The sequence below is a fragment of the Misgurnus anguillicaudatus genome, chromosome 12 (genome assembly GCF_027580225.2).
Source record: "Misgurnus anguillicaudatus chromosome 12, ASM2758022v2, whole genome shotgun sequence".
NCBI lineage: Eukaryota > Metazoa > Chordata > Actinopteri > Cypriniformes > Cobitidae > Misgurnus > Misgurnus anguillicaudatus.
This window is the reverse complement of record NC_073348.2, coordinates 13,413,040-13,485,128: the sequence shown is the minus strand read 5'-3', so window position 1 is coordinate 13,485,128 and position 72,089 is coordinate 13,413,040. Positions and strand designations below refer to the sequence as shown.

The 72,089-nt window shown below is 39.2% G+C and overlaps 2 protein-coding genes and 1 long non-coding RNA gene across 3 annotated transcripts; 2 read left to right on the top strand and 1 right to left on the bottom strand.

Moving 5' to 3' along the window:
• The first annotated feature begins 27,533 nt into the window (after positions 1 to 27,533).
• On the top strand, positions 27,534 to 29,806 carry LOC129452707 (uncharacterized). Its single transcript, XM_055216715.2, has 3 exons — positions 27,534 to 28,200; positions 28,297 to 28,359; positions 28,980 to 29,806. The coding sequence occupies exons 1-3, from the start codon at positions 27,801 to 27,803 to the stop codon at positions 29,486 to 29,488; spliced, it is 972 nt and encodes a 323-aa protein (XP_055072690.2). The 5' UTR covers positions 27,534 to 27,800; the 3' UTR covers positions 29,489 to 29,806.
• A 13,618-nt stretch (positions 29,807 to 43,424) lies between these two features.
• Positions 43,425 to 45,713, bottom strand: LOC129437168 (uncharacterized). The gene is made up of 4 exons (XR_012372488.1): positions 45,068 to 45,713; positions 44,605 to 44,669; positions 44,471 to 44,525; positions 43,425 to 43,869 (listed from the first exon to the last, which is right to left on the bottom strand). It is a non-coding gene; the product is annotated as an uncharacterized lncRNA (long non-coding RNA).
• A 2,366-nt stretch (positions 45,714 to 48,079) lies between these two features.
• On the top strand, positions 48,080 to 50,814 carry LOC129446021 (general transcription factor II-I repeat domain-containing protein 2). Its single transcript, XM_055206981.2, is given in 2 exon segments — positions 48,080 to 49,315; positions 49,317 to 50,814. Coding segments are annotated over 2 exon segments (1,818 nt in total). The 5' UTR covers positions 48,080 to 48,244; the 3' UTR covers positions 50,064 to 50,814.
• Positions 50,815 to 72,089: the final 21,275 nt, after the last annotated feature.

Below are 72,089 nucleotides of genomic sequence, written 5' to 3'. Positions count from 1 at the left end.
ATGAGTGCTTATGTGAAATCTAAATACACTAGCAGTGGGACTCAAAATTAAATATTAAAATGCTTGGTAGAAATTGTACAGAATGAAATCATAGAAGTTGTAAAACATGGGTCTTCAACCGGGGGTCCGCGCCGGAACTGCAGGGGGTCTGCCAAATGATGTTTGACCACAAGCTATTTTTTGCTAAAAACGTAAAATATATGTACAAAAAACGTTACATGTCCCCTTTAAGTTGTGCACGTGCGTGGCCGCGAAGGCGCGTTCAGTTTAGCAAGCGGACCAAAATAAAATATCTGAAGATTATTTATGTACACTCAGGAAGCAGTAGCGACAGAAAAGGCATCATAAAACAGGTAAATCTTAAAGGCATGTGTGTCTTTCTTTCAGAAAGTTATTTTAGAATCAGTGCGACATTGTCTAAGTTAAAGGAACAGTATGTAAGAAATTTATATAAATTAATCATAAAATGGCCCTGATATGTCACTAGACATTAAGAAATCATTTTCATTTCAAATACTTATATCACTGACAACAGTAGTCTGGCCAGGATATTGTCATTTTAAAAGTGAAGTTGCAGCCCTCAACTGATGTTTATGTTGTCATTTCGTGTATTGGCCACCAGTTGAGTGATTGCAGTACCAGTTTTAGCCACAAGTTTTGTGATTGCAATACCAGTTTTGGCCACAATCCTACATACTGTTCCTTTAAATTTCCGAACTTGGACGGCTGTTTCACGCGGTTCAGGTTTAAAGCGCTAACTCAACAGGCAAATGACACCACAGTGCGTCTGCATTATAAACAAATTATTTGACAAAACTATTGCTTGCATTTAAAAATGTATGAAACGCGCACCGTGATGGTGCTTTGTGCAAGATTCAGAGTCAGGTTGAAATCCGCATCTCAAAAAGTTACCCCAAAGAGATGCGCGCGGACTCAATGCATGTTTTCTCCTGAGTCTGATATAAAGCTATGCAGAAAAAAACCTGCGTTACTCAAACTCGTGACAATGACGATACACGAGAAAGGCAACAAACCTCTGAATTATAAAGTAGCACAACCTCTATCCCCACCAGAATAGAGAGTCTTTGTGCCATTCACCATGCTCAGTCATCTTTATAAACTGAAAGACCAGGTTCAGGTAAATTCACAGTAAAATGAAAATCTATTACACTGCAAATACCTTAAAATAATATTCTATTATTATTATTATTATTATTATTCATATTATTATTATTATATTAATAGTCATATTCATATTATTATTATTATTATTATTATTATTATATTCATATAAAAGCTAAATCTACTTTAACAAAAAATTATGCATGTACAACAACAGCATAATAATGCCAATGTACTGTCTTAACTCTTTCGCCGCCAGCATATTTCATGATTTTCACAAAAGTTTAATGCCTTCCAGAAAATGCTCCTTTTTAAATATATAAACATACAATATATGAAATAAAAGAACAGACCCTCAGCTTTCAAACAAAAAAACCAGTTTCATCCTACCTTCATGTGTTCTGTTTGTGTGTAGGTTTCATTAAAAACACCAAATTTTGAGCAAAAAGCTGAGATTAAATTAAATTTTTGTGAAGGACTTTTGATAGAGATCAGATGCAGAACAATCTTTAAAACATACACGGACATACAGCTGTTTGCCCTAGGGCAATACTTCCGGGTTTTATAAGTTGAGGAAGAGGGCCACCCGGTGGATAATAGCGGTATTGCAGATTGACCAGATAACTCGTCAATGGCGGGGAAAGAGTTAATATAGTATGGCTGTGTGACAACATGGTTTGTTTCTATTTATAAAACAGTTCCAGTCCTTGATTCTGATTGGTCAATAGTTGTACTTTACTCCGCTTTGCATTGTGCCTAATACGAAAAGGCAGCCTCTCGTACCTTACTGATTCCTTAAATATCAGTTTTACACATTTAGTATCAGGGGGTCCCTGCTCCATGCCTCTCTCATCTAAGGGGTCCCCGACAAAAAACGTTGAAGGCCCCTGATGTAAAAGAAAGTGAAGTGTTCAATGTCATTGCTGATGAAACCAAACATCTAATGAAAAAGGGCAAGTGTCGCTGGTCTTAAGACATTATTTTAATGACACTTTTATTAATAAGTGTTTTTTAAAAGTATGGCCTTGAATATCAGACAAACTTGGTGGGTCAGGGTTGTGATGGTGCTGCTGTGATGATCGGGAAACACTCAGGTGTTTCTAAAAGGATTCAAGATGTGGCAAAATATGCCTTTCACCTACACCCCGCCCAATGTTTAAATCTAGTGCTTGTACGCGGTGTCAAGTCTGTATCTGAAGCGAATACATTCTTTGCAGTTATTCAGAGATTTTACACTTCTATATCTGGCTCATATGTACATCAGAGGGGGCTCGAAATTCAGCAAGACATGTACAGTGTCCAGTCCACAAGTGAACTTCAAAAACTGAGTGACACAAGGTGGGTATGTACTGTAGGTTTTAGGAGATTGTTTATGACAGGAGTGGAGATTGCTCGGTAGAAGCATGAGGCTTACTAGCACAACTTGATCTCAGTTTTATTGGTCTTTTGGCAACCTTCAACAAAATACTTGGATAGTCAATTTTTTGTTCGATATGCTCCAGTCAAATTCAGAGGACTTGGCGATAGCTGTTAATTTTGATTAAGCATTGCTTGACACGTTGCAGCAGTACATGGATGAAAACTTTTTTTGAGGAAATTTGGAAAGAGGTAGAAGATATGACTATAAAATTCCAAGTCAGTTTTCAAAAAGCAGAAAGCAGATCCTGAGCAGCAGGTTGTGTGGGTCTGTAATTACTTACCCAACTGGTGCACACAGAGAGAACGTGGGTGACAGGAAAGCATTTAAAAGGCATATATTCTATCCAGTGATTGAATCATTCATGATTGAGCTGCATAGAAGATTCTCTAAGAGAAATTGTCCAATTATGCATGGAATTCAAGCATTCCACCCTAAAAGCAGCACTTTCTGGCATGAAGAACCACTTTTTACATCGAGTGGAACTTGTATATTATATTCATTCATTACTCACAGACTGATATATTTCAAATCTTTATTTCTTTGTATTTTGATTATAACTGATAACTAAAGTCCCAAATTCAGTATCTCAAAAAAAAAAGAATATTACTTAAAGGAATAGTCTACTCATTTTCAATATTAAAATATGTTATTACCTTAACTAAGAATTGTTGATACATCCCTCTATCATCTGTGTGCGTGCACGTAAGTGCTGGAGCGCGCTGCGACGCTTCAATAGCATTTAGCTTAGCCCCATTCATTCAATGGTACCATTTAGAGATAAAGTTAGAAGTGACCAAACACATCAACGTTTTTCCTATTTAAGACGAGTAGTTATACGAGCAAGTTTGGTGGTACAAAATAAAACGTAGCGCTTTTCTAAGCGGATTTAAAAGAGGAACTATATTGTATGGCGTAATAGCACTTATGGGAGTACTTCGACTCGGCGCAGTAACACCCTCCCTCTCCCATTATGAGAGGGAGAAGGGGAGCGGACTTTTCAGTGTTGGGCGTGAATATGCAGAGATGGACTCCGAAGATAATGACCAGGGAATGTTTCACAATTTCATACAAATATTAGGCTACTGCATGTCTACTAAACTACAGATGATGGTAATAGGATAATAAGAAGTTTATGCCAAGTGTAGAGTAGGCATATAATAATAAAGTAGCCTACCACGTTTGCTGGCTTATTACGTTTTTACAAGATTGCAGCTTAATCACAAGTAAACAGTCTATAGTCTAACGTTATGTCTACTAAGGGTGTCACGAAATTAAGTCACAACCTCGAACTTCGAATTAAAAAATGGGATCGTCGATGCTGCCACGCCCCCATGTCACGTCCGGTCGGCTTGCCAAGCGGGGGAAAATAAACTCTCAGAAGTGCCTTTAAAAACATCCATCCAGCAGAACGCGATTTATATTTGAAACACGAGAGATGTATTGCTCCAACTCCTTGAAATGCATATCATAAACAGGATTACTACCTAGTGATCTGCCTTCGGACAGAGCGCAGCTCTCTGCACGTGCACAAGAGAGCCGCCAAGATGCAGCGGGTTATAAATTAAATAAAAGGTATGGTTTGCCTCAGCTCGCATGAAACGCATAAAACTGAACAAAAACGTAAGGATTATTACTTTAGTTTATGTTTAGACTTTGGACAGATGCAAGAGCGCGTGCACGTGAGACAAAGAGAAGCGCAGCTGCTTGACGCACCGGTTTTAGTTCAGATAATAGGAGTCCAAGATGCGCACATTAAGTCTATCTGCGTGCAAGTAGGAATTCTCTTTCTACAAGCTCTCTCGCGTAAAGTAAAGCCCACAAACCCCCATGCGAGGAAAAGCATGCAATGTGCATGTTAATGTGAAACTATAATAATAATAATAATAATACAAATAATAAAGGCATATAATTTTTTGTAATAAAAAAATCATTTAAAAATCGAGAATCGAATTGAATCGTGACATCAGAATCGAAAATGTAAACGAATCGAGGATTTGGAGAATCGTGACACCCCTAATGTCTACTGTATAATTTCATTTGTTATTTAATTGTAAACATTACAAAGTGCATTGACAAAGTTAATTGTATACGTTGCATTATTTCATAGCATTGGCCGTTATTCGTTGGCCATAAAAAAACAAAATTAGACAAATGACTACGTACACATCACAACACAACACTTGAGTTTAGATGGCCAAAAAAACATGTTAGAGAAACGAGTGTTTGTTAGCAAGTCTGCTAAATGCTCTTATGATCGTAAGCTAGCTAGACCAATGTTGAAGTTATTTTACTGGTCTAATTATCAACACTGGATGAATGAACAGCAAAAAAATATGCAAGCAAGCGCAACCACATACAACATAGACCGCAAACAAATTTACAAATAAGAGATTTACTTACTTGTCCATCAACAAGATCGCCAGATCAGCATCCCTTTTGCATCAAGTGCTGTCTATTAGCTCACGCCAACGAGTAAAAACCTGACCGAGTGGGACTCTTGTACGGTTCCTAACTCGGACAGATTCTCTTTTTCGCTTTCTACTCTCTTCCGAACGGGTTTTCTTAGCTGTTTCCCTCATCGAGCATCACGTCTCAAATGCGCGCGTGCAGTTGTTGTTATAGGCTTGTTTGACTTCATGCAGCGCTGCAGGAACCGACAGCCAGATGACGTCAAAGTGCCGTCTCGGATCATTCTCGCGGTACTTTTACGTCATCCGACTGCCGGTTCTTGCAGCGCTGCACGAAGTCGAACAAGCCTAACGTGTGTGACGTCGTTGCCGTAAAGCAAGTCGTGATTCTCGCGATATTTGTCAGGGGCGGTTCTCTCAAGCTTGCATTGGTGGTTTTGCTAGCGGCGTCCTCCCCGAGCTTCAACAGAAGGATGATTCGCCATACTATGACTTCGTTTACCATTGAAATGACTTTGAAGCTGTTATATTAAGGTAAAATAACTGCATAGTGTGTCTTTAAACCAGGTACTGGTAGCTTTGGCACTGTGTGCAGGTTTCAAGTCCTGTTCGAAAATGAAATCTGCATCTCCATAAAGTTGGTCAGAAGGAAGCATGAAGTGCTCTAAACCTTCCAGGTATGCGTTGACCTTGGACTTCAGAAAACACAGTGGACCAACACCAGCAGATCACATGGCACTCAAAATCCTCACTGACTCTGGAAACTTTACACTGGACCCCAAGCAACGTGGATTGTGTGCCTCTCCACTATTCCTTCGGACTCTGAGACACTGATTTCCAAAGGAAATGCAAAATTTACTTTCATCAGAAAACATAACTTTGGACAACTCAGCAGCAGTCCCGAAGCAAGACGCTTCTGACGCTGTCTGTTGTTCAAGAGTGGTTTGACACAAGGAATGCAACAGCTGAAACCCAGGTCTTGCATACATCTGTGCCTAGTGGTTCTTGAAGCACTGACTCCAGCTGCAGTCCAATCTTTGTTAATCTCCCGCACGTTTTTGAATGGGTTTTGTTTCACAATCCTCTCCAGGGTGCGGTTATCCTTATTGCTTGTAGACTTTTTTCTACCACATATTTTCCTTCCCTTCGTCTCTCTGTTAATTTGCTTGGACACAGAGCTCTGTGAACAGCCAGACTTTTGCAATGACCTTTTGTGTCTTGTGCAATGTGTCAATGGTCGTCTTTTGGACAACTGTCAAGTCAGCAGTCTTCCCTTATGATTGTGTAGCCTACAGAACTAGACTGAGAGACCATTTAAATCCCTGTGCAAATGTTTTGAGTTAATTAGCTAATTAGAGTGTTGCACCAGGGGCCTATACCATGAAGCTGGTTTAGTTGGTTAGCCAGCTTGGTTTAGGATTAGTTTGTGCAAATCCTGGGTTTTGGGTACCATGAAAATAGCTTTTACCAACAAGGCCTGCACATTGGCTTGGTTTTGTCAACCTGAAACTAATCCTGTAACCCTGAGTTTGTTTAACCATTTTCATGGTACGGGCCCCAGGTGTCTTCAAAATTGAACCTCTTCACAATATTCTAATTTTCTGAGATACTGATACAAGTTATACATGTTTAAGTATAGTGGAATTGAAATGTTGTGCACTAAAAAAATGCATAAAATTTCATTAAAAAATATAATAAAAATGTCCCATAGCAGCATTGAAAAAGGCTTAAAGCCACAAGTCTAACAAAGTTATGTTTAAAATTTGAGATTGATATAATATAAAATGTGGCTTTTGTAAGCTTTTATCTTAATCAAGGCACATTTCCAAAAATGGCCACTGACTTGGGCTGCTCCAAACCGTCACCTGCTATAATGATGTAGAATAAAGTAAAAAAGCTTTATAAATTACTTATTTATATGTGGTTATTACTTAGAGTATGTATCTACAAAACTTTATTTATTAAATTTAAATATTGCATACACATTTGACAAACATGCATTTTTACTTAAATATTGAAATAAACTAGTAACCATAAACTACATAGTACATAGTCATTATGAAGCCTTTAAAAATGAAAATATAAAACTGTTTACATTGTTGATACCAAGTGTTTTACAGACTTAAAGGAAAAGTTCAGTATTTTACACTTAAAGCCATTTTTTCAGATTGTTTATGATGAAATATAAACAGTATATATGTGACCTGATCCAGCAAAATGAATCACAGTTACCCAAATTTCAAAATTGAGATTTTGGTATCAATGGAAAGAGGAGATAAGCTTTCAAATGATATCCTAGTCATACCTTGAATGGTTTAAAGATATAGACATTTGAATTAAGGTTGTCAGTCCTCTTTTTCCAACTGAAAACCTGAGAAAAACGCCTTTAAAGTTGTTTGCCCGTTTTTTGTAGATATCTTTCAAAATCCATTGCACAGTGGAGGAGGCTCCATCATGATCTGGGGTGCTTTTTCCTTCAATAGGAAGATGTAGCTTCAGGTTGCGCAGGGGCGTCAAACGGCAGCTGGCTATATGTTGCAGTGGGCATCCCTCTTGACTGAGGGCCCTCGTCTCTGTGGTAATGACTGGGTCTTTCAACAGGACAATGCTACAGTTCACAATGCCCGCCTGATGAAGAGCTTCTTCCAGGAGAATAACGTCACTCTTTTAGACCCTCCTATATGTTCCCCTGACTTAAATCCCATTGGGAACATTTGGGGATGGATGGCAAGGGAAGTTTTCAAAAACGCACGTCAGTGCTCTCTGTGAAGCTTGTCCACATGAAGCACCACAAGCCTCCTGGAAACAGTCGCATCAAGCATGCCGAAAAACGTTTTTGAATTGATCAACAAGAATCGTGGGGCTACTCACTACTAGTTTTGTTAAGCAGTAGTTACTACCGGGTTATGATCCACCAGCATAAAATGCGAATACGTAATGTTTTTCCTGGTCTTAAGATTTTGTTCAGGAGTGTATGACATTCATATGAATATATGAGGTCTTCCAGATGAGCTTAGAGAACAAAGACAAAAAGCAAAGACAAAAATAAGCATCTTCTCTGCCCTATGAATCTGTCCACTCATCTTTACAGGAATGCACTCTGCACCCTCCAGTGTCTGCTGAGGGAAAGACTGGGAGAGGAATCACCTTTTAGTCTGATTACTTATACATTTGGACCACATATTGTAGATAGTGTCATCTCATTTTTAATCAGCCAGTTTAAATAGATCTTAATATAAATCTTAATAGATCTTAATGTTAAAACAGCTCTCAATGTTAAATAACTAAAACATAACTACAGTAGTTAATAGATTAGTTTTCAGTTTAGAATATAAAATAACATTTCACTGTTGCAGAACACAAACTCAGATAGTTCCAGGCTGGTACTAAATGTTGCTTGTTTACATAGCTTAATTTACATTTAGAGATGTTATAGACCTTTTGTGTGTTTGCAAACAGAGATGACATATTTTTGTGTGCGGAGCCCAACTGGTGGCAGAAAGTGACAGCTCCGCAATAGGGGTGTGAAGTGTTTTAGCGTTAAACTGTGATTTTTATGGATCCGGTGTTCTGTAGAAGTCTGTTCCCTATCAAAAGCTTTACTCGATGCTGCGCTGCTAAGCGCTATGGGGGAAACGTCTTTATCGTTGACCAGCTGAATATAGTGTGCAAACACGTCAATGAAATTGACCCGGAGGTATATAGCCTCGGTTGATGACGACATCACAGCGCACCCGATGCGAGGCTATAAAATAGATGAGCAACAGCTGTGTCATCAGGTCTTTTTATTTTCAAACCAAATCTGAATGAGTGTGTGCTACACTGAAATGCAAATCTCTCTCTTACCTTTTGAACTTCACTTGAGATCTTTGTTAGGAGTTAGATTCCAACAAGATAGAGTGCAGACTTTCTCTCTTTCCGATTTTAAAGGAGTTTAAGTTAAAGGAAAATATGAGTAAGAAGAGTCACGAGCAGTCTAAGTCGTGTTAGTTTTTGCTTTATGGCGAAGGACGACACACACACTTAACTGTTTTGTGTGTTTGGGGGAGGAGCATGCGGTCATGGCTTTGTACAGTCTGATGAGTGCGAGCATTGTGAATCATTCACAATATAAATGATTCGTGCTCGCCGTGATTGTTTCTGACCGCAACCTTAAATTAAGTTATATTTCTTCGCGTGATTCCGAAGCGCACTCCGGTGTTTCTTCGGGTTATGTGGGGGTAATTATAATAATGACGTTGATGATATCTCTCTCGGTTCTGCGGAGTTTCATAAACCAGCCTCCGAGCGTTTCTTGCGCGATGAAAGTCGGTCGAGGAGCTTCTCGAGGTGGTAACACGCGCCAGGTTGCAAATTGATTGGCCTCGCGAGCCAGAGAACCCCAAACAAAGCAAACTAGCGGATAGGTTTCTATAGTGACAAAGGGAGAGGACGAAACATGAGCCTCTCTCTTTCTTTGAGGATCTCCATGGTGAATTAAATAAATCATGGGAAAGACCATACTCATTGCGTGCTTCATGCCCACGGCGTCAATTTATGACTATCGTGGGTACGAAGACGCGCGGATATACCGAAATGCCACAGGTGGAAGAGACGCACGCGAGTTATCTCTCGCCTGGCTCGGCATCCTCATTAAAGAAGCCTACCCTGCCCACGAAACCGTGTAAAATAACTTCAGCTCTCGTGGGCAAAGCTTATCAAGCCGCAGGTCAGGCTGGTGCTGCACTGCATACTATAGCAATATTACAGGCATACCAGGCTGATCTGTTAAAGGATTTGAGTGCAGGCGAGACGATAGACAAAGAGACATTTGACGAGTTGCGTATGACTACAGATCTGTCTCTTCGTGTCATTAAATAAACGGCTCGCGCTATCGGCCGTACTATGTCTGCTCTGGTAAACACAGAGAGGCATTTATGGCTAAGTCTGTCAGGCATAAATGAGAAGGATAAAACTTTTCTTTTAAATGCCCCTGTTTCCCCATTGGGTTTATTTGGTGACACGGTTGACTCCGTTGTCACGAAATTCACTGAAGTTAAAAGCATGAGGGAATATTCCACTCTTTACAGTAGGGCTCGCCGGCGGGCGGGGCATATCATGTTACATCAGATCGCTCCGTCCCGTTGCCTTTACGAAGCCTCTCCACCTCCGCCGCCTCTGGGCTTGCGGGGGGGGGGGGGGGGGGGGCGGTTTCCAGCATAATGTTAAAGGCCCTCTGTCTTCAATGTTAAAGGCCCCCCGTGCAGGGTTTTTAGCATTCCCCTAAGAGGAAATAATAAAATTAATACCATTATCAGAGAGTCTGGCAGCGTGGAAACTACTGCCAGCCGTTTCTGCTTGGGTAATAAGCACAGTACACTTAGGACTTTTTTTCTCCTAGGGGGTTTTTCAACCCGGGGAGGCAGCCTTTTTGGGCTTAACTTCTATACGTTACATTAGTAATATGTTTGCTTATAATGTTGATTATAGCCGTAGCAAATCTAACTGCTTGTGCTATCTTTTATTATGTTGTGCTATCTGTCGATTTTCCTTTTCACTGCATCTATTATGTAAAGCTGCTTTGATACAATTACCAAATTGTGAAAAGCGCTATATAAATAAAATTGAATTGAATTGAATTGAAGGATACATAATCCAATTTATTCGTCGTCCTCCTGGGCCATAGAACATGTTCCCCTTCCAGAGAGAAGGTCAGGCTTTTACAGCAGATACTTCTTGGTTCTTACAGTCTGCCTAGCTTTATCACCCCGCACACACACAAAATGTATGGATGCAGCACAGGCTCCATTGAGACTCCGGGGCATCCGCATTTTACATTACATGGATGATTGGCTAATACTAGCAAAATCGCGATAGGTGGCGCTCCAACACAAAAATATTGTGTTAGCACATCTACTTTTTCTATGGTTGAGACTCAACGCCAAGAAAAGCGTTCTTTCTCATGCCCAGAGAATGACTTATTTAGGGATAGTCTGGGATTCGATTACGATGCGGGCACATTTGTCTCCCGCACGAATCGAGGCCATTCAGCATACCCTGAGCAGAGTCAGGCTAGGCCAGGATCTCACTGTGAAATAATATCAGAGGATATTAGGGTTTATGGCATCAGCATCCACGGTGATTCCTTTGGGGCTGTTGCATATGACGCCGTTTCAGAGCCGGAGGGTTTCATCCAAGGGCCAACCCTCAAAGGCTGATTAAAGTGATGCGCCACGGGCTTCATACACTAACTATGTGGATAAGACCCCGGTTTGTTGCCTTGGGTCCCACGCTATGAGCGACTTGTCATCGCAAACTGCTAATGACAGACGCCTCCCTGACGGGCTGGGGTGCGACTTTTGGGAGTACTTCGACTTGCCTGAAAAGTCCGCTCCCCTTCTCCCTCTCATAATGGGAGAGGGAGGGTGTTACTGCGCCGAGTCAAAGTACTCCCAAAAGTGCTATTACGCCATAAAATATATTTCCTCTTTTAAATCCGCTTAGAAAAGCGCTACGTTTTACGTTTTACCACCAAACTTGCTCGTATAACTACTCGTCTTAAATAGGAAAAACGTTGATGTGTTGGTCACTTCTAGCTTTATTTCTGGATGGTGCCATTGAATGAGTGGGGCTGGGCTGGATGCTGTCGAGGCGTCGCGGCGCGCTGCAGCGCTTGCGTTCATGCGCACAGATGATGGAGGGATGTATCGACAATTCTTAGTTAAGGTAATAACATATTTTAATATTGAAAATGAGTAGACTATTCCTTTTTAAAAAATCCTAATAAATCAAAACAGAAACACTACCTGGTTGCAGAAAATGTATAATCATTAATACATTCATACTCAGGAATTAAATGTGTTAGTTTAGTGCCAGGTTTTAATATAAAGTTATTTAAGATAATGTTAAGAAAATGTTTATACTGTTAAATATACAGTGCAATATAAACAGTGCTTTCTGTTGTAAATATTAGAAAAATATGTAATTTACAGAAATATTGTGTATTTTATGTTAAATAGATCTGGTTTAAGTTTGAGATCCAGGAACATATCCTGGATGAAATTTTCATTATACAAAATAAGGGAACAATGAATAAGGTGGAGAGTAAAAGAAGAGCCTATATAAACAGTTGGTCCCCCTTTGACTTGTATTAGTCAAAGTCATGGGGGAGTAATATTAGGGTTACCCATATTTCTCTAAACTATATTATTTTGTGTTCTGCAGAACTCATACAGGTTTAAAATAAGAAGTGGAGTAAAAGATGACAGAATTTTCATTTTGAGGTGAGCAACTTCTTTGATATCAGTGTAAAAAGGTTCTCAGTTTAACTCCGTGGAACTGTCAGGAATGCCAGGAGACAAGCGCAGACAGAATGGGGGAACAATGATCACTTCATTATATAAAACTGGAAAACAAAACCCCATGGGGGCAAAAACAAGATATGACTAATGACAGACTAAACACTAAACTAGATAATACACTTGACTGAAAACAAACAGTGAACAAGACAATAAATATAAAAGAATCTCTACAATGATCAAGACTTGACTTAGCACTTGCCTAGACTAGACTACGTGACAGGAAAATACAAACTCCATACAAACAGATTATCAAGCACAGGACAGCAAACACAAGGGCATTAAATAGGGGAGCAAATCAAGAGGGGAACAGGTCATATGAATCAAACAATAATGGGATAATTAACGAGGAAACAAGGGGGTGGGGTCAGGAGACGATACAGAAAGCACATGGCTAGGAAAAACAAAGCCAGTCCTCTCACACAAAACATGGGGCTGCCATGATCCTGTCACTATGACTAGAAAACTGTGACCTTAAGACAGGATCACAACAGGAACATTGTTATTTTAATAAGCACTATTAAAAAGATAATCTGGCAAAAATAATACCACAATAATACCACAATGTTTATCATGTTTTAGCTATTAAAAGTGTATTTTTGACACAGCCCCGGAATATACACTGACCCTAGAATAGGGTGGCCATTCGTGCCAGTTCCGCCGGACACGTCCTGAACATGTTTTCAGGTTCGTTCTCCGAAAGTTGCATTGCTCGACCGCATACGTCATCACATTTCAGTTAAAATACATTAGAAAATTAAGATTTATTTCTTTTAAGACATACAATCATTGTAGTTTCATTCTTACCTTAAAATGTAACGGTTGCTTTTCTGAAATTAAACCTGAAATATTAAACCTTAATGACGTATGCGGTCGACCAACGCGACTTCCGGAGAACGAACCCGAAAACATGTTCGGGACATGTCCGGCGGAACTGGCACGAATGGCCACCTTACCCTAGAACCGCCCCTGCATCAAAGTATCATGAGAGTGATTTTAAAATGGTGCTTTATAAACCGCTTCTGAGTGCAACACAATGTTTTTCATATTTGGAAGAGAATAAATATGTTATAAAGTATGTGCCAAACTGACCAGGCATCAGATCCATTAACATTTTTGTCTACATTTTTTAATTTATTGAATTGCATCTATTCTTTCTACTCTTGATTAGAATGCATTGGTTGGGTTATTAGTTTTATTTAAATATACATTTGTTTTGTATTTTTTATTTACAGTTCTGAAAGAATCCATCCTAATAAAGTTCAAAGAAGAAAAATAACCAGTAGCATGCTTGGTTGGACTCTTTAAAGTTGATGAAGGTTACAGCACTTCTTATATCTTACAATACCTAATCTGTGTACCATGACTACAGAGATATTCTCAATACTAAAGTAAGATATAATTATAAAACAGAGTAAGGACATCTAAACAATGGATGGCAAAAATATGTAACTATTTAAAATAGCTGCAGGAGGATGTTAAAATGTCTTTGCTTTTTTTCCAAGTAATAAAGATTTTGTCTGCTCCAGGCTACAATAGTTTGGTCCATCAGTTCTTAGGAAGTTGTTAAATCACCTCACTAAAACAATGGCATGCTGTGGTTGGATGAACATTTATTTAAGTTCTTGTTACTGTAATGACTTCAGTGTTCTCAATAAATGGTATATTTGGGCAATGAACACAAGTGTTGGACACTGGCCCACAGCAGTGCTGTGATTATTCGTGATCTCTTTGGATCTAAGTAAAAGACCCTTTTAGATAAAATACACTCGTTAAAAATCTAAAAAATGTGAAATAAATGACTGAATCTTGATTCCGAAACACCTGATCAGTCAGAGATGAATATAGATTTTCCTCATACCTTCATGCCACAAATGAAGCTTTTAATAGAGTTATGCCATTGTTTTAGGTCTAAATAGTGGGAGTAAACTTTAGAAGTAAATAAGTAAAAAATGTGTCAGTGTATATATAATAAATGTGAATATATAAATGATGAAGAAAACATTTGAAAATAACAGTAGAAGGTAAAAAATCCTCAACAGCCTAAATCATGGGTCTTCAACCGGGGGTATGCCAAATGATGTTTGACCACAAGCTATTTTTTGCTTTGCTTAAAACGTAAAATATATGTACAAAAAACGTTACATGTCCCCTTTAAGTTGTGCACGTGCGTGGCCGCAAAGGCGCACGTTCAGTTTAACAAGCAGACCAAAATAAAATATCTGAAGATTATAAATGTACACTCAGGAAGCAGCAGTAGTGACAGAAAAGGCATCATAAAACAGGTAAATCTTATAGGCATGTGTGTCTTTCTTTCAGAAAGTTATTTTAGAATCAGTGCGACAGTAGTCCCTTTCACACATACAGTCTTTACTGGTAATTTACTGGTAAATTGCCGTTAACATGTCATGTGTGAACAGAACCTTTCCGGTAAATCAGTGCTCCCAATTTACCAGTAAGACAGGTTGTAAGATTACCAGTAATTTACCGGTAAGCGCTGTGTGTGAACGAAAATTATAGGATTACCGGCATTTAGAACGGACGACGTCAGACCGTGCTGACAGCTTCGGGCCAATCATAGTGTTTTAATACAGATGACACGTTTACCCCCGCAGTGTTTACTGACGTTTCCACACACACAAGCTGCTTGAAAGTTGAGCACACCTGAAGTTTACGTCCACATTTCTTCACCAAAGTTGTTTAAAACAGCTTACCGCCGAATTGCCGACGTCCTTAGCACGCCCTCTGTGAAGCCTAAAGTGCAAACAGTACTGTTGTTAAAAACACATTTTCGGTTTGACGTCGCCTCATTCAATGTTGTTTGGTCATGAGCAACTTCGCGACCACAGACGTGAAAACAACAAAATACAGACCGTGGTTATGAACGACGTGGATTGTTTACAAATACAACACTGAGCTCGCCGCATGCTACAGGTACTTCCGCTTTCTCAACGAATTTACCGGTATTTTGATACTGATGTGTGAATGATGTCTTACTGGTAAAATAACGGAACGCCACTGCGTGTGTGAACAGCACATTTTTGTATTTAATGGTAAATTCATTCTGGTAAATTCATGGTAATTTACCAGAATTACTGTGTGAAAGAGGCTATTGTCTCATCTAAGTTAAAGAAATGTATATCAATTAATCATAAAATGGCCCTGATATGTCACTAGATATTAAGAAATCATTTTCATTTCAAATACTTATGTCACTGACAACAGTAGTCTGGCCAGAATATTGTCATTTAAAAAGTGGAGTTGCAGCCCTCAACTGATGTTTATGTTGTCATTTTGTGTATTGGCCACCAGTTGAGGGATTGCAGTACCAGTTTTAGCCACAAGTTTTGTGATTGCAATACCAGTTTTGGCCATAATCCTACATACTGTTCCTTTAAATTTCTGAACTTGGACGGCTGTTTCACGTGGTTCAGATTTAAACCACTAACTCAACAGGCAAATGACACCACAGTGTGTCTGCATTATAAACTTTGACAAAACTATCGCTCGCATTTAAAAATGTATGAAACGCACACCGTGATGGTGCTTTGTGCAAGATTCATAGTCAGGTTGAAATCCGCCTTTCAAAAAGTTGCCCCAAAGAGATGCGCGCGGACTCAATGCATGTTTTCTCCTGAGTCTGATATAAAGCTATGCAGAAAATAAACCTGCGTTACTCAAACTCGTGACAATGACGATACACGAGAAAGGCAACAAACCTCTGAATTATAAAGTAGCACAACCTCTATCCCCACCAGAATAGAGAGTCTTTGTATAGAAGTAAAACAGTGCCATTGGATTTTGAATTCTAATTCTTAGCACAGAATTTTTTTACATAAAATTTTTAACACTGAATTTTATTTTGCATCTAAATCAGACTTTGAATTTTAAAAGCCATCGAATTTCTAGCACTGTTTTTTGCCTATGAATTTTTTTCAATGTTTTAAAAAAATTCAGTGTAAAAAAATTAAATGTCTAAAAAAATTGAATGATAAAAAATTCAATGTCTCAAAAGATTCATTGTAAAAACATTCAATGTTTCAAAAGATTCAGTGTAAAAAATTCAATGTCTCAAAAAAAATCCAGTGCAAAATAATTCAACGTCTCAAAAAATTCAGTGTAAAAATATTCAGAGTCAACATCTGGGGAAGCAAGGACAAGCAATCAATCCCCGTATCAAATCATTCAACATCCAGCCAATCATTTACGCTCCATTGGTCATGTGACAGCGAAACGGGAAATCGGTGAAGTTCAGGCAAAGGGTTTATTTGCATTAACATACGTAATCTCATATTTTTCACATCTGGCAGATCGTATCATCAGTATATCAGGACACAGTCCGTTTACATTTATCAACATCAAGGGGGCTTCTGTATCTGGATGTGTGATCGATCCCGTGCGGGGAGACGCGCTGGATGAATAGCTGTCAATCACAAATGGCTACAACTGGCTTTAACCATATGATTTAGGGTTGTCGCGGTAACCGCACTCCCGTATTGTACAGTTCTACTGAGAAGCAAACAGCAGAGAATAACTAGCAACCCTAATAACCGTGATTCACATTTTAAGCTTTATATTTTAAGCTTTAAAGGTTTTATCTTTGTTTATCTGCAGCGTCCGCACGGCGGACTTTACCTGAACTTGACTTTCACCCACATGCTTTTTATCAACAACAAAATCCATGTGAAACATTAGGATGACCATCACGACTCCACTGTTTTAGTCTGCCTTTATAACGGGCTTTAGGCTCTGTCTGATCTTATGCGTTTTTGATCTGTAGCCTACTTTGTTCACTCACATATGTGACCAGTCACGGAAAGTAGGGACACAAGTCGGATCTGGGGCATTTTGAGTTATTCGTAGATTCTGAAAGGTTTCTAAGCTTTCCAACGATGTGTAACACATGGAAATCAGATAAGATTTGGAGAAGTTGTGGCCATTTGAATGTAACACATTCAAGAAAGAGAATGCTGAGAAATTTGAGAAAGAAAAAAGTTAACACTTTCCCTTTTCCCTGGCTGGAGAGACAATAGGGCTCATTTACATCTCATTTAGCTAAGCCATACCCCCTGTAAAGCCGTTTTGAGATACAGATGTTCTACCATCATATGTAGTATTTTATTACATATGTCCGAATGATAAAATGCAAAAATAAACAGGACTTTTAACGTTACCTTTGTGGGGATCACAAGTCGAATCCAGTCTGTTTCAGATGTGTGAATCATCCAATGATTTTTGTCCACAAATGCGTATAATCCGTGAAATATAGATATATAGTCTATTTCGCATGAACTTCTGGTAATACAATATAATATACAATCTGAGGACTATTTACATCATAACATGTAAGGGTATATCAGATTACACTCCGGTATTTACGTTCCGTTAAACACATGAACCCGCCTCCAAAGTTTGTATTTAAAGTAATAGATAATCCAAAAACAACACCGTCGAAAACGTGAAGTCCTTAAGAGATGTTACCAATCGCTCGCTCGTTCCTCCAGCCAATGACTTCATGGAAAATATTGATAGATAAAACATGTAGCCAATTATATAAAGAATACAACGATCTCTGTGTAACTTCTGTGTGTTTGGACTCATGCTGCGCTGCAAGACGTCAAAGTACCGCGAGAGCGAGTCGAAATTAAACTACTCCGTAAGATTTCTTAAAGAGCTCTCGCGGTACTTCGACGTCATCCGACTGCGGCGCCCCATAAAGTCAGTGACGCGGCTGACGTACGATGCGGTTGACTGTTATTTGTTCCGCCCCAGCTTCTTTTATATTTCTTTTGTTTTGTGCGCCCGAGCTTCATTTACAGTCTGGGGAGACGCACACTATAAGTTTGAAAAAAAATAAAAATAAAACTAAGCAAACATGTCTAAGGGACAGAGCAGCCACGTCACTACAGTCACGTGACTTCACGCTCGAGCCGGAAGAGAAGACAATATGCTGAATAAAGTCGTAATTCTTGCTATTTTTGGACCAAACTGTATTTTATTTTACACAATTTTACTGACCCACTGATGTCACATGGACTACTTTGATGAAGATTTTATTACCTTTCTGGACATGAAAACCGTACATAGATTTTCAATGGAGGGGACAGAAAGCTCTCGGACTAAATCTAACGTTAAAATATCTTAAACTGTGTTCCGAAGATGAATGGAGGTCTTCAGAGTTTAGAACAACATAAGGGTAAGTCATTAATGACATTATTTTCAGTTTTGGGCAAACTATCCTTTTTTAGTAGTCATGCTGTTCCATTTGGGGGCGGAGGCGAAAACACAAGCTTATATAGTATGTAAATATACACACAGACAATGACACCCCAGGCTGCACGCTAGAATCTCCGGAAAAACAAGCCGATTTCAACAGCAAAAGGTACGCTTTTAAATATACATAAACTGCTATCTTAAACATGAAGAGGCTTCTTCGTGATCTCAACTAACAGATTCTGCAATAAAACGAAAATCACAAATTTCTGAAAAAAAAAACGTTGTTTCTCATTTTCTAGAAACTTGTGCTGCCGACTTGTGTCCCTGGTTTCCATGACGGGTCACATATTTCTATATCAACCATAAACTGTTGTTACCTATGTTTCCTGATAAGTTTAATATGATTTAAATAAAAGAGCTAACAATTTCCTAAATTTCCTGTTCATGTCTCCCTCTAGTCCAGTGTTTCTCAAACTTTTTCTGCCATTCCCCACTTTAGAAGTAGGGAAGAGTTCCAAGCCCCACCTGTCCCACTCGCCCGAACAAAATCGTAATCAGCTAGGCTTTAAGTTACCGTGTGACATTTTCTACAGTCTGATTTATTTAAGTTTTAAGCTAGGTTTATGTTTAAATGTGCCGTTTTGAGTGTATGGTCAATAAATAATTGAATTAATAGATTTTCTCCCATTTGTCACGCCCCACTTGTAATGTTCCTATTACCCACCAGTGGGGCCCGCCCCACACTTTGAGAAACACTGCTCTAGTCTATAGTTTGTAAGAAGTAATGTAATTTACAAACACATTTAGGTATAAGTAACTTACTTTGCAAAAAAACAGTCGCTAACAAGCGTTTGTCCAACCATTTTCAAAACTCTAAACACAATTAGCGCAGCATCGATCTTTTGCGGCCATACCATTCACACATTTCATGTCGTTTTGACACAATATGCAGTCAGTAAACATTTCCACAATGCTAACATTTTCTTAACAGACAAGCTATACCTCCCAACAAAATTATGGATTGTTTTTGCAGTATTTACGAATGTTAACACACAACATCCCACAATAGCAAAAACAATATTCCAAACCTTAAATACAGTATATAAAAATTTATGTTGGGTAAATTGGGCCAACCACACCTGATTCCAGTCTTGCTTAGACTCTTACATTGACACTTATACAGTAAAAGGAGGACTTGTTTTTGGAAACAGAAAAAGACTGTAATGTCTGAATGAGGAAGAGTAAGAGCAAGGGGCACAGGGAGAAGAGCAGGCCCAGTGAGAGATGCAGTGAGAGGTGCAGTAAGAGGTGCAGGAGCAGTGAGAGATGCAGTGAGAGGTGCAGGACATGGATTTTTTCTATTCTCACTTGACATCAATAAGTTCATACAGTAATGCATATGTAGAATGTTTAGTCCCTCTAAAAATGCAACGTCTTCCACCCTCTGGTGGAAGAAGAAAGCTCCTCAAAAATGATCAAGATCAATACAGTAAAACTTTTTCTGTTGTATCATATTGTGTTTCTACTTTACTTCCTGTAGTCAAGAGTAAGGGGAAAAACTTTTACTGAAATGCTTTTAAATGTGAACATTACTGTACATGTGGACATACAGTTCCCAACCAAGACATTCAGCGTAAAAACGGTGGATTGCATGTTTTGAATGCAAATACCTGTAAAACAGAAAAAAGTAAAACTAAAAGTCTCTGCAGTTTTTGTAATGTCAACAATACCAAGTATTTTGAAACCTGATGTACTTTAATTGACTGTATGTACCTTGTGAAGTGAAAAGAAGTGTTATTCTTTGAAAGAATAATTTCTGAAGTATGGGTAAGTGCTTGTTAGCGATTAAAAAAAACTGTAGTAATATGCATGTCAAAAAAATTAGCATGTGTCTTAACAGGTTTAAGAAAAAAATTTATACTTGTAGTTAAAATCCCCATTAAATCTTCAGCTATAAAAGAACAACATCTGAGAACTAAAACTGTCCTCTGGGATGCCTGAAAGCAGTGTCTGTTTCATCAACAGCATGTAGATGTGGAAAGAGGTGTGCTTTAAATAATCTGCCTTGAAGTATCACAGGAAGACTGCTTATTCAAGTGTCCAGCTGTCAGCATCCAGCTCTGATTGATGGTATTGCTTGGGCACCCGACAGCAAAGTGTTTATTTGTGGGGTGAAAATGCTACAAGAAAACTATGATGTCTGGTTAAACAAGAAAAGCAGCATTGAGTGAAACAGTCCAATAGAATTTGTCAGTCAGTGATAGAGCTTCTACCTTATCAGTTCCACTGGCTCTCAAACAGGTCCAGTCATAAGGTCATTGTCCTCGTATTGTAAACATGTCAATTTTTGTGTGTACCTTGAAGCTGAAGGTTAAAACTGACCATAAATTAAAGATGTTTACATTGTTGTTTTTAGGTAAAATTTTACCTTCAGTGTGGAGATAGAAAATGTTACATAGAAATTGGATAACTAATTTGTAAATTGTAATGATTAAAATATGTAATAAACATTATTAAAACTGTATGTTATATTCTACAATTTTTGTCAGCACATATGATGCCATTTTAATTTGTTTTAGTTTATATTGTATAACTGTCTGCTCTAGTGCACTAGATAATGAACACTATGGGGTGGTTTCCTGTACCGGGATTATTTTAGGATAAGCCTTAGTTTAATAAGAAAATATAACTAGTTTAAACAAACATGCCTTACTAAAAAAACATGACTTGTGTGCATTTCAAAGCAAAACAAAGAGCACTGATGTGTTTTAAGATATGTCATTGCAAGTTGTTTTCAGTTTGGACAGCTCTTACATTTATTTTAGTCTAGGACTAGTCTATCCTGTCCAGGAAACCGCCCCACATAACCTCAGCACAACATATGCTACATATCAGAGATATGCAAAATTTTCTTTACATTGAAAACCTAATTTGGATGCCCATTTAATATAGCAGATGACATGCCCATGAATATTTAATTAGATTAGCCACTCCATCCAATTACAAAAGCGGATTCTCAAACATCAGCTACCATGCCTCATCAGTATCCATGGACATTTGTATCAAAATAGCTGGAGCATTTCTGACCGCTAACCAAGATTTCCATCTGCCTCTGAAAGCAGCCTCTCCCTATCTACTAAGATTAGCCTGTCAGAAAATATAGCTGACATACGCTGTGAAAGAGGAAGGATTTCTTTCTCATTGCAGCACAGATAATACCTTCTGGATGGTGTTATTGTGGTTCTATCAGCTCCAGTTTGCTGCAAATCACCAGCAGACCTGGACCGTTGCCCAATTTAATGACTTTACCCCCAACCCTTCTCTGATGTCCAGGTCAATCTCACACCATCTGCCTGTATCCTCCTCACAGAGCTTACCAATTACAATCATAGCCAAATCCTATGAAGAAGGTTAAAGATTGGTACAAAATAAAAGGTCATAGTTTCTCACATTTCTCAGAAGAAAAATACGATATGAAGAGTTTAGTTGCAAAACGAGATAACCACCGTTTTTTTAATTGTTCAGAAATCTCGTTTTTTGGTTGTGCATTCCAATTAATTTCAATTCAACTGCAGTTGGTTTGTTTTGATTTAAACCTTCATAACTTAAAAAAAAAAAAAGATAAGTAACACCATAAAAAAAAATAATAATGACATAACATAAAAATAAACATGTTTTGACAAAAATTTAAAAAAATGGATTTATCTCATTTTGCAACGAAACTCTTCATATAGATATGACATAATTTTAAGTGATGTGCACTTTCTTTTGGAGCTACTCTGTGAAATATCAAACATTTTCAAACTGTTCATCTCACATAGCCAGACTTTTAACTTGAATACGGTTCTTGAAAATGATTCCAAATTATTCAAGCCAATCTGCCTTCTTCAACAGAGGAAAACAATCAACCACAATTTGTTCTAATTTTTAGGGGCTGTTTAGGGACATACCACAATAATGGATATTTGTAGGTCCTTGCACAGGGTTATACAAAAAACCTTAATATAGTAGAAAAGATGTGAGGAGCTTTGATGTAAAAGCCACTAAACGCCACCGTTGTCGAATGCTCACTATGCAGTATATTATGTTTATCCAAAAATTTTGCTTAAACCCTTTAATCCCTTAAAGTATTCAGAAATACTTGTTTGTTGGCAGAATCCCTTAAAAGTAAAAAGTACCTGTCCTAACATCTACTCAAAGTATGAATAAAAAAGTAGCTCTGTGAAAAGTACTCATAAGTAGTGAGTATTATGAATGTTATATGACTATGAATGTTAACAACTGTAAGACAGCACCCTGCAATTTAGTATGTAGTGTTATATATGAATAATGAGTTTGGTTCCAAAACGCAATACATCCATTTTGACAAAATTAGGTAAAAATGTGTTTTATATATATATATACATAGCACACATAGCATCTTTAGATTATTATAACATTAAAATTTAAAATACATAATTTGATTTTCACAGACTTATTATAAAACAGATTATATTTTTCCTACCACAGAAAACAACCACAGGTATCAATTCGATTAAAATTACTATTTTGATTTTGTTTGTTTGTTGTTCACAAAGTAGATGAGGAAAACTATGATTCTGTGTGTATTCAAAGCACCACCATTAATGTGTGTAATGGTGCGCTGTGATTGGTTAAGCAGATTTATTGCATTCTGCAGAGGAGGAGGTCTGGTTAAACTGGCATTTGTCACGGTTTGGTAGAAAGGGAGAAAAGATGACAAGATGTTGCAACCCATTCTCACCCCATGTCGTCAATATTTGACGCACTTGACCATGCGTCAATATGTGACGGGGAGGGTATACCTTTCGCGTCATTTTTTGACGAACTGGGGACTTCAATACTATTACGTCCGTTGCATTCTCTTTCCTATTTTCTTACCATTTTCGCGTCGGTTTAGGGTTAGATTTACATAATGACATCCCTACCCAAACCTAACTCTAACCCCAACGCCAGGTGACAACTGTTTAATTTCGCGTAGTCTGGCCCTAAACCGACGCGAAAATTTTAAGAAAATAGGAAAGAGAATGCAACGGACGTAATAGTATTGAAGTCCCCAGTTCGTCAAAAAATGACGCGAAAGGTATACCCTCCGCGTCACATATTGACGCATGGTCAAGTGCGTCAAATATTGACGACATGGGGTGAGAATGGGTTGCGATATCAGATTCTGTTTAAAATGAAGAATTTACCTTTTAATACTGACCTGATCCAATACTGATTTTGGCGGTAACTAGTTTTTTTTTTTAATGGCATTTATTGCGTTTTGGAACCAAACTCTTCATATAGTTTTTAGAAAGAATATAACACAAAAATCCACCAACAGCTTTATTTTTAACTGCTAATATTAGAGACATGCAATCAATGAAGCAAATCATCTATTACCATTAGGATTAAATGATCATAATTTACTGTAATAAAACTTATATTTTATATATATATTAATACATAAATTGCAATACATGCCCACATGAAATTATACTGTAGTATTTTCTGTATTTACTAGAGTAAACTATGCTAAAAATGTTTTTGAACCTTACTAAATTAAATTATAAGCTAATAGTCACTATTACAGTTCTCGGTTGTTTAAACACATTTCTTGAAACTATGCCTCATATTCTCAAAACAGTAAACACAATATCATAACATCTCACACAATTCTCCAAACATCCTATTTTCAGGTCAAAATGAAGCTCTACACTCAAAACCATTCACTTTTACTGAAAAACCAAACTTTCGCCCTCAGACACAAGCTTTCAAAAACACACACACTACAACATAGTATTACACACTGGTGCAATAAATTCAAAACAATATATCTAAAACTGGTAAGTTGCTTATGGTTCTCCCCCTCAAAAACCTTTTCACATAACCACAAAAGACACAATCAATATATGCATTAGCACATTTTTACTACAGTTTTTTACAATTGCTATGACACTTTTTTCAATACTTTTAACAAATTTTCTAAACTCTTAACGCACCAACACACCTACAACACACAACTGGCAAAACTGTTAATTTTATCCTCAAAATCACACATTATAAACTAAACTCTCACACTGTTTGCAAAAACACTGTACACATATCTCAGAATCAACTAGTTATACCAAATCACCAACACATGTTCTCTTCCAACAGAAACATTTAGTCAATCATAACACAATGTTATGAAAAACACAAACATAAGATGGAAAAACAAAAACTGCACAAGTTTATGTGTAAGTCTGTCCTTAGACAATAGACTGTAGATTGTATTGATTATAGACTGAGTATTGCACTGCCGTTTCTTTTGAAAACTTGTTTATATTTTTGTTTAGTTGGGTTTAGTAAATGCATTCATTGTGTTTGTTTTGCTGCAGCAATTCAAGACAAAAATGAATCATCCAACTTAGAGTACAGTTTATGAAAAAAAGTAGACAGAATTGCTGAAGTAAAGACTTTACAGTATTTACAACCGGACATTACTGCAAGATAACATACATATTCAGTATTACTTCCATTTACAGTAAAAAAGTAAAAATAAAAAAATACAAACAGAAAAAGCCACTGAAAAATAAAGTAAAAGGAAAATCTCATCATCTCATCTATTGCGTCTCTACTTGGCCACATGTTCTCGTTCACATTACAACTGATATCTTCGCTGGCAAGGCATCTTTTGAAGAATCCTTTGCCATGTCTTATCCATCCTGACAGTGTTCAGTTGTGATGTCTGGGAATGCACCATCTATTGTATCCAGGTGGGACTGGAGGAAAATCTTACCCTTGTCCTGGTGGTCTTCCATTGACTTGTGCAGACATATATGTTATTTTTTGTGTTGCTCATATTCTTCCTTTTCAACACAAGATCGACCTAAAGAGGCCCTCCTTTACACTATTGTATACCATATGGTCATGCAATTGAAAGAACTTGAGTGTGTTTCCTAGGTGGGAATCAGCTGTGATTTATTTGCATTGGTAGAATAAGTTGTTTTTCAATCCCAATGAAATAAAATAAAGGGGATATATTTATGTTTCAATTCATCATATAAACAGCTGTTAACTTTGACTATAAGTGAGGTTTAGCACATGATGTTATCTTTCCCAACTGAAATTTTACATTAAAAATCTATTGTTTTGGTCTTGTTTGAGCTTGTGTGTAAAAGAAGTTCAAGCATTTCAAATTTGTGTTAATTATATGCATTTTGTGTTAAACCAACAAGAAATGTGTTAATAGTAGGGCTGTCAAAATAAACGTGTTAATAACGTGTTAACGCAAATTCATTTTAACGGTGTTATGTCGAAGTCTGTTCCCCCTATGCTCCCCCTATTTTTCCCTTCAGTGTAGTGTTTTTATGGCGTTTTTATCATGTTATAGGTTTTATTATTTATATATTTAAAGTTTTAATGGCTACTGAGATGTATATGTGTGCATTTCTGTAATGTATCTGTATTGTTCTTAATGGTAAGTCAATTATTTTTACAGTATGAATCAAATTATATGTATAATATTTATTTAATTATGTATGCAAACATTACATTTTAAAACAACCAGTAAAGGAAAAAAAAGAAAAAGACAGGCTATATTTTAAAAGAAATAACCTAATAGAAAACTGTCAAATGTATGAAATATTTAATAAATTGTATTAAAAAATACATGATATTATGCCTTTTTAGTATATCCAATTCAAATCTTTAATCTTTCTAAATGTAATGTGATGAAAACGCTATAAAAGCACTACACTAAAGGGAAACATAGGGGGAACTGAGTTCGACACAACACCGGCACTAATTTTATTAAAGCGCAATTAACGCAACACACAATTTCTGTTTGACCCACAGCTGGATGAATTGAGACGCAGCAAGTGACCGGCGCTGTCTAGATAAGTCAGTGCTTTTCATAAAAATAAGAACACTAAGCTCTCGTCTAGCAAATCCAATGCTCTAAATGGTCATTAAACATCTAAAATGCACGTTTTCTGCATTTGCAGTTTTCTTTATCTGCAGGTTTTCTGTGAGGTGTACCGTCCCCAATCCATATAAAGCAAAGATGCGTCTTTTACTTTTTAGTTTCGTTTTTAAGCATTCAGAAATGATAGAAAATAGACTGCAGGACTTTCTTGATGTTAAAATAATTATTAAGAGAGATAAAGTTCGGGATCTGATTGATGTTAAAAGAGTTATTAAGGGTGACAAGGCTCAACAGCGATGTCTGACGCAGACGTCTGAAGCGCATGCACACAAACGCGCGAGTGCGCGGTGACCCTGATATATATAGACATCTAACACAAAATTACAGGTTTAAAAATATCTTTTTTGACAAGAATTCACGCAGGTATGACCTATAATCTGTTATATCTGAAGTGAATGTTTGGTTAACTGTTAAGGAAAAGTATCTGTTGTATCATTATATTAAACCCTTGTATTATCCTACAATATCTTAAAGTGGTCTGTCTCAATGTCAAAATTAAACAATAAAAGAAAAACATATATGTAACATATATTGATATTGTTTTTGCTCTGCGTTAACAGGTATAGTTCTGTCATGCTTTGTCAGATTCCAAAAATTGTTCCAATTGTTTTGAAGTTTTTTAATAGAGAATGTTAAAATATAAATGACACATTTTTGAAAATTTGCTCATCCCAACTGAATTTGCCAGCACAGGTCACAAATGATGCAGCAGTGAACAGAAATGGAGAAAGAACAAAGTCTTCTAAAGGCAAAATCATATATAAAACTATGGCGGATGGTTCTGTTGAATGTAAACAGGCTGTTTCAAACATGCATTTGCATATAGCATATATATTATCCAAATCCATGCTGATTAGAGTTTTAAAAACTTAAAAAGTGTTACATTTAGGTACATTTAGAACAGATAAAAATGTGCGATTAATTTGCGATTAATCGCGAGTTAACTCATGAAATCATGCGATTAATCGCGATTAAATATTTTAATCTATCGACAGCCCTACTTATTTCACAAACAAAAATTTACAATTATCAAAACATTCCGCCCCATACCAATGTCAGTAGCCATGTTTCCATCCACATGTTTTTATCCGAATTAAGTGATATCGAATGAAAAATGCGTTATGGAAACAGTAAAATTCGATTAAATTTCACGAATATCGACTCAAAAGAAATACGTTCGATCTCATCGGATTTTATCTTGATCGATTTATGGCTTATGCGATAAACGCCGATGGAAACGTTATTTGCCGAATAAATAATGATTTGCGATTAAGGTTTAGGTCCTTTTATGGTTGCAACCCGCCACAAAACGAAGAAGAAGTTGTTTTATGTCATTTCCGCCCAGTATTTCCGCTCTGTTTGCACAAATGGCGGGTGTCAACAAAGACAGATGTAAGTGGACAAACGAGGAGACGAGATACTTTTTAAATTTAATTTACGAGAGAAACATAACGGCTATTTTAGACAGCAAAAATTTAAGAAATGCAATCATTTATCAGGAACTGGCGAAAGAAATGTCAAACAATGGTTACGACAACAAGCCGTGGGACGTCCTCCGGAGTAAATGGAAGGCGCTCAAACAGCGATATATGTTTCAAAAAAGACAGTTATCACGCAGCGGTGCCGGAGGGAAAATAAAAGGCAAGTTCGACTTTTTTGATGAGATGGATCAGATCCTCGGCCAAAGACCCATCGTAGCTTCCTTGGATTCTATTATTAACAGCTCAGGTAAGATATCACGTTATCGTTCTCATTTACTTTAAGGAACACTTTAAGCATTGATCCGAACTGTACATCATTTTAAGTGTGTCTTGTTCATTTCAGCCGAGACTTCAATTACTGATGATAAGAGCAATGATGAGGGAGAGGTTACAGAGTCCGTTACAGGTATGAAGATTATTTTCCACTTAAATTCATGTTTCAAGCGTTAGTGAATAAATCCCACATGAATATGGGGCTTTACATTATGTATGGTTATGGTTGCTCAAATTGTTTTACCATATAAATGAATGCATAAACTGCACATTATGTATCCTTATGTATCCTGACTTGAGTTAGAAAAAAGCTGTTTTTTAATAGTCAAATTTAAGACTTTTTAAGACCATTATGAATGAAATTTAAGACCCATATCAAAACAATGAAATCCAATTTTATAGTCCATTGTGCAAACGTCCATGTGTTTTTTAAAACCTTTTATCTTTCATGACAAAAAACTAAGATGTATTTTCTGGGCGTTTTTAAGACTGTTTAAGGCCTTAAATTTAACTTTCTGAATAAAAGATTTTTTAAGACTCCACGGGAACCCTGTAAAAGGCAATAAAATTACATTAGGAAATAAAGCACTGCAAATAACAAAGCGCAACCAAAACGTTTTATGCAAACTTAAGTAAAATTAGATATAATGTGTTGTATGACTAATACAAGCAACCATATTTTTATGAAACCTTAACGTAAAAGGGTCATTTGTGATAACTTCACTCTGACTAAGAACATTATTCTTTTTACAGAAGAGTCAGGAGATGGAACATGCAGCTTGAGTGATGCCAGCGTGTCAGCAACCACGGAAGCACTAGACAAATCCTTGCCCATTGAAGAACCGGCCACACAGAGTAACCCACCAAGATTATGGCAACGCCAGTCAAAGAGAGACCAAAGAAAGAATGATGCCGGGGAGATGAGATCCTTCTACATGTCCTTTCTCGATCAACAACGTGAGCAGGCAGCACAAGATCAAAAATCATTGGAGTCCATCACCACGGTCATTTCACAGGCAGTTCAGTGTCTTGAGCGGTGTGCCAATGCTGCCGAGAGGCATGCAGAAGCCACTCAAGTCATTGCTGACATGAGCCAACAACAAAATAGGGTCAATTACAATACATTTCAAGGCCAACACCGATTTAACTACCACCACGCTCCACATCCACCCACTCCCCAACCACCCACATTTGATGCTGCACACTCACCTCCTCACATGGAATCTAGCTTGCCATTCACTGCTTATCTTAACTTACCGTAGAGTAAGTTGTTAAAGGTGGAGTCAATAATTCTGGACAATGCTTGTTGTCAAAATCAGTAAATATCTCCTCACGATCCGCTATCAGAGCCTAGGCTATGTATTAACACTAGACTTTTTTCAGTACACACAAACGGACAGGTAGTGGATCATGAGCTGATATTCACTGATTTTAACTAAAAGTTATTTTGACAACAAGCTTTCTCCAGAACTGACACCACCTTTTTAAGTGCCAAATCATTCTGTGAGGGGAATACAGTTCCAGAATTTGTTACTGATTTACTGATTTGTTACTGTTTTCTTAAGTGTATCTTAAAATGGCACTTTGGATGTTACTGAAAGTTTTATTCAGTTGTATTTTTAAATGGCACTTTTAGTGTGTTTGTACAGGAGGGTAGGGGAATGTTGTAAGTACTTTGAATGTTGTAAACCTTAAACACACTTTAAGAGAGTTATGAGAGCTAGGAGAAAAGTTATTGACTTTGTTTAGTATTTTAAAATACAGAACAATTAATTGAGCATTGAGTGTTTCTTTTGAATTGTACAATGTGGAACTGTTTACATTATATATTTGTTTATTTTTCCAATGGAAACACTGTACTGAAAATGCACTGTTAAGATTTTGTTGCCATATGTGTGTTCATATGTCATTCTGTGCCAGCTTCCTGATAAAAAACATGAAATAAAGCTGAAAGACTAGTTTGTTAGCAAAGAGATTCCCTTGCATTGTTTGTTGTTACAAACTCCTACGCTATGCTGTTTTTGAAAATGTGCTGTAGCTTTACTAGGCTGGCCACTTGTCTAAAGCACAATCACTACTCTATTCAAATTATATTGCTATAAAATAAGAGTGCCCCCAAGAGAGAAAATACAAAAAAAATAATATTAATTTGGAGGGAATACATATCATACAAATCTAAACTTTTAAAGCATTTCTTTTCTGAGAATGTATAGCTGAGAATGTTGTTGTACTACTGGCGGACTTTAATTGCCACATATCTAAGTAGAGCTTGGCGGATAGCTGCTGCCTCTGCGTTTGGTGGACCTTCATTTTGGTGACGAGGTGGTTGTGGTAAGTTTTGGTGGTGCTGCTCAGGGCCCGGTTGTAAAAACCTTTGCCTCTCCTTTTCGCACAAGTTGTGCAATACACAACATGCAGCCACAACGGTCGGCATAAACTTGTGGTCAATATCAGACCGTTTGGCCAGCACACGCCATCTACCCTTGAGCCGTCCAAATGTGTGTTCAACTTTCACACGTGACCCATTCAAGTGAAGGTTAAACACCTCTTCTTCCTCTGAGAGATTAGGGCCAGAAAATCCCTTCATCAACCATGGGAGGAGAGGGTAGGCTGGATCTCCAGCTAACAGGAGGGGCACCTGGACACCTTCCATTTCGATTGTGTTTTGGGGATGTCTCTCAGGGAATCTATAATAGAATATTAACAAGGTGTAGATATAACATGTAGGCTATAACAAATAAGCACAATAATTAACAACTCTGCAGCTAATTGTCATTCAATCGCAGACTGATTAAGTGTACCATCTACCAAGGTAAACAGACGCACCTGTACAGGTCAGAAGTAGTGAAGACTGCCGCGTCATGCGCACTACCGGGAGTGCCGACACAAATGTCCCTTATAATGCAACGATCGTCTACCACAGCCTGTAGTATGATTGATGGCCAGCCCTTTCTATTTACAAAATCCCTGTAGCCTTCAGCAGGGGGTCTAATCGGGACGTGAGTCCCGTCTATTGCGCCATACACCTGTGGCACAAGGTGCGCTCTGGAGTTACGCAGTGAGATATCATGCGCCTCATCCACTCCAGGCAGGTAGATATACCTTCGCATCATCCTCATTTGTATGGCATTGCACACGGCGTAAACACATCGGTGCACGGTGGTTTTGCTGACTCCAAATGTTTCGCCTACCACTCTGTACTCTGCGCATGTAGCCAGTTTGTAGAGCGCAATGGCGATACGCTTCTCGGTTGGAACCGGAGGGCGATAGCTTGCAACATCTGGGGAAAGGGACGGGCCAATAAAATTACACAACAGGTCAAATGTTCAAAACACGTTACAAAGATCAATTGAAACTCCGCGAATACTCGTCATACAAACATGATACACATATCCAAAATCCAGCCTGAAATGTCTACTTTTAAACAAGCTAATTATAATCAAAAACAAATAATGCCTGTTTATATAATCTGCATTGAAGTAAAGAGAGTACCGTTTTTCCTGGCTGACATCATTATCTTTAATGCGGTCACCCCTGCTAAAAAAACAGCATACCAGCAAGACCAGCATATGTTGTGTTTTGGTGCAGGTTTGCTAGTGAACACCAGCTAAATCAGCATCAAACCAGCATCAGCACCAGCTAAACCAGCATTAGCACCAGCTAAACCAGCATTAGCACCAGCATCCCATGCTGGTCATACCAGCATATGTTGTGTTTTGGTGCTGGTATGCTGTGACCACCAGCTAAAGTTCAGATTTAAAGACTTTACCGTATGTCTGGATTATAAACTTTATACACACACGTGAGGAAGATCTTCATTTATGTCTGGACATTGAGGAAGAGAAGCATTTATCTTTAATGTTACCTAAGAAGAACAATGGAGGACGCACTGGAGGAGAATATTTGAAGTAAGTAACAGTTAATTTATACTATTTATATTTGCTATTATGTAATATGCTCATGGCTTGTGCAGTTCAGCCTACACACAGTAAGCATCAGCAGACTGCACGCTTCGGATTGAAAAAGTTTCGCATTGTTTACAAACGAGGACGCAATCTCACGTAATGGCGGATTTCACTGTTGCATGTTGAACAGTATTAAACACAGTTATTCACTTATGTCCTTCATGGCAACTTTCAGTAAGCCTGCACTGCTGTATCTTTTAAGTGTGTGCTGTAATATGATTCCATGTTTACATGCTTATTTACAAACGAGTACGCGTGACCTCCCGTAATGGCGGATATCTGTTACATGTTGTACAGTGTTAAGACACAGTTCTAGACGCAGCTCTGTTGTTCACTTGTATCAGTTTCTTATACAAGTTAAGTTTTTGAATTGAGTTTGTTTCCAAATAAACTGAAAATGTCCTACTGACCTTTATTTCTATTTTGATTATATTGTTAACTTAATAAACCTCAAACAAACATGTATACATTTGTCCTCACATTCTTTACTGTAGTTCCCTCTCAGATTCCTGCCTAGGCTCATTATGCAGCTCATTATGCAGCTCATTATGCGAGCCTTTGTTTGCTAGCTGTCAATCAATTCTTCTCGCATACGGCCCCTCTAAGCAAAAAGTGTCTTACAATTTCTAAAACCAATATATTGGTTTATGTGAATGAGTAAGCAGAATGATTTTCGCATCATTTCAAAGAAAAAACTCTAGACTACTAGATTCTGTTCAGAAAAGTCTTGTTAAAACATGTTTAGTATGGGTTTTGTGCACTTATATCAGTGACTTAAAAATTTAGCTTTTTTAAAAACCATGCATAAAATTTTTTTCTCAAAAATACAAACATTTACATACATGTAGCTCGTATAATTTTTTAGCCCAGTTTGTGCTGAACGCAATGAGACACTTGCCATTAATATGTTTAAAGCAACTGAAAAAAGACCAAATGTAAGAGCATGTCAGAACCTATGTCCCATAATGGTCGGACCTCAGAGGGTTAAATATAAATGAAAATAATTACTGTATAAGATGTAGTCTTAAAAACTGTTATATACGTTTTATATAATGTTTATTGTCAGTTTAACAAATCAATGCTGCATGTAGCACCTCTATCCATATATAAACATACAGGAAATATCAGAATGTAAATGTTATTGTAGCAAAAACACAGTAAAAGTTGCTTTCTTGCTTTGACCCAGTAGACTGTTTTAAAAACGGGAAGTATTCGCATTAGTATTTTGATTTGATGGTACATTCATTGTCCCATATTGATCTTTATGACAGTCACCCAGCCCACATTAATCTCCTTACCTCTCACCATCTCTGAGATTATTTCCCCAAAGACATCACTTATCTTAAATTTTATTTGCCATTTAGCATTGCATGCTGGGAATTCCCACACATTGTTGGGTCTGGTGAGTGATGAATGCAGATAGATTGAGGGTGAGTCAGTCACTGGGGTTGCCATAAAGTAATAAACTATGTCTAAATAATGATTCTGTCTTCCACTGAGTCCCACCTCTTATGGCATGTAAACTGAAGTCCCACTGATACAAATCTCAGCCTGGCATCAGAGATTTAGTAACGGATTATTGTGACAGCTGATCTCAATGCACCTGCTGTGCCTACATAAGTTTACAGATCAACTTAATTGTAGTCGCTTGTGTCATCTAGTCATTTACTTTTTGATTTTATGATTGAAAAAGCCTGTGAGCACACAGAAATATTAGTTGAGGGATCATTATGATGCCTCCTAGGTTTCCTATCTGTCATGGCATTTTATTTATAGGGAGACCATGTTGTCAAAACCATGATCTTTTTATGGTTACCAAGGTTTACTACATTAACCATGTTATTTTGTTTTTACTGTAGTAAAACCATGGTTAATTTTCATAAGGGCAGGATATTGAAAAGGTATGTATATGATGAAAGGTAAAGGTCCACACATACACTTCTTGACAGTCACTGAGAGAGATTAGATGAATGATGAGAATTACAAACTCCTTTTTCTGTAATGGTAAGTACAGTTGGGAGAGTAGAAACAAACACACATGAGAGAAGTATGTTTAAACGAGACAAGACAAATACTGAAGCTGCGTTCCATTCGGTCGTAAGTGGATTGCAAAGTGGACTTCACAGGGTATTCTTTAAAATAATTAATATTATTTTTTTAAATATTGCTCTTTATCAAACCGGAGAGGCAGACCAGATAAATGCCTATGACGAAATTGTTTCCTCCTGTACAGTTGGAGGAAGAAGTTATCCTAAATGGCCTTGCTGATTTTCTGACTGCCTTTGGAGGGCTTTTGGACTGTTTTATGCTCTCTATGTAGACTTAATTATGTATGTTCAGTCTGTATGATAAGTGATTGTAATGAATTAAAAGCTTTTGTTTTTACTGTGACTGAAGTTAATTATTTGTCACATTAATTTTGTTAATTAAAAGTAACAGTACTCTGATTATGAGTATTTTAAAATGTAGTTTAATCCAATTACAAGTACTTGATTTTTGGAATCTGATTACGTAATCCAGATTACATGTAATCCGTTACTACCCAGCTCTGTTTGTACCTGCTCTCTTTTTGAGCGTTTCTGTGTTACTTACCTGCCCGTTGTTTTACTCCTTGCGTTTTGTTTCTCATTTTATTAATAAATGTTACCTTGTCTTGTGAACTCCGCAATTGTGTCCTTACTCGCCGTTACCAGTCATGACAAAATCATCCAGCCATCAAAGGACGCAACGAGTTCGCGGAGGAGTGCTTTCCCTAATATTTTTTTGAGGGGGAGTATTGGACATTGGGTCTCGCAAGCTGCAAAGCCCTGATGTTCCTTGGAGCCTACCGAGACAGAATGCTCGGAACTCCAGGCTTGGATCAAGGGAGGTGACTTCCAGGGGGATCGGATCCCCGTTGATTCCCAAGAGGGTCGAATCATCTGCCTTGGTTCCCGAGATGGTCGCACCGTTTTTTCCGGCTTCGTCCCAGCTCCCTGCACTGCCGGGTTCGCCCCGGCTTCACCCTGGTCTCCAAGCCCTCCGTCTCTACCCCAGATCCTCCCTCCTGTTAGTTTATATTGGAAAGTCTGGGAGCCACTTTTTATGGGGGCGTAATGTCATGGTTAATCCGTGTCATGTCTTGTTTCTGTTCCGATTGTTGTCACCTGGACATTAATTGATTAATTACCTGCCTCATCACACCTGTATGCCATTTAGTCTGTGTATTTATACACCTGTCTGTGTCACACTCACTGCTGGATCATTGTCACTGATTCCATGTTTGTATCTGTTCTCTGTTTGAGTGTTTCTGTGTTACTTACCTGTCCATTGTTTTACTCCCCGTGTTTTGTTTCCCGTTTTATCTTGTGAACTCCGCAATTGTGTCCTTACTCCTCTTACCAGTCATGACATTATTTTTTTTAAAAAACACCAGTGTAAAATTATTTGGTAAATAATCCTAAATTATAATTAAAGTAACACATGAAACATGGAGTAAATACGGTAACACTTTACAATAAGATTAGTTAACATTAGTTAATGTATTAACTAACTGTCAGGATCCTGTCAGATCTTTGTTTGTATTTAGATCTAGTCAGCATGGCAGGGTTCTGACAGTACACTACCTGACCAAAGTCTTGTCGCTTATCTATTTTGAAGAAAATACCTGCTACTAACCTGACTTTTAATTAATCAATTGGTGTTAGAAATAGCTCATATGAAAAGCTAAAACCCTCCCAAATGATGTTTAATGCACTGAAATGAATTAGTTTCACTAAAAAATTTTTTATCATTTAAAGGAATAGTCTACCCTTTTGCCATATTAAACTATGTTATTACCTCAACTTAGACGAATTAATACATATCTATCTTTTTTCAATGCGTGCACCATACAGCGCGTCGTGAATGTGTTAGCATTTAGCCTAGCCCCATTCATTCCTATGGTACCAAACAGGGAAGCCACCAAACACTTCCGTGTTTTCCCCATTTAAAGACTGTTACATGAGGAGTTATACCAGTAAGTATGGTGCCACAAAATAAAACTTTTTTTTGGTACCATAGGAATGAATGGGGCTAGGCTAAATGCTAACACATATACAACGCGCTGTACAGTGCACGCATTGAAAAAAGATAGGTATGTATTAATTCGTCTAGTTTGAGGTAATAACATAGTTTAATATGGCAAAAGGGTAGACTATTCCTTTAATAAACATAGAGAGGTCAAATTTTGGCAAGACAAAAGTTTTGTCGCCTATACAGAAATTGAACAAATTTACTGCAAATACATTTTTAGCAAATTCAGTAGTGGTGATGTGAGATCCACATTTAATATCTTATATGACTTCCATGAGCTTGAAGGACTGCATCCACGCGGTTGGCAAGGATTCATGTATTGATGAAGCCATCAGGAATAGCAAAGAAAGCAGTCTTGCATGCCTCCCAGAGTTCATGAATATTCTTTGGTTTCCTCTTCCATGCTTCCTCTTTCATCCTAACCCACATATGCTCAATGATGTTCATGTCTGGTGACTGGGCTGGCCAATCCTGGAGCATCTTGATCTTCTTCACCTTGAGGAACTTTGATGTGGAGATGGAAGAATGCAATGGAGCACCATCCTGCTGCAGAATTTGGCTTCTTTTATGGTTGGGAATATAAGAGGTAGCTAAGAGATCTTGGTATTTTAGACTATTGATGTTGCCTGTAGATCTCTTGCACACCCCCATACTGGATGTAACCAGACCATGATTTTTCTGCCACCAAACTTCACTGTTTTCTGGGTGAATCTTGGATCTATGCGGGTTCCAGTAGGTCTCCTGCAACATTTGCGGCGACTGTGGTGTAATTCAACAAAAGATTCATCTGAAAAATCCACCTTCTGCTTTTCCAGTGTCCATGCTTTTAGCAGGCTGTGGGGCCTTTTGTTTAGTGCTGGCTTCTGGGCACTGATTCATGGTCATTTCAACCCAAAATCCGACAAACTGTTCTGGTTGACACAGGGATTTCAGGTGACCAGGTCTTGTGGAGCTCTGCTGCAGTGGAAAATGGGCTGGCCTTGGATTTTCTAGTCGACAAACGGTCCTCTCGAGCAGTTGTCTTTCGGGGTCTGCCTGACCTGGGCTTGTCAAAAACGTCTCCAGTCTCTTCAAATCTTTTTTCTATCCTTGGTAGTTGACTCTGAGACACATTGAAGGTGTCTGCCACATCAGCAGTGGATCTGGGCCCGTATGTATAAAACATCTCAGAAATGCTCTTAAGAATAGTCTTAAGCTATGACTTTAGTGTCCAAAAATTCTTATTAAGGAGTAGGACCAGTCTGAGAGTAGGATACATTTATAAAGAAGCTGAAAGCAACTTTCAGTAAAGTATAAGACTCATTCTTAAGTGCTGACTTAAGTGCCGCAAACTGAGGACAACAATGATTTCAACCTAAAATAGCCGCCCTTAACCTCTGAATCAGCCAATAGAAAGCTGGCAATGTTATACAGTCACAGCAGCATGTGACACCATACATTTATGAATCATGAAGACATTCAAATTATATTAGTATTTATTAGGGCTGTCCTCGACTAAGGATTTACATATTTGAATCAGAATTGTCGAATCTTTTCATAGTCGACCGATAGTCAAATCATCTATGTGTGTGTGCATGGGTTGGGAGGGGGTCAGACCAGGTACAAATTGATAACTTTTATTTTCTTTCACAAGCAGCACACATAAACAACTTTCTGATAAATTGACCAAAACTGTCTTTCAAGTGATGAACGAAGACAAAATTGACGATGCATTTATATATTTTTAAGGTAAAATGTAAGGCAACATTTGTTTAATTATTCCTCATAACATTTTAAAGCCACGATCTACAGAACATCACACAAAAAAACATTTTGACAACCTAAAAATATAACAAAGGTGATCCTGCCTTGGAAACCTCGGCTAATTCAGTGTTTTTATTTAATTTGGAGATTAAGCGTGTCAAAGCAGTCATGACCAAAAAAAAACGACAAATGAGAAATGACAAATAATTTGTGATTGTTACTGCAAATTATAAAAACTAAGCTTTGTATAAAATTCATAAAAACACTGAAATTAATGATTTTATAGACAATACGCGTTATTATTTAGCAGAAATACCTGCTTGCTTTCACTTTGATCATCTCCATTAGTGATGTCCAGTTCGTGAACGAATCGTTCTTTTGAACTGGTTTTTTTCAGTGAACGACTTGAATCAGTACACCTAATCGGACTGAATCGTTTAAAAAGTTTGTGTCTCAAGACAGCAATGATCCACAAGTTACTCACTTTCAGATGTGCTCGACAGTCATTCCGATTCTAATTAAGAGAGAGTAATCCGTATCTTAACTCGTAGAAGCTCTCCCCAACAGTATCACTGAACCGAGACATGGTGAATTTTGTTACTGAGCATGTGCAACAAACATACTGGTATTCCAGAGTCACCGATAAAATGAATACCTGAATCAAGAACGGTTTCTATCGGACGCGTCCGACTTGATGAGCTGTTAATACTGCACATGTGTTACTGAAAAGCACGATACAGCGACTCTCGAGTCAGGAACAGGTTGCTGCATTTATGGAGTCACCAGTTCACTGATTTGAGAACAGTTTCTATCGGACGCATCCAAAGAACTAATCAAAGATCTGTGGATACTGAGCTAGCGTGAGCCAAACAGTACGGACATCAGTGAGTTGCTGTGCTAATACTATAGCCTACATGAACTAAATGATTGACAGACATAAAGTAAGTTTATTTAATTTTACCATAAAACTTACGCGAAATATGCATGGAACAGTTATATTAAACACCGTTTTGACTAAAATGTATTTGTTAGGTGTGTGTGTGCAGATTATATTTTAAGTTGTTATGAGCTTGATCATGATTTCTGTTAAAAGTTTTTGAATGTGCTTTAGTTGGAATTTTTGAATTTTTTTTATGTATTTTACCCTCCTGGATGATAAAATCAGATGCGAATGACGTCATTACGTAAAGTATGTTAAAGAACTGGTGAATCGTTTTTTTGAACCAGTTCTTTGAAACGAACTGTTCAAAAGAACTGATTCACAAAAAAGAGTCGGACTTCCCATCACTAATCTCCATTGACTTTAGATACAGAAACAACTGATGATATTATTTATTTCAGGAATCTCTTTTCTATCATTTGAAAGTGAACACCGACCATAATTAAATCACAAGAAAGACAGTCGTGTTAGGCATAAATATAGGTTCGGTGCAGATATTTTCAGTTTCGTCGCCGAAATTTAAAGAAACGGCTTACCTGTTTTGTAGTTTAACTTTTGACAAGATAACCACTATGTTTTTAATACATTTTAAAAACTTATACCCGTCGAAAACATCTGTTTAGTTTGATGAACTTCTAAATATGAGACGCAGAGCACCTAGCACGTTCGGCTAAATTGCATGCGCAAGCATGGCCAGCACGCAATAGTGCCAGAATTGCCAGCTTTTTCTTTTAAATGTAGAAACAAAGAGGCAATGCTTTATTAACATAGGAACCTCTTAGGGACGTGTAGCCCGGTCACAGGGGTTGCTGGATTTATTAACGCATTTTAAAAATATTTATTGAAAGCTGATACTTCACATATTATTTGCAGAATTATAATAATATGCTGTATATTAATATATTGTGAGAAAGCTGTTATATGTGAAATCAGATTTGTGCACAGTGCACCCATATACAGGGGTCACCCCTAGTATTTATATATTTAAATTAGCTTCACAAAATGTTTAACAATATTACAAATAAGTACATGCATTTATTTTACACAATTTTGCACCATTTTGATTAAGTTTCAACATGTGAATGAAATAGACAAACGTAATACTATTTAAAAAAATTAGATGATGAGTCACACCATTTTGATTTTACTCACAAGCTGCTTATAAAAAAGACTAAAGTTTGCAAACACTTCGATAAAAAATACTTTGATGATCAAGCCTGAACAAGATTATCAAGTTAAGTTGGATTTCTCCAGTTAAACACAATTGTAATTTTTGCCATCTTTGTCACTTTCACCTTGCTCACTGCTAACATTATGTTTTGGGTCAGGGTTGTATACTCTATTTATATCACTTTACATTACTTTACAGCTTTTGTCACTGCAATCTTGTAGATACTTCACATATTTATTGTAGATTTTATTTACATTTTATGGTATTTTATTTACTTATAAACTGTAAAATGTAAAAGTGGCTCTACTTAAAAACGTACTTCAATTGGTAACACCTAATATTTTAACTAGGGCTGTCAAAATAAACGTGTTAATAACGTGTTAACGCAAATTCATTTTAACGGCACTAATTTTATTAACGCGCGATTAACGCAACACGCAATTTCTGTTTGACCCACAGCTGGATGAATTGAGACGCAGCAAGTGACCGGCGCTGTCTAGATGAGTCGGTGCTTTTCATAAAAATAAGAACACTAAGCTCTCCTCTAGCGAAGCCAATGCTCTAAATGGTCATTAAACATCTAAAATGCACATTTTCTGCACGTGCAGTTTTCTTTATCTCCACGTTTTCTGTGAGGTGTACCATCCCCAATCCATTTAAAGCAAAGATGCGTCTTTCACTTTTTAGTTTTGTTTTTAAAGCATTCAGAAATGATAGAAAATAGACTGCAGGACTTTCTTGATGTTAAAATAATTATTAAGAGAGATAAAGTTCGGGATCTGATTGATCTGAGAGTTATTAAGAGTGACAAGGCTCAACAGCGATGTCTGACGCAGACGTCTGAAGCGCATACACACAAACGCGCGAGTGCGTGACCCTGATATATATAGACATCTAACACAAAATTACAGGTTTAAAAATATCTTTTTTGACAAGAATTCACGCAGGTATGACCTATAATCTGTTATATCTGAAGTGAATGTTTGGTTAACTGTTAAGGAAAAGTATCTGTTGTATCATTATATTAAACCCTTGCATTATCCTACAGTATCTTAAAGTGGTCTGTCTCAATGTCAAAATTAAACAATAAAAGAAAAACATATATGTAACATATATTGATATTGTTTTTGCTCTGCGTTAACAGGTATACTTCTGTCATGTCAGATTCCAACAATTGTTCCAATTGTTTTTAAGTTTTTTTAATAGAGAATGTTAAAATATAAATGACACATTTAGAAAATTTGCTCATCCCAACTGAATTTGCCAGCACAGGTCACAAATGATGCAGCAGCAAACAGAAATGGAGAAAGAACAAAGTCTCCTAAAGGCAAAAACATATATTAAACTATGGCTGATGGTTCTGTTGAATGTAAACAGGCTGTTTCAAACATGCATTTGCATATAGCATATATATTATCCAAATCCATGCTGATTAGAGTTTTAAAAACTTAAAAAGTGTTACATTTAGGTACATTTAGAACAGATAAAAATGTGCGATTAATTTGCGATTAATCGCGAGTTAACTCATGAAATCATGCGATTAATAGCGATTAAATATTTTAATCTATTGACAGCCCTACTTATTTCACAAACAAAAATGTACAATTATCAAAACATTCCGCCCCATACCAATGTCAGTGGGACAAAAGCAAATACTAAAACATACAAATAATGAGATCATATGATGTATATGAAATGGCCAGATTGTTTTGCGACAGGGACAATCTGCCATTAACCCCCTGGGGTCCAAAAACGCGGAGCCGCGTTTTGACCTGTTTTCTCCTTATCATGGCAGAATCAACTTAAAATACTCCATCATTAAAGGAATACTTCACCAATTTAGCATTCAGCTTTGTATCAGTAGAAACCTGGCAGTATTTCTGAATGACCGTGTTTCCCTACCTCATGTCCTCGTGAGAGGAGAGATATCTGTATTCTGGTTGTGCAAAAAAGTCCTCCGATGACGCAAAATGACGATTTTTGCGTCATCGGAGGAGATTTTGGCCAGAGGCAAAGACTACAGCCAGTATTAGGAGCTACTTCCGCATGTTTTTTTCCCCGCCCATAGGGGTTGGACTGCGAGTCCATTCGGAAAAGCCCGAATCAAAACGAGAGTCAGCCATCTTTAATCTTCGCTAAGCTAAGCTAGCCTGGATCTTGCTTTGTGGAGAAAGCAGAGTAAACAAACCACGACGGCAGAGTGTAGTTTTGAAAACGGATGGCAGAAGGGGATTTTGTTGCTCAGGATGACCTGTTGCTCGAATCTGATGGTCGTGGTTACCTGTACGAGCCGCAATACAACGAGGAGCAAAACGGATGATCGAGGAACGAGAGGCTGCCACCGCGGCTGCTTTAGCGGAGGTGGGGCCGGTCTGGTGGTTTTACGTGCTCTCGCTGTGCGCCTTGCTGTTGCTCGAATCTGATGGTCGTGGTCCCAGTAAGAGCCGCAATAAAACGAGCCGAGGAACAGTTACGGATGATTGAGGAACAAGAGGCTGCCAGCGCGGCTGCTGTAGCCGAGGTGGTGCCGGTCTGGTGGTGTGAGCGCTCTCGCTGTGCGCCTATGGACACCAAAAGAGAATCATTGCTGACGCGAATTTCAGCGATGGCTTTTTCTTCTTGAACCCCGCAAGGAGAAACGGAGGCATGAGTATAAAGTGAGTATTTTGTTTTTCATGTCCGTCAGCTGAGCTATGGTTGTTATATTTACACCTATGTTAGCCTATTGTATGTGAAAATAGCTTGCATTGCTAACGTCATGCTTGCTGTTTTTAGACAATCGACTTACATCCTATCGTCATTTCTTGGAATGAGTTTTGCAAGGCGAAAGACTGGGGAAAGGACATCGACTTGTTTTACCTGCCTGTGTTCGTTGTCCAGGACATCAGACGTAGATATCCAGCTCCTCACGGACATTATAGCAACTATAAATAAACGGATGAAGCTCTGGATGAGCTATAAGTGTGAATTGTTTTATGTTTTTTAATAAAAAGTTAAAACTCACATTGATTGTGGTTCGTGTTATAGTCCTTATTGCTGCTACATTAGAGTGACTGCAATTTGAGGAAAGCATTCTTGCCTTTTTTTTTAAAGTTTAAGTCTAAATTGTGTAACAAACATAATATTTGGCTTTATTTTTAACCCAAATGATTTTGTAAAGTATGTAATGACAGCTAAATCACAGTAACAGTAATCATTGCGCCTCTACAAGTCTATAATGTATAAATTTGGTGTACAAAAGACAGAGTTAGATGAAGATATTTATTTTCTATTATTCACAAAGGAAAAATATTGTGTCACCAGTGAAAAGAACACATTAAAATAAACAATGACATAATTTACATCTAAAAATGTCCTGCACAAAATAAAAACAAAGCAAAAATATACACAAAAACATTGTGTATATATACACACAGTATAAAATAATATAAATATAAAGAGTGGTGGCAGAATCTGATTAGACACAGCAATAGGACTCAGGGAAGAGGTGATTATTATTATTAGAAAGTGTCAGTCTCAGAAGCGACTTTTGAAAGAAGTCGTGGCAGCCTCCTTTGATGGTTTAGGCACTGGTGCAATGTTGGGTGGCAGCGCAGGCTGTGGCAGGGCAAGTGAGGACGTTGGCACTTTGAACACAATGTTTGGATTGAGTCTTGTCAATGGCCTTCTGGATGAGTTCGTCTACAAACTGTGTGGTGTGTGGTATGAAGCTTTTCTTCAAGACCCACTGCTTGGATTTCTTGCAGAACATTTGGTTCAACCGTGCTTCTCCTGTAAAGGGTAGGAAATTAGATTAGATTCAACGTTACTGTCATTATGCAGAGTACAAGTACAAAAAAAAACAAAGTGTAATTTGTTTCCAACCAGAACTGCAAAAATTTTTTTAGTGCAGTTTAGACAGTAGTATACTGTTTGTTTACAGAAGGTGGTTAGAGTAATATAAACAAAATATAAATTTGTGCAGTTTATTAGCTGTTACCTTGTAAGAGCAGAATAAATATGGATTTGTAATATGAAGCATGTATGAACAACATGTACAGATATGTGCGATTTAGTAGCAGTAACCTAATAGTAGTATAAATAATATTGATGTAGTGTTTAAACAGAATATATTATAAGAAAAACACAATAAATATTCATATTCAGCAAGAACCATATAGATAAGATATGTACAGCTATGGGCAGTGTGGTACCATTGTAGTGCAGGAACTAACATTATAAGAGTAGTAATATAATATTATGTTTAAGATATGGTGTAGAATGGACTTCCACCGGCATTTCAGTACCTGCATGAAAATATGATTATTATCAATAAGTCTAGAAAAATCTTTTTTCCTAAAAAAAGAAACAAATTAAAAATCAAATGTCTTACCTCGATGTCCCCCTTACTGGTTGCACAGGAAAACCACATATGATTTATGACAGACCTATGAAAGATAATACAATTAGTAACTTTGAACCTTGCAAACCAATGTAAAGTCTCCCACATTACAAACCAACACTGACCTGGTCCATGCAAGGAGGATTTCATTGTTCTTTTATCCCCTTCTTCTGCATCTTCTTCCGGAAACCTGTGAGTAAATGCAGAACAATACTTTTGCATTACTTTCACCAAAATAACAGCAGAAGTTTGATTTTGCATGTAGTTTTTGAATTTATCAACACCACCATATCAATAAGGTCTGAATAAGAATATGGTACGTGTAGCAAGCATAAATATTATTGAATTAATAATGTACATCTCGCAAATGTATCTGCAGTTATCTCAAATAACTTCACAGCAACAGGCTTGCGTGGTAAAGTAAAACTCTAGAAGTAGCTCGGTAGCTAACAGTTGTTTTATGTTGAGAACAGCCAACTTATATGTCATTGTCTATCTAGCGTTACTTTGCTAACTTTACTGCTTACAACTGTATCACTATGTAAAGGCTACTGTGTGATCAGAAACGAGTATTAGCAAAAGTCTTACCTCTAACGTAGACGAATGCGTTTGATACCAGATGGCCCCGGCTGTTCGTCGTGTCTGTGAAGGTACATATAGACGGAATCGCAGTGTCCTTTAGCGTGTTTCACTTCATTCCGAGTACATTGGGTTCGATATCTTCCAGCTTGAAATGGAGACTGCAAACCCTCAGGTTTTTCAATTTTACCGCGTCGTTGTCTTCTCTGAACTTTGCGTGGTTGATAGCCCGCAGCCATTGTTTACACCGCGGCAAATGATGAAAACTTACTGCTTGTCCTTTCCCGGTTTTGGTTGAACATCCCGTTACAACGCAACGTATCATCATTTCAATGTGGAAAAGGTAGTATTTATAATAATATATCAACTAAATCATTGCAGACGTGTATGTAAAAGTTGTATTTAGCCGAGTTGAATCTCCCTCCCTCCTGCCGTCTCGTACCGCTAGGCGTGACTAGGGAGTGGCCTCGTAGAGCAGCGAAGCAATGCATTCTGGGACTTGGTGTTTTTCATCCACATGAGCAAAAAATCACATTTTCTGACTTTTCTCTGCCTAGAAGGCACCAATTTCTAAAATAACTCCACAGTTCTACTACATAGGTGACACAATTTAATAATATATTCAAATTTCAATTGGATGAAGAATTCCTTTAATAATCATACACTTACATGTTTGACATCATTTGAAACTGTAAAGGGTCTTCTTTAATATGTATACATTCACAATAACAACAGATCTTTGTGTTTGTGTCAAATAAAGAAAATAAACACGTTACAAAAATCAATTGAAACTCCGCGAATACTCGTCATACAAACATGATACACATATCCAAAATCCAGCCTGAAATGTCTACTTTTAAACAAGCTAATTATAATCAAAAACAAATAATGCCTGTTTATATAATCTGCATTGAAGTAAAGAGAGTAGGGCTGACCCCGAATAGTCGAAGATTCGATGCATCGATAGGAGAAGCCTGATTCGACTACCAATCTCACAGTCGAATCGTCGCAGATGTGTTATGAAATGAAGATCCTTTAATTTTGGCCGTATATGGGGGCACTGTGCACAAATCTGATTTCACATATAACAGCTTTCTCCCAATATATTAATATACAGCATATTATTATAATTCTGCAAATAATTTGTGAAGTATCAGCTTTCAATAAATATTTTTAAAATGCGTTAATAAATCCAGCAACCCCTGTGACCGGGCTACACGTCCATAAGAGGTTCCTATTTTAATAAACCATTGCCTCTTTGTTTCTACATTTAAAAGAAAAAGCTGGAAATTCTGGCTATACTTTCATTCTTTTAATAATTTCTTCATTTTATTTTATTTTATTTATAAATCACTCTGGGTTATCTGATGTATCTATTTGGCTTGTGTTTTGTTTTCGTGCTCTTGAGGCATTTTGCACATTTGTTCTGCACTTTGTTACTTCTGACCATATTTTATTTAAATAATGTATTTATTATAAACGTAAATTCTGATCTAATTTAAGTCTGTACATTTTGGATTGCTTTTCGTTGTATAGATTTTGCACTATTGCGTGCTGGCCATTCTTGCGCATGCAATTTAGCCGAACATGCTAGGTGCTCTGCGTCTCATATTTAGAAGTTCATCAAACTAAACATTAAAAAACGGATGTTTTCGACGGGTATACGTTTTTAAAATGTATTTAAAACATATGGTTATCTTGTCAAAAGTTAAACTATAAAATAGGTAAGCCGTTTCTTTAAATTTCCGTGATGAAACGGAAAATATCTGCACCGAACCTATATTTATGCCTGACACGACTGTCTTTCTTGTGATTTAATATTAAGAATGGTGTTCACTTTCAAATGATAGAAAAGAGATTCCTGAAATAAATAATATCATCAGTTGTTTCTGTAGTGAATGGAGATGATCAAAATGAAAGCAAGCAGGTATTTCTGTGCTAAATAATAACGCACAGTGTCTATAAAATCATTAATTTCAGTGTTTTTATGAATTGTATATAAAGCTTAGTTTTTATAATCACAAATTATTTGTCATTTCTCATTTGTCGTTTTTTTTGGTCATGACTGCTTTGACGCGCTTAATCTCCAAATTAAATAAAAACACTGAATTAGCCGACGTTTCCAAGGCAGGATCACCTTTGTTATATTTTTAGGTTTAGTTATCAAAATGTTTTTTGTGTGATGTTCTGTAGATCGTGGCTTTAAAATGTTATGAGGAATAATTAAACAAATGTTGCCTTACATTTACCTTAAAAATATATAAATGCATCGTCAGTTTTGTCTTCGTTCATCACTTGAAAGACAGTTTTTGGTCATTTTATCAGAAAGTTGTTTATGTGTGCTGCTTGTGAAAGAAAATAAAAGTTATCAATTTGTACCTGGTCTGACCCCCTCCCAACCCATGCACACACGCACATAGATGATTCGACTATCGGTCGACTATGAAAAGATTCGACAATTCTGATTCGAATATGTAAATCCTTAGTCGAGTACAGCCCTAAAAGAGAGTACAGTTTTTCCTGGCTGACTTCATTATCTTTAATGCGGTCACCCCTGCTGAAAAAACAGCATACCAGCAAGACCAGCATATGTTGTGTTTTGGTGCTGGTTTGCTAGTGAACACCAGCTAAACCAGCATCAAACCAGCATCAGCACCAGCATTAGCACCAGCTAAACCAGCAACAAACCAGCATTAGCACCAGCTAAACCAGCATTAGCACCAGCATCCCATGCTGGTCATACCAGCATATGTTGTGTTTTGGTGCTGGTATGCTGTGACCACCAGCTAAACCAGCATGGACCACATGGATTTGTGACAATATGTACAGCTAACAAGCCAAAGAACCCAGAAATAAGTTTTTATAAGCTGTCGAGCCGTAAAACCCAGTCTTTAAGGAGAATAAAGTGGATCGCCGACTACGTTTCCCCCTAGTGGACGCAGTTCTACTAATACAGGGGTGTCCAAAGTCCGGCCCGCGGGCCAATCACGGCCTGGGGATTCATTTTAAACAGCCCGCAACGTGTCAATTAAACTATAACAAACGTGGCCCACAATACATAATTTACAAAGCATGCAGTTTTACAATGTTAACACAAGGTAGCAGCACTGGGTTTTAGGCCAGGTGTAGCGGTAGGCCTTATATATTACGAGTGAGTGACAGTTCAACCATTATCAGGATACCACGATGGCCACATCAAAAAAGCGCAAGGTTGATAAGGAGGGCCGTCGATTTAATGAGCGCTGGAAATCTGAATATTTTTTTACAGAGAGTCATAATAATTGCGTTTGCCTAATTTGCAATGAGACTGTTTCTGTTTTGAAAGAGTATAATGTGAAGAGGCATTACGAGACAAAGCATGCAAACTCCTATCAGAAGTTCTCCGACAGTGAACGAGAGGATAAAATTAAACAACTAGAAGCCTCTCTGGTTTCCCAGCAGCGGTTGTTTATCAGGGCAAAAGAGTCCAATGAAAACATTACCAGAGCAAGCTACGAGGTGGCAATCCTCATCGCAAAACATGGAAAACCTTTCTCTGAGGGTGAGTTTGTCCAGGAATGTGTAATGAAAATTGCAGAAAACATCTGTCCAGATAAGAAGCAAGAGTTTGCAAATCTTTGCCTTGCTCGCAACACTATCGCACGGAGAATTGAAGAAATATCATCCGACATCAAAAAACAAGTGACTAAACGTGGCCATAAATTTGACAATTTTTCTTTGGCGTGTGATGAGAGCACCGATATTTCAGACACTGCCCAGTTGCTCATTTTTCTAAGAGGAATTGATGAGGACATGAACATCACAGAAGAGCTGCTGGACCTCAAAAGTATTAAGGGGCAGACACGAGGTGTGGATTTACTGCAGTGTGTCTCTGACGCGGTTGATGACATGAAACTGCCCTGGGAGAAATTAAGCGGAATTGTTACCGATGGGGCGCCCGCTATGACGGGAGAAAGAAGTGGATTAGCGTCACTGCTATGCAACAAAGTCAACGAGCAAGGGGGCAATGCCATTAAACTTCATTGTTTAATTCACCAACAAGTGCTGTGCGCAAAATGTCTGAAGTTTGATCATGTTGTTTCACCAGTGGTGAAAGCCATTAACTTCATTCATGCCAAAGCTTTGTACCACCGCCAGTTTCAGCAGTTTCTTTCCGACATAGAGGCGCAATATGGAGATGTAATTTATCACAACGATGTGAGGTGGCTCAGTCGGGGAAATGCGCTGCAGCGTTTTTTCTTGCTTCGGAGGGAGATAGGCCAGTTTTTTTGACGAAAAGGGTCATGCGATGAAAGAACTGTCTGACCCTAAGTGGCTCGCAGACCTTGCGTTTGTAATTGACATTAACAAACACCTAAATGCACTAAATGTCAGCCTTCAAGGAAAAGATGCAGTGGTGAGTCAGCTGTATTCTCACATCAAGGCGTTTGCAACTAAACTTCAACTGTTCAAAAGACACCTGTCCCAGAGTGAAATCAACACCTCACATTTCCCATCACTTAAAGAGGTAATGGACTGTTTCCCAAAAGAAACATGTGGGCAAATAGGGAAGTATGCAAACGTGATCGAAGACCTCTTTGCTGAGTTTAACTGGCGTTTTAAAGGTTTTACTATAATTGAAAAAGATATGCATGTCTTCGCATCTCCTTTTTCTGTGGATCCTGTTGATGTTGCACATGAACTTCAGCTAGAGCTCATAGACTTGCAGTGCGATGATGATTTGCGCTTCCGTCATCAGCAGCTTTTGCAAATTGACTTTTATCGACAACTAAACAAAGAGAAATTCCCCACACTGCGAGCACTTGCCAAGAGAATGTTGAGCCTTTTTGGGTCCACGTACATTTGTGAACAGACTTTCTCTATCATGAACTTAAACAAAACCCGTTTGAGGTCCAGAATAACTGATGCCCATCTGCGAGACGTTATACGGGTTGCGACCACGGCTGTTAAGCCAGATCTCACAAGTGTGCTGCAGTGCAGATCCCAGTTCCATCCATCTCACTGAATTGTTCAGTTTTTAGGTGACCGTTATAAAGTTACATCCTGTTTACTGTTTATAATTTATTATTTTCTTGTGTCACACTAAGCTTGAGCTATACATTTTCATCCATCCATTTCCTTCATATTTAAATTAATGGAGTTTACATTATTGTTTAAAACCCTGATTTTTTATACCATCCATCTCACTGTTGATGAGTTTAATTTTTATTATTACAATGTTACAACTTTTTTACTGCTTATAATTTTTACTTTTTGCTTACTTGTGTCACTTGGTTGACCTATAACTTTTCCTTATGCATTTCATCCATATTCTTATCAGTTTGTAATTGATTAAACCCTGAAGTTTGTATTATCCTGTCAATGAGCTGTAGTGTTTGCAAGTAACGTTTAAAATGTTGCAACCTGTTTACTGTTATAGTGTCACACTTCGTTTGAGCTATTCTTTTCATCCATACACTTTCATTCATATTTTTAAATTCAATTCAATTTCAATTATTTAATAATTCAATTTTGTAATTGTTTAAAACCCTGATGTTAATATAATATGTGATTGAACAACAAAGTTTAACTCTGACCTAAAAATAAATAATTATTAATTAAGAGTTGGATTTTATTATAATGATGAACATGATTAGCATTATGCCTATATAACTTAATGAACTTAATGAACGCATGGAAGCATGAAAACATAAGTATCTGGCCCCCATGTGTATTGACAACTTGGAATCTGGCCCCCTTAAAAAAAAGTTTGGACACCCCTGTACTAATAGAAGTACTATGAAAAGTTGCCTGTATCCATTTTTGTGTCTTTAAACGCTCATTTTTTGGGGTCGACAGCTTATAAAAACTTATTTACAGATTAAACTTAAAAACAGATTAATACCTAAAAGCTGCTGTGTACATCTAACAACCAAAAAAAAACCAAATACGTTTTTATAAGCTTTTGACTTCAAAAAACAAGCATAGTACTCCTATTAGGAAAACTGCGTCCAATAGGGGGAAACGTAGTATGTGATCCACTTTATTCTCCTTAAAGGCTGGGTTTTACGGCTCGACAGCTTATAAAAACGTATTTCTGGGTTCTTTGGCTTGTTAGCTGTACATATTGTCACGCAGCAAGTTTTTAGGCATTATTCAGTTTTTTGTTATAAGCCAGAAATGACAAGGAGGCGTCCTCTCGCAATACAAAGTCAATGGAGGCGGTTGGATTGCTTCCCCCCCCCGGTGGGCGTGGTTTTCAGGTTATGATGCACTGCGCTCTGTCTCTATAGTCATACCATGGACATGGACAAGGACATGGTCAGCTAGAGTGGCTCGAATTTCCTCTGAGACTGGCTTGTCACATTGCCCTTCGTCTCCCTCCTCCTCTTTCACCTTGTCCTCCTCCTCTCCCTCCTCCTTCACCACATCCTCCTTCATTCCCTCCTCCTCTTCCTCCTACTTCTCCTCGACCTATTCCTTAATTTCTCTGTGGATCCATTGTTCCAAAGCTCAGTGAACTGATTTGGGCCCTTTTATCTATCTATTGAAGGATCTGATTGATGTGTGTTCAATTTGGACTCTTAGTGTTTCCACCTTGGTAATTGTTTGCTAATTGAGCCTAAGCTGTGCTGACTTGAGTGAACAGTATTGAATGTTAGTGCTTTCCATATGACCACATTGTGTAAGCACTAAGAAATGTAGGGATTTGTTTTGAAGTAACAGTTCACCAAATTTGACTCATGTGTTAAAGGCTCTCTAAGCGAATAATGTGCGACGTCACTTCCTGTTGATGTTTGAATTGTTTTCAAACAAACGGAGCGTAGCTAACCCCTCCCCCTCTTTCTCCCGTCCGTGCTTTCATGAACGCGCCCAACCCCCACCCCCAAATCCTTCTTGTCGTTTATTGGCTGGAACACTTTGTTATGTTTTGTTGTGCTAGGTTTGGCCACTATGTTGATATTGCCGTTTGTCGAGCCTGAGCTGTCTACAGAGATTGCGTTTTTTTACAGTTTGATCAGCGGACAGGCAGCAAGCAGATAGTGAGGAGATGTTTGCTGTATGTAACAAAAAATGTTTTATGGTCTAAAACACGTCAATTCGCTTAGAGCGCCTTTAAAGCAGGGGAGTAATGTTTATAGTTCAGCAAAATGATTGTGCTTCTTGAAAAATGGCGTTATGGTTTTGAAATTTTTGTTCAAAAGCCTGGTTATTGTGTTTTAGCAATCAAGAAAAACTGTAATAATACTACAGTAGTATACATAGACTACTGCTGGGGACTACCAATTTAAATCACCCCTTACAAAAATTAACCATGGGTTTATTGTGGTAAAAGTGTAGGAACCATGTTTTTTTGTTGTATTGATTACTATCAGCAAAACCATGGTTTAACTACACTAACCATGGTTTAACTATGATTGTCAAAACCATGGTTATTTTGTGGTTACCATGGTTTTACTACAGTAACCATGTTTTTTTTAACTGTAGTAAAACCATGGTTAATTTTCGAAAGGGACGTTACATTTTCCTCACATCATGTACTGACAGAGATAGCGAACTAAACTGTTGTGAAGTCAAAAACATCAGGCCTATAATAAAATCGCTAGCTAACGAGGTACCTTATACTTACATGCATAAATACATACTTGTTCATACAAATATCCTAAACCACACCCACCGATATGTTTATTCAAATTAAATGTTGAATTAACACTAAAATTTGAATGGTTAATGCAAGAAAAGCTGTCACTACTTAATCACATACTGTAATTGCCCTTCTTCGTGTTTATTGCGAAAAACTTTTAGGTGCGGGTGTGCTGCCATTGGTGTCCTGGATTTGTTCTGGAAGCTAAACTTATCCTCTCATCATCCTCCCATGACCAAAATACAGTTTGTGGTGTTTAGTGTCAAAAACAGAGGCTGCAAGTTTGGGCATGTATGACTTCCTGCTAAACTGCACAGACTGATCAGGGTATATTTAAAAATGCTTGTTTTTTGTCTGGACACAAGACGTTGCACACTTTAATCATGCAGCGCTTCAAAAACTCCTTCGGTAAATGGCTGGGCTGATTTAGCGATCTCTTCCGCCACTATAAAACTCGCTTTCACAACAGCTTCACTTTGTGATTTTGCTTTTCTAAACATAGTCTGCTGTGAAACCAGACTCTTTTTAAGCTCCTCTACTTTCTGTAGCTTCTGCTTTGTGTCCATGTTTTTGTACTTGTCCTGATGTTTTGTCTCATAGTGCCGTCTTAAGTTATATTCTTTGATTACTGCCACATTACCTCCGCAAACGAGGCACACAGGTTTACCTTCAATCTCAACAAACATATACTCTGTCTCCCACCGGTTTTGAAAGCCCCTGTTTTCAAAGTCCACTTTTCGTTTGGCCATTTCTTTGGCACAGAACCATGCATTTATTTGCTTACCGCTGACGAGTAGACGCAAGGAGGAGAGGTTGGCGCTTGCGATCGGTTGCTTGGTGATTGGAGGTCATGAACCATGGTAGCGGTTGCACTGCATTATGGGATTTGTAGTATTAGCGCTATGTGCCGGCGGGCCATTAGTAGCGGTTGCACTGCATTATGGGATTTGTAGTTTTAGCGCTATGTGCTGGCGGGCCATTAGCAATGCACATATGAAATTAACTCGCGGGCCACATGGGCCTTGAGTTTGACATGTCTGGTCTAATGTAACCTATCCCTGGAATAACTATGATTAGCAATGTGGATTATTTTAAGAGACCATTCAAAGGATGGCACACACATCTATCGCTGTATGTTTGTTTAACATTTAAACAAAAGTTTATAACCAAAAGTTTTGTCTTCTATTATGGCAGCCAAAAACACAAGATGACATTTTGAAGTCAAAACCTCAAACTTTTAGTGTGCCTGCTATGAGTTCCTACTTATGTTTTGCCTCCAACTAGAGCGGTGACGTCACAGTGACATAGGCGATTAAGGGGTCTATTGTATCAACTTAGCACCCCACAACAATGACTTTGTTTCCAAGTGAAATTATATAAAACTTCAAAATGTTGTGAGGTTCCAGCCAGGACCTGATGCTTTGTTATTCTGTAAGGCTTGTATTTCCTTTTAAAGGCTCTCTAAGCGAATAATGTGCAACGTCACTTCCTGTTGATGTTTGAACTGTTTTCAAACAAACAGAGCGTAGCTAACGCCTCCCACTCCCTCTCCCGTCCGTGCTTTCATGAACGCGCCCAAGCCCCACCCCCAAATCCTTCTTGTCGTTTATTGGCTGGAACACTTTGTTATGTTTTGTTGTGCTAGGTTTGGCCACTATGTTGATATTGCCGTTTGTCGAGCCTGAGCTGTCTACAGAGATCGCGTTTTTTTACAGTTTGATCAGTGGACAGGCAGCAAGCAGATAGTGAGGAGATGTTTGCTGTATGTAACAAAAAATGTTTTATGGTCTAAAACGCGTCAATTCGCTTAGAGCGCCTTTAACTGTTGTGCAGAGTTTTTTCTTTTAACTCACATTGTCTTAAAGAAAAGTTTAATGTGTTTAAGTATCAACAAATGAGTTGATCCTTTGGCTTCAGCTGTACTCACTGCAATGCTCAGATGCTTTCAAAATAGATTTGCTTCTATTGGCTTCTGTCAATCAACACTTGTGAGCTTTTATAATACCATCAACGCATCTTCTGTTAATCAAAATTTTCCCAGTGTTTCATTTTTTATTCATTCAGTGACACAAAATATTTTTAATATGTCAGAGACTTATCGATGCATTTCCAGAGGTCACAGAAGGGAGACATTGAATATGTATTGTTTTGTGTGCCTATGCAAATTTCAGGGCCAACACTTCAAATTCACATCACTAATCAATCAGGGTAAAAAAGCCAACACATTATTCAAGACATCGATGAAAATCTCACAGTTTGTCCTGATAATTTCTCATCCTTTGCCTTGCTTTGGTAGCAATTGGAACTGAAGGGGTGCTGACAATTTTAATAAATCTCTCACTCACACACACACACACACACACACACATTAGTATGGATACACAAGCCACAAAATAAAGTGAGCTGGTACCCGGTTACCGACTACATCACCCCGAGGCTATTTCCAGGAAAACGTACTTAACGGTTGTCATGACTGCTGGGTGATCGATGGCTGTGTGTGGGATATATGTGTGTGTGTTTGTTTACCTGTGGTGCCGGTTCCTCGTGTGTTCACTAACTCCGCCCCCTTGTTTCGATGATTGTTCACCGGTGGTGTCTCGTTTACCTTTTCCTTTATATTGCACGTAGTCCTGTCTTTCGTTGCGCGCTCATTTGTTTGGTCACAGTCTTGCTACTCTGCCTTGTCTTGTCGGACGTTTCCCTGTTTCCTCTTCTAGTTACCCCAGGTTTGGATTACGGCATCCGGAGGCGCGTCTTCGCCTGGACCGCTCGCTTGTGGATTACACTTCACTCTACTGACTGTTTGTTTCTCGGATCTACTGGTTCGCCTCGTCTTTAGGCGGTACACCAGCTGTCTCAGTTTCCCACCGGTTGACTTCATCACCCGTGAGTGGATTATACATTTTCACGACTGTGGATTACTTTGACTCTAATGACTGTCTGTCTCTCGGATCTACTGGTTCGCTTCGTCATTAGGCGGTATACCAGTTACTTCCGGGTGTCTATATCTGCATCAGGAATCTTCAGTGGATTACTCCGTCGGTGAACTTGGATTACCATCTTCCATCTCCGCCTGTCATCCGCCGTCAGGGCGGCGTGTTTCATCCCTCTGTCATGTGGGGTGACTGTGCTGGTGTTCTCGACGGAGAGCGTGGGTGGCTCTCTCTCTCTTCAGATCTGTACTGGATTTTTTGTAGTGCCGACTCACTCTTCCTACTGTGGGCGTGCTTCATTCCCACAGTAGTGATTTCATCCAGAGTGAGTCGAGGGTGTATGCCGTGTGTGGATTACCAGTGACCTTGCTCTCCATCTCTCTCATTTTTCTAAATAAACTCTGTTAACTTGCATTTGTCTCCGAAGTATTTCCTGACAGATGAGCGCGCCACCAATGGAGGCAGCAAGTTTGGAGAGTCTGGAGGTGCAGACCGCCCTTCACCAGCAGGGGGCGGTCATTGAACAACACTCTTCTTTATTGTCTGCTGCGGCCAGAGATTTCAGCATTTTGTCTGAGCAATTCAAGGAACTCAGTAATCGGTTGGACCAAGTGGCACCGAACAGGGAACCCCCTGCTACACCCGGAGGAGCTGTTTCAACTGAACGGGAGCCACACACGGCAACACCTCCTACCTACAACGGCGATCCCAACACCTGCCGGTCCTTTTTGCAACAGTGCTCTCTCGTCTTTGCACTTCAACCCCGTCGCTTTTCTTCATCCACTTCTAAGGTGGCTTATGTTCTGACATTACTTACGGGAAGAGCAAGAGACTGGGGTATGGCTGCCTGGGGAGCTAAGGCGTCATTTACATTATCATTTGAGGCTCTACAGGAGGAGATGTTGAAGTTATTTGATCGTTCACTCAAGGGAGACATGGCAGCGGCCGAGTTGGTGAGATTACGGCAACGTAATGACTCTGTTACTGACTTTGCTATTAGATTTAAGACTCTCGCTATTTGCTGCAACTGGAATGACGCGGCATTAAGAGCTCAATTCCTCGAGGGTCTCACACCGGCGATTCAAGACGAGATTGCACTGAGAGAGCCACCCCCGTCACTAGAAGCTGCCATCGATTTGGCTCTGTGGGTTGAGTCTCGCCATCGGCAAAGAGATCTGCGTCGTTCATTTCGCCATCTGACGTCAGAATCAGGGGAGATGGTCTCGGAGAGTTCCACCGAGGAGCCTATGCAACTGGGCAAGTTTCGCATCTCTGCTGGTGAGAGAAGTCGTCGTCTGTCTAATGGTCTCTGTTTATATTGTGGCAAGTCGGGGCATCTGGCAGCTTCATGTCCGGTAAAAGCTCACGCCCGCCGATGAACCTGGGAGTCTCGGTGGGCGCATCGTCATTTAAATCTCCCGTAAGCAGTACCACTCTTCCTGTCATTATTAATTCCCATCATTCACAGGCGTTGCTGGATTCCGGTGCGGAGGCGTGTCTTTTGGATGCTGGGTTGGCCAAGTCCTGGGGTATTCCATTCATCCCTCTTTCCTCTCCTTTGTCAGCCTGGACATTGAAGGGTCAGCATATGGCTGTGATCACGCATCGTACACCCCCTGTGAGTTTGTTTGTTTCTGGCAATCATCGTGAGGAGATTGAATTTTACATTTTAGATGATTCACAATCACCAGTCATTTTAGGCCATGACTGGTTATCTAAACATAATCCTCACGTTGATTGGCAGAACAATGTTGTGTTATCTTGGAAGTCTTCGTGTTATGTTTCATGTCTTGGTCCTGCTCCTTCTTCTGTTTCTTGTTCTGTTTCACAGGTTCCGGCTGTCGATCTCTCAGGGGTCCCGGCGGAGGACTCGGATCTGCAGCAGGTTTTCAGTGAATCCCGGGCCACTTCTCTGCCTCCTCATCGGTCGTATGATTGCGAAATCAAACTCCTTCCCAACACTTCTCCGCCTAAGGGTCGTATATTTTCCCTATCTAAACCAGAAAGAGAGGCTATGGACAAGTATATCAATGACGCTCTTAAAGCCGGTCTCATTCGCCGCTCCTCGTCTCCAGCCGGTGCTGGATTTTTCTTCGTTAAGAAGAAAGACGGGTCTCTTCGTCCATGCATTGATTATCGAGGGCTGAATGACATTACTGTTAAGAATAAATACCCCTTGCCATTAATGTCATCAGCATTCGAGTTGTTACAGGGAGCGAGCGTTTTTACCAAGCTAGATCTGCGTAACGCTTATCACTTGGTACGTATTAAAGAGGGCGATGAGTGGAAGACAGCTTTTAATACCCCTTCAGGACACTGGGAATATTCCGTTCTGCCGTTCGGGCTTTGTAACGCTCCGGCTGTCTTTCAGACCATGGTCAATGAAGTGCTGGGTGACATGATTAACAGATTTGTCTTTGTGTATCTCGATGACATTCTCATCTTTTCTCCCTCCATGCAGATACACACTCAGCACGTTCGCATGGTTTTACAACGGCTTTTAGAGAACCAATTGTTTGTTAAGGCGGAGAAGTGCGAGTTCCACAGAAAGTCGGTTTCGTTTCTGGGTTTCGTTATTGCCGAGGGAGAAATTCGTCCCGATCCCGCTAAAGTTAAGACGGTGGCCGATTGGCCAGTACCCGACACTCGGAAAGAGCTTCAGCGATTTCTGGGGTTCGCCAATTTTTATCGGCGTTTCATCAGAAATTTTGGTCAGATCGCTAAACCTCTTACCGCTCTCACTTCACCTAACGTATGTTTCCGTTGGAATAGAGAGGCTCAGGTGGCCTTTGATGCGTTAAAGTCCCGGTTCATCTCTGCGCCTGTTCTCTCTATTCCCGATCCGGCTAAACAATTTATTGTGGAGGTGGATGCATCTGATGTCGGGGTAGGCGCCGTTTTATCTCAGCGATCGTCTATTGATGGGAAAGTACATCCGTGTGCTTTTTTCTCTCACCGGTTAAACCCAGCAGAACGTAATTACGACATAGGTAATCGGGAGCTGTTGGCGGTTAGACTCGCTTTGGGTGAATGGCGTCACTGGTTGGAGGGAACCTCGGAGCCCTTTCTGGTCTGGACGGATCATAAGAATCTTGAATACATCCGTTCAGCCAGAAGACTAACATCTAGGCAGGCTCGTTGGGCACTCTTCTTTGATCGTTTTAACTTCACTCTCTCGTACCGGCCTGGCTCGAAGAATACTAAACCTGATGCTCTCTCCCGTCTGTTCGAGAAGTCTGATTCAGAGCGGACTGAGACCATTCTCCCGGAGGGGAGGGTGGTCGGCGCCCTCGTATGGGGAATCGAACAGCGGGTGAGAGAGGCCGGTCGGGAGGGGGAAGTTCCGGAGGGGTGTCCAGCGGGTCGCCTATGGGTTCCTGAGCGGTTACGTTCCGATGTCATCCGGTGGGGTCATGAGTCCAAGTTTGTCGGCCATCCAGGTATTCTGAGAACGTTGGCTGCCGTCCGTCAGCGTTTTTGGTGGCCTTCTATGGCCACAGACGTCAGACAGTTTGTATTAGCCTGATCGGTTTGTGCTCGTAATAAAGCATCTAATTTACCACCCGCTGGTCTGCTAAAATCTTTGCCCGTGCCCTCCCGCCCCTGGTCTCATATTGCCCTTGATTTTGTCACCGGCTTACCGGCATCTAATGGTAACACTGTTATTCTTACTGTGGTGGATCGCTTTTCTAAGGCGGTTCATTTTATTCCTTTGCCCAAGCTTCCTTCTGCAAAGGAGATGGCTCAGGTTTTGATTAATCACGTTTTTCGGTTACATGGTATTCCGACTGACGTAGTATCAGATAGGGGTCCTCAGTTCATCTCTCGTTTTTGGCAGGAGTTTTGTAGACAAATTGGTGCTACGGCCAGCTTGTCTTCTGGTTATCACCCGCAGACCAATGGGCAATGCGAACGGGCTAATCAGGATCTCGGTAGAACGCTTCGCTGTCTGTCGTCTAAATATCCGAATTCTTGGTGCGATCAGCTTCCGTGGGTTGAGTATTCTCATAATTCTCTTCCCGTTACGTCTACCAATTTGTCCCCGTTTGAACTTTCCATCGGTTATCAACCTCCCCTGTTTCCATCACAGGAGCCCGAGGCAGCGGTTCCGTCTGCGTTAGCTTTCGTACGCAGGTGCAGACGCATCTGGAGGAGAGCTAAGACTCTATTATTATCTAATTCCAGACGAACCAAAGCTGCAGCTGATCGTCATCGGCGACCTCCACCCCGTTACGTTTGTGGTCAAAGGGTATGGCTTTCTACCAAGGATCTGTCTCTCCGTGAGCCTTCTCGTAAGCTGGCTCCGCGATTCATTGGGCCATACAGCATTTCTAAGGTCATTAATCCGGTGACGATAAAGCTTAAGTTACCTCTTTCTCTTGGTCGGGTTCACCCTGTTTTTCATGTATCCAAGGTTAAACCTGTGATGTTTGCCCGCTATAATCCTCCTGTCTCTGCCCCTAACCCTCCCGCCCCTCATCTAGTGGATGGTGCCCCTGTCTATACTGTTAAGAGGTTACTAGATTCTCGCCGCAGGGGCAGAGGATTTCAGTATTTGGTGGATTGGGAGGGATACGGTCCGGATGAGAGGAGCTGGGTTCCGGCTCGGGATATACTGGATCCCGGGTTGATCGAGGACCTCCGTCGGCGACAGGGTGAGTCTCCTGGTCCGTCTGGTGCCGGTCGTGGAGGGGGGGCTACTGTCATGACTGCTGGGTGATCGATGGCTGTGTGTGGGATATATGTGTGTGTGTTTGTTTACCTGTGGTGCCGGTTCCTCGTGTGTTCACTAACTCCGCCCCCTTGTTTCGATGATTGTTCACCGGTGGTGTCTCGTTTACCTTTTCCTTTATATTGCACGTAGTCCTGTCTTTCGTTGCGCGCTCATTTGTTTGGTCACAGTCTTGCTACTCTGCCTTGTCTTGTCGGACGTTTCCCTGTTTCCTCTTCTAGTTACCCCAGGTTTGGATTACGGCATCCGGAGGCGCGTCTTCGCCTGGACCGCTCGCTTGTGGATTACACTTCACTCTACTGACTGTTTGTTTCTCGGATCTACTGGTTCGCCTCGTCTTTAGGCGGTACACCAGCTGTCTCAGTTTCCCACCGGCTGACTTCATCACCCGTGAGTGGATTATACATTTTCACGACTGTGGATTACTTTGACTCTAATGACTGTCTGTCTCTCGGATTTACTGGTTCGCTTCGTCATTAGGCGGTATACCAGTTATTTCCGGGTGTCTATATATGCATCAGGAATCTTCAGTGGATTACTCCGTCGGTGAACTTGGATTACCATCTTCCATCTCCGCCTGTCATCCGCCGTCAGGGCGGCGTGTTTCATCCCTCTGTCGTGTGGGTGACAGTGCTGGTGTTCTCGACGGAGAGCGTGGGTGGCTCTCTCTCTCTCAGATCTGTACTGGACTTTTGTAGTGCCGGCTCACTCTTCCTGCTGTGGGCGTGCCTCATTCCCACAGTAGTGATTTCATCCAGAGTGAGTCGAGGGTATGTCGTGTGTGGATTACCAGTGACCTTGCTCTCCATCTCTCTCATTTTTCTAAATAAACTCTGTTAACTTGCATTTGTCTCCGAAGTATTTCCTGACAACGGTAAGCAAGGCTCATAGGTTTGTTATTGCTGAGTCAGGTATTAGACAAGTGTTGAGTAAAATTAGAAACAAAAATATTAAACTTTATTTAACACACCATACCCCAAAATAAAAACCACACCAACACACATGGATGCATCTCATCAGAATTGGGGGGGCTGGCACCGTAAGCTATTTGTCTGTTTGTCCCTACACAAAATTCCGGCTGCCGTGAAGGTTAACACACCACTTGGGATCTCCCAAGGGTTTTTTCCCTCCTAGGACTTTTTTCCCTCCTGGCTTAAAAGTCCGGGGGTTTTTCCCCTAGGGGGATTTTCAACCTTGGGAGTCAGCCGACATTGGCTTAACTTAGCACCCTTTTCTATACGTTACATTATTAATACGCTCCATTGTAAAGTTTATTCATAGCCGCTGTATTTTACTACTAATGTTGTCTGTTGATTTTTCTATGTTTTTCCCTGCTTCTATTAATGTAAAGCTGCTTTGATACAATTACCAATTGTGAAAAGTGCTATATAAATAAAATTCTATTGGAATTGAATTAAGCCGGATGGACACAGCGCTCATACATGCACACTCACGCCACAGCACCTCACACCTAACTGTGAACACTGCATTCAGGCAAAAACCCACCACCACAACACAGGGAGGTGCAGATTCTCTGCAACTGGCCACCACAATTCTGAAGGAAAACAAAACAAAACAATGAAACAAACACTTAAAAAAAACATTAATCCAGCAACATGCATCAAAAAACAGTTGTAAATAGGACAGTTTGACACGTGATTTCTGCCAATCTGATCAAGGTGCCGCGTCCGGCAACCATGACAACCAATTTGCTGATGGACTGGAGCAGGGAGCAGCAGCCAACAATTTTACAAAAAACACGTGAACAGGAAAATCACCTCACAATCACAATAGGAAATAAAAAATGACTTAACTTGAATGAGTCACAAATATGAAACAAAAAGATATGTATAGATACTGTAGAAACTCAGATCAACAATTAAAATATAAAAAAACAACAAAATGAATTCATTTTAAATTCAAATAAACAAAGAAAACAACTAAATCCTCTAAATGACTGGTGACAGCTAGGTGGCTACTAGTCTATTGCAGGCCACTTAAAGAAATACTCCAGCCAAATATCAAAATTACCCCATGATGTAATCACCCAGTTAGAAAGAATGAGAAGGCACCTTGCACACGACACATGAGCTTAAACAAACTGGTTAATAACGCTGATCTGCCGGTCTAATCCAGCAGCAAAATCATACACATCGATTCCCAAAAACAGGATAATAGTCAAAATGACAAGGTCTGATGATGTATATATAGAGTGTAACGTCCCTTGCACGTTGGCTCACACCTTAAATGTAAAACACAACACAAGAGATTTAACCAGCCAGACCACTACCCCAGATGCAGCATATCAGGAACAGTTTAAAAAGTAACTAAACCCTAAACCAACTTTTTTAGTTAATGATCTGTAAGAATTATGCTTTATTAGTGCTGTTCATTGATTTTAGTACGTTTTTTGACATTTGAAAATAAAGTGTTTCAATACTACAATATATGGTGTAAAAACGTCTTCTGAGTGCTGCCCTCTTCAGGTTGAATGGTGGCTACTGCAGTTTAATTTTCCTATTGGATGTTGGGTCCAAAAAATAACTCGTGACGTAAACAGGTTCAAGCTCACCACGCCCTTGTTACGATCTCACCACACACTTGGTACGAGCTTAGTTTGTCCCCTCTATCTCTGTTGGGATCTGCCCACTTTTCTTGCATTTTTCAAATATTGCCAGTGGGTGGAGTCAGGCTCTGAGAGAGGCATCCAGCTGCAGCCCCGCAGACTCACTTCTTGCTAGACACCAGTGGCTGGACACCAGTGGATGGACAGTTGACGTCATTTCCGTATCGTCATTCACTTTTCAAATTTGACGCGCGCATACACATGTCGGCGGTAAGAAAAAATAATAAACTGTCGATGATTTATCGGTCATGTCAGAATTCAAATGCACAAACTAGCTAAGTTAGCCAGTTTTAGGGGGAAGGAAGGTAGTGTGCAATCGTTTATTTGGAACTGTACATGTTTTATTTTCTCTTGAAATCGGGACTTCCCCCACAACCTTACGGGCCTGACTGTTGCATCTTCATTCTGATGGTCAGATTTGTCTAATTTTACTAAGATGTGTGTAATTTCCAATTAATATTGCAAAACCACGAAGTGTTAATTTGATCTGGATTGTTTGGTAAATTGTCTGATTGTGTGAATCTACGTATATTTTACAAACAGAAGTGGGTTACATTTACAAAAAAAACTGTGGTCAATTAACATAGTCTGTTGTAATGACAAAACGTTATAGTCCATTGATCTAGGCTGAATTTAAGTCACAATAAAATTGAAATGATCTGAACAATATATATTTTCAAGGTGGTTCTTGTGAATGCAGTTTGCATGAATTATTGATGTTATATTAAGCATATTAAGCATATTATTGAGAATTTTTTATGTAAAGAGATATGATAAATATCATATTTCAATTTGCACACAGATTTTATATTATATATTTTAAGTCATTAAAGTAAAATGACAATACGGAAAAGACGTGTGCAATTAAGCCTGCAAAGAATGTCTATCCACTGGTAAAAATATAAAATAAATATGCTGTCTATCCAGAGGTGAAAATATGAAAAAATATGCTGTCTATCAAGAGGTGAAAATATGAAATAAAATTGCTGTTCATCCAGCGGTGAAAACGGAAATTAGCGGCGAAACGGAAATGACGTAGGCTGTCTATCCACTGGTGTCCAGCCACTGGTGTCTAGCCGGAGGTGAGTCTGCGGGGCTGCAGCTGGATGCTATTGGGCTCTGACCAGGGGTTTAGTTACGCTTTAATATTACCCAAAAATGTAATATATGTCTTTAATAACAAAGATGACATTATATTTTCACATGATTAAACCAAATAATGTGCTTGTGTCTTGTTTTATCTTAGCGAAGGGCCTGCTGTCACGGCAGGCTTGTGCACAAAAGAGGGAGAACCCAAACGCAGACGATAAATATAAATAATTGGAAGTTTATTAAAGTAACAAACACAAAAAACCCACGAGGGGGTAAAACAGAATATAAATAAACACAGTGATGGGAACGAAACACAGTAACAAAACACTGGAATCAAAGTATAAGTCAGAAACACGAAATACATGAACTCACCGACTTACAACAACTGTAGACAATGAACGCGCACACGACAGACAACCAAAGGGCATTATAAAGACACAACATCAATGGGGAACAGGTGAACATAATTAATTACGTAAGACACGAGTACATAAGGGAGTAGGGTGAAAGTGACAAGACACTGGGAACACGTGTCACACATACATGATGTGAAACACACACGTGTTCCCACATAAACACAATGCTGCCCTGGTCTTGCCCTCTGGATCATAACCAAGGTCAGGCAAGACCATGACAGCCACAAGACACTGGGAACATGTGGAAGCCACACATATAATATCACTCCACATGTCCCTCACACAGAGCATAGTACTGTCATGGTCTTGCCAGATACACTCAGACCTGAGTTAAATACAAAAGATCTGGCAAGCCCATGACAGTACCCCCTTCTTTAATGACGGATACAAGACGTCACAAAACAAAACATTAAACACGAGGAACGAGAGACTGCACAACAGAAGACAACCATGACAACATCACAATAAACAACAACGGTAAACAAACATACGTGACAAACGGGTTGGGGTGATTTAACAAAAACAGAACATCATGAAGGGGTGGTGGGGCAATAACAGGGGGAAACAAATGTCCAGAATGTGGAAAATGAGTCTTAAACCTCTGCTGAAAAGCAGAGGAGTGGAATGTCCTGGATTGCGCGGTTGACTGCGCAGACGGCTGCGCCGGCGGGTGACGTGTCTCCGGCTGCGCCGGCGGGTGACGTGTCTCCGGCTGCGCCGGCGGGTGACGTGTCCCCGGCTGCGCCGGCGGGTGACGTGTCCCCGGCTGCGCCGGCGGGTGACGTGTCCCCGGCTGCGCCGGCGGGTGACGTGTCCCCGGCTGCGCCGGCGGGTGACGTGTCCCCGGCTGCGCCGGCGGGTGACGTGTCCCCGGCTGCGCCGGCGGGTGACGTGTCCCCGGCTGCGCCGGCGGGTGACGTGTCCCCGGCTGCGCCGGCGGGTGACGTGTCTCCGGCTGCGCCGGAGCTCTCTTCGTCCTCTTCTTCCTCCGTCTAGAGGCAGGGAGGTCAGAACGGAGACTGGCCGCGGAGGTAATTTCCCGCACCGGGGAAACGAGAGCAGGCTTCCCCAGCTTGATCGCCCCCGTAAGAATACCCCCTAGCTTAGGTGCGGGTGAAAGGGGTCGGGCAGTCTCAGCTGGGCCCTGTCGTTGAGCGAGGCAGTCTACCAAATCCCAGTAGGACAGCTGGAGTAAACTACCTCGCTCCCGAATCGGTGGAGGGTCATCCATACCCGCCACCAGATAAGCGCTGGCTAAAAACTCCGGGTAACATCCCTTCCTCTTCTCCACCGCCCGGGCGTAGTCATTAAGGGGAAGCCCCTTCTGCGGTGGGAAGGGACTACTGCCGGAGAGAGTCTGGTTGGTAATCGAGGACCACCATTCCGGGTCCGACACACACTGCATGCTGTGTCCACTGGGTTCAATTGGGCGCGTTCATTCTGTCACGGCAGGCTTGTGCACAAAAGAGGGAGAACCCAAACGCAGACGATAAATATAAATAATTGGAAGTTTATTAAAGTAACAAACACAAAAAACCCACGAGGGGGTAAAACAGAATATAAATAAACACAGTGATGGGAACGAAACACAGTAACAAAACACTGGAATCAAAGTATATGTCAGAAACATGACAAACTGGGAACATGTGGAAGCCACACATATAATATCACTCCACATGTCCCTCACACAGAACATAGTACTGTCATGGTCTTGCCAGATACACTCAGACCTGAGTTAAATACAAAAGATCTGGCAAGCCCATGACACCTGCATTCATTAAAAATGAGCTAATAAAATATTTAAAATCAATATGTAAGCTACTTAGCTTACCTGTGAGGTAAGCCATATGTAATAAGTGGGAAAAGACTCATAAGCCGTTTCTCAATGTCAAGAAAGGATCCTCGGAAGCCAGAATTTCGAGGATGCTACGTCATTGACGTCAGTCGAAGGACTGTTCCAATGTCGAGGATCCTTTCTAAAGAAACTTATTGCTCAGTGTTGCCCAAGAGATCCATTTAAAACTGACCTTTCTGGATTTAATTTTTGCTGATCACATACATTCAGGGCCTGATTATCCATAGATGGGATTGGGGGAGTGGCAGCCGTGACAAAAATATGCAATACACATTTGGGTTTTTACCGCTCATTTGCATGACGTCTACATAGCCCTTGTATAGTCAACAAATCTCATTCAGAACTGCAAGACGCGCCCGCCCGGGTTTAATTAGACATTGCAGAGATGAGAGATAAAGAGAGTGGGAGAACTTCTAGCCTATATTAACATTAAAACATTATAGATGAATAAAAGTCTTAGACATCAATTGCCCAGTTTAGGAAAACTGGATAGAAGACGAGAAACGTGTAAAGGTTACAAGTATGTATATTTCCATGCCACTAATCTTCTTTGGTTCATAACTTCCTATTCTGAAAGTTTCATCAATTGTGCATAATGTGCAAGCAACTGTACAGAGTTAAGTCTATTTAGTATTTTTAAGTAATTATTTGATTTAAGGTGTGCCCTAAATTTTCAGCTTGCTCCTAAATTTTTCAGTCAGGGGCTATAGTGCTTGTAATAAAAAAAGTTGAAAGCCCTGAAGACTAGACCTTAAAAAACATTAGGGGGGAGGCATTTCAAATGTGGTCACCCTAGAGCAATACACTGTGTTAAATCCGAGCCTGCATACATTCTAATGCTAAGACAAAAAATCCATTTGTTGTGCTTAAAAGAGTCAATATTTAGGTAATGAACCAGGGACATTCTTGCTGTGAGGCAACAGTGCTACCCACTGTGCCGCCCCAACACTTATTTCAGAATTTGATTAAACTGGGAAATAACTTGAAATAGTAAATTCAGAATGAAATAATTCCCCAGCTGCATGTACACTACATGCAGAGCTTGAAGTGGCCGGAATGTGTGATTAATATTAATGACATCACACTATAGGGAGGGGCACTAAGTGAATTATCTGTTTTATTCATCTTCTTGACAAATCATGTGAACAAAAGCTGTTTATCAGAAGCTTTCTTTTATAATTTGAATACCCAGTGATCTTCAGGAGGGGACCAAAAGGGATATGTCAGTCAAAACACTCAGATAAAGTAAACACTGTCTGCAGGGCTTGACATTAACACTCTGAGGTCGACTGCGGCAAGGGCGCAGCAAACGCTTTCTTTTTCAATCACTCCGCAAAGAGACTTAGATAACTCTGCTGATTTTGGACATACATATATGATTTATACATCATTTAAAACATTAAAGTGTCTAGTTTTTCTATGTCCACTCCAAATAAAAACAGAATGTTGTGCTTTTCGCAAAATTAAGAAAATAAACATGATGCGCGTTTTGTTCTCTCTCCCTCAGTGAAGTCCTTTCAGAAACGCGTCAGAAAAATTAACTGTAACTTAACGAATACTTGTCATAGAAACAGAAGATAAATATTTACATAATGCTTGGAATGTCTGCTTTTAAATGATGCAAGTGAAATCGAAAACAGATATTTTCATTCGGTGTAAACTATGAGAAGGAGGAGAGGGACAGTCTCTCTCCTGTTACCTGTTTATCTGTAATGAAATGAGTTAGCCACACCCCACACTGTCGATGGGAGAGAGGTTTGCGCTTGCGCATCATCATCATCAGCTTTTGTACTTTTGCGCTAAAATCTCTGATCAAGCTTATAAAATACAATCTGCATAAACAAGCTGACAGTAAAATACATGTACATGTCTTGACTGAGCAGTGTTTACTGCTTATGTTAATAAATCTAAAGTGTTTTGTACGTTTTTTTGTTTATATTTTCAGTTAATCTTATACACCCTCGCACCACTTTTATTAAATTATTTAAAAGTTACTCTACTTATGCCTTACTAAACTGAATGTCTTTCATGCAGCTAAATGATATGATCTGTAGTGTTATACCAGATATACCAGGTCATATATGTAGTCTTAATTTGGGTGATCAAACTGTATTTGAAAGGGTTTTAAATCTCTATGGGGCAGTTTCCCCTGACAGGATTTAGATTAATCCATGACTAGGCCTTATTTTGGGACATTTAAAGGCAGGATAGGCAGGAATTAAATTTTACAAATTTGTTTAAACTGTCTTTATATACAAATGCATAATTAAAATGTAAATACTCTGCAGTTGTTGCAACTCTGCAGTTGTTGCAACACTGTCTTCTCTAAAATCTTTTAAATAAAAGGCAAATTAGTAACAGGTCTAAAATTTAGCTTTAGCCTAACAGCATAACCACCCTGTTTTTCCGCGTTTCCTCTTCATTAGGTTAGCAGAAACCGATTACAGATTAAGTCTGTAGACTCGCCCTAACAACTTGATAAAAACGCACCTAATTCACATCTTTTGTTTTTCTTTCTTTGCAAATTTTGAAAAGATTTGCTTCACTTTTGGATGGAAACCACACTACATTTACTGTAAGTGAAAGAGGAGAGTAGAGCAGGTGTTCCCAAATGTGAACCCACATTATCCCAATTTTCGACCCACAAGTGGGTCCCAACCAACTGTTTGAAATCCCCAGAATTAAAAGACCACCCATCCCCAAAGTTAATTTTTGTTCTTCAAAGGGTTCCCTTATGCTCACTTCATAAATGACCCAGACTCAAAACTTTTCTCTGTGTGTTTGTCATGGATGGTTCAGCAAGACTTTCAAAATATATTTCTCTTGTAAATCTGTTATGACTGTCATTCTGCGTCAATATGGATGCAAATGGTTGATGAACATGTCTGGCTTCCTGACTGATGTGTAGGCTGTGATTTATGATGAAGTAATTAATGCCAAAACCTCTTTTATTGATCTTTGTCCTTGTCTGATGCATTTTGGTTTGTCAAAATAAATTAAGACGTACAGGAGAATTTTTCTCATGAAAGCGCTGAGATTAAAGTTGTTGTCTTGGATTAGTCTGATGAATTAAATTTAACCAAAGCTGCTAAAAAAAACAAATATTGTTCTTCATAGCAGGACTGTTGCTAATTGGGTGAAAGTGTGTAGGGGAGAGAAAGTGTGTATATGCTCAGTAATTCAAAAATATTTTAGTTAAAGAGCACCTATGGTCCGATTCACGATTTTACATTTCCAGTGGTGTGTAAGTGTGTATAACTGCATATTAACGATATCCAAAAGGTACAACCCCCTAAGCAAATGTTGACGCGAGTTATTGTCTCCAACGTAAATTTCTTTTCTTGGTCTACAACAAACCCACAGATTGTACGCAACAGTCTACTTCCTGGGCCTGTTGACATGGACAAGACCGGCATTATCATAATTCCTCCCGCTTCAAATTCAGCCTGTTAGTAAAATCCTGTTAGCATTGCATTGTGAGGAAATCTGGTAAGGAGCGTCATATTTCCAAGTGACCTCAGAGGTATTCAGGCCAATCAAAACTACAGCTTAGCTGGCCAATCAGAAACACAGCACTTTTTATATCAATACGCTTTGTAAAAAATCAGTGCGTTTCAGGAAGACAGAGATATCTGGAGCTACAAAAATGTGTGGTGTGTGGAAAATAATTAACCATAAACCACACAAACACATTGTATTATACCAAATACACAAAATAAAGTTTTTTTAGCAATAAAATAGGTGCCCTGTAGTCATATCTTTACACAACTCACACATCTTTTCTAAAAAATTAACACTTTAATCATACCTATTATTATTTGTGTACAATGTGTAGCGTTTAGCCTGATCATTTCCAATGATCATGATCAAAATAAAAATAAATTAAGAAGTGTCGATGACACCATTACATTTGGATCTGTTCTTTTTGCATATAAAATTGGCCACCCAGCATAGCTTTCAGCCTATCCTTCTATAGCTGGCAAGAATTGGAAAAGAGACATTTTCATAAAAAAATGACTTGAACTAAAATGTGCTCATAAAGTGTAAAATACTAAATGAATATTTTTATGTGAACTAGAATAAAATGAAAAGCTTTTGTACTGCTGTTTATCTTTAATGAAAAATGTTATGCATTTACTGTACTTGATTAAAAACTGTGTAGATGGTCAATCAGACTTGAGATGAAACTGTCCTTCAAAAATAATTACCTCAATGTTCTTTGTGCAAGCAGCTTAATACGTACAGTAATGCGTATTACAACCTGTGGTTGTGTTTCAAGGTTTTTTGCCTTTTATGTCATACTAGACAATTTTTTTTCTGCATTTGTAAAAGTATAAATGGTTTCATAAACACTTATGCTTTTAAAGGTATTTTGTGGCATCTAATCTCACCCCTACCTTAAAGCCAACCACTTCTCAACCATATAAAGCACATCACACAAGTAAAAGTACAGTCACAAATATTGATTACACAAATTGAGCAATAAACAACAGAATAAATGTTTCAGAAACAACTCACGTATGCATATGACTTTATAAGAAATCTGTGATTACAGTCAGGGCTGCATCTACGGTAGCTGAGAAGGCCATTCTTTGTGTTATTTTTTTTTATGTTTTTGGAGCCTGATAAAATCATTATAAATACATGTTTAATATTGAGTATATGCTCGATGTTACAGTCACTGCCCTTGCGAGAGTCATTCCAACTTGGACCCATTGTGTAAGCGGTCTCTTTAGTACCCTGTGGTTTATTTACATGTTGCTGCTTATTGGACTGCAGCTTTGACACACACACCAAACAAGAGAAAACATATCTCGCGTTTCGCGTTTGTCCTCTGTGAGGTGTAACCACAGTCACGTTCGCCAAAGGGGACGTCACGTTTTTCCGCTTCCGGGTCGAGAACGCTGTGCGCGTCTGTGCTGCCGCTTCGCACCTGGATTGTTTGTTTGTTAGTCTGTCTCCTTCCTGTTTGGATATATACATCTGTTTATAAAGACTTTGTCTGGATTACTCAGCTCCTTACCACTGATTTTTTTTTTTTTTTTTTTTTTTTTGAACCGGACTATTATTATTTTTGAATTGTTGTCTGCGAACTTGCCGCCGGGCTGCTGCGAGCTCTCTACCTGTATAACGTCTCAACCACGTTTGGCTCTTCGGACGGGTGAGTTACCGCTCTCTCTGTCGGTTGCGCTGCTCGTTTAATGGCTTGCTATCTAGGTGTGTTGTCTCCTATTTAGTCTGCTGTTTCTGGTGTAGTGGCGTTGAGGGTTTGGCTAACGTGGTCTTTGCCTGTGATCGGCTTGTTTTTGCTCAGCACTAACATGTCTCGGGGTAAACTTTTCCTTTTTCTTTTTTCTGCTCTGTTCTGTCTCGTTTTTTCCACTTTCATAATGGATATTGGATACTTACCATCTCAGTTAAGGGCCTTGAACTGCCACCCGCGTCTCGATTCAGTGATGTATGAATGCTGCTGGAGTCTAGGGATTCTCTGTCACCCTTGGTACATACACTGCTCTCGGCGTGTCTTCAGTAGTACCTTTTGCTCTAAGCCTGATACCCCGCCATGCTTCTGGACTAATTGTAGATTTTTGTCCATGAGTAGACAAGAACCCACCGCCAATACTTTTCATCGCTGTTTAATCTCTCTGATGCTGAGCAACGTATCACCAACTTCAATTCTTTGCATCGTCGCTTTGCGCTACTGAACTGTCGCTCAATATCGGACAAAGCCTCTTATCTCAACGAAATTATCA

Excerpts from the sequence above, each read along its gene's own strand:
- LOC129452707 (XM_055216715.2), top strand. The coding sequence starts at position 27,801 with ATGTCATTTCCGCCCAGTATTTCCGCTCTGTTTGCACAAATGGCGGGT. Across the intron at positions 28,201-28,296 it reads TTCTATTATTAACAGCTCAG|CCGAGACTTCAATTACTGAT; the intron begins GTAAGATATCAC and ends TGTTCATTTCAG. Across the intron at positions 28,360-28,979 it reads GGTTACAGAGTCCGTTACAG|AAGAGTCAGGAGATGGAACA; the intron begins GTATGAAGATTA and ends TTCTTTTTACAG.